Below are 72,089 nucleotides of genomic sequence, written 5' to 3' on the forward strand. Positions count from 1 at the left end.
TTCCATTTCCAGGAGTGTACATATTTTGGCTCTGTGTGTGTGAGTGTTAAGCATGATCTGACACTTCATTGAGTAAAGCGGGTAGTGGGCGGGAACTGCTTGTTCTATCTCATTATAATTAGCTTGTTCCGTCCCATTATATTGAATACTATAGATGTTTGAGATACGTTCATCATCTTTACAAATTTAAGAAATGTTATAACTCAAGTGAAGAAATGGACTACCTGTTTATTTAATTTATAATTACATAAATGCACTTCCTTTCCTTAATCAATCTACGTTGCCTTGGGTTAAATAACTTCTAGATTGTATCAAGAGTTCGTCTGCTGGTGTTGGCAAGGCAGAGAAGTGGTCACTCTGTAGGTTGGTTAGTACCAACATAAATTTGGGTTAAAGGCATCGATGATGCACCTGCTTGCCAGGGGTAGTTCGGGGGTAGTAACAGTTTCCCTCCCCTCCAGGGCGGAAGAGAACGGCCGGTGAGGGTCACCATGACAGGATCACTCTGGGGGATGCTGTCGTGCTTAGTGGATGTAATCGAGGGCGATCTCCGTCTTTGCCGCCAAATTCTTTGTGGGATCAGGTATAATTTATTATATTTTTATTAATCTGCTCTTTTTCAGGATGGAAGTATTTAGCATGTCGTTACGACCATTCTTTTTTCATTTTTTCTTTTTTTTGAGAAATTTTACCTGTAAAAATTATAATTTTCAGTTACGGTTTCTGTTCCAGAGGTGAGCAATTGGGGGAGGCTCAAATTATCCATTTGTAGTAATGCAACCAGTTAGTGCCTTCAGCACACGAAAGCAGCAATACTATCAAAAATCATATAGCTCTACTTCTAGTAATAGCGTTTTGTAATTTTAAATTTCTTACTGGTCTTGCTAAAGTAACATGGGGCCTCACCCCGCCCACTTAGCTTAACTAGTGGTCTTAACTGCTGATGAGAAATTTAGACAATGACTCTGTGTGAAATCTGGTAGGATACGCGTGTTTCTTGTGTGAGTTACTTAAGGTTCTAAGCATGTGCCGTAATTTTTTGGCTAATTGATAAATTTTGTGCTCGGATCTTTTGATTCGTGGTTAACCCCATTTCCAAACAGGAACCTAGACGAAGCTCCATGTCCTAACCAATTGGTAAAAAATTAGTTTGCGTCTGAATATTTGTATGGATTAAAAACAAGAATGGACCGTGGGGTGAGTACAAAAAGTTAGCCGTTGGTGTCGATCGCCCACGTGGTGTCGAATTGCACCGACAGCCAGCTACCAGCTCGTTCTTGAAAATAGTTAAGGTGAGGATGCTTGCGTTTCTGATAATAAGCGCGCCTCCAGTGCGAGAGAGTGTTCAGTAGACTTCTGATAATTTGGGCCTCTTCAGTGCTAAATAAGATACCATTTATTCTCCTTGTCTTTGTTATTTGCTATTATGAGATCGATTACGTAGCGAGTAAAAGAAATGATTATGATATTTGTAAAGTTTCGTGGTAAGTAATAAAATGTCGTTTGAATTTTATTTCATGGATTCAGTGACTGATCATAACAGACCCATCCAGTGTAGAGAATAATGTTAGTACTAAACTGAAGTCATCTGGTTGGAATGAAAATTAACAAGGTTAGAGAATGTAGATCATATTAGAGCGTGGTAATTAGTTATTTCCCCACTTTGTTGGCCAGTCGTAGTGGCCGAGCGGTTCTAGGAGCTACAGTGTGGAACCGCGCAACCGCTACGGTCGCAGGTTCGAATCCTGCCTCGGGCATGGATATGTGTGATGTACTTAGGTTAGTTAGGTTTCAAATGGTTCAAATGGCTCTGAGCACTATGGGACTTAACTTCAGAGGTCATCAGTCCCCTACAACTTAGAACTACTTAAACCTAACTAACCTAAGGACATCACACACATCCATGCCCGAGGCAGGATTCGAACCTGCGACCGTAGCGGTCGCGCGGTTCCAGGCTGAAGCGCCCAGAACCGCCCGGCCACACTGGCCGGCAGTTAGGTTTAAGTAGTTCTAAGTTCTAGGGGACTGATGACCTCAGAAGTTAAGTCCCATAGTGCTCAGATCCATTTGAATCACCTGGTTGCTTGAACTCTCCCCAGCGTTATCCGTTGCGCTGGGGAGGACATTGAGCACTGTAGTCTAATTCCTGAATCATTGCAGAAGATGATAATACTTTATGTCGACGACATATTGATTGCCGAACGGACGTGACAAGATCACAACAAAGTCCTGAATCAGGTACTACAAGCGTTTGGTAGGTACGGTGTTAGAATCAATATCGAAACGTCCGAACTCGGCAGGAGAGAGATCAAATTTCCAGCACATCTGGTGACAATGGAAGGTGTACGCTTCGATTATGAGAAATTAAGTATAGTTAGCGAATATACCATGCCAGAGAGATAAAAAAGGCGGCGAGCCTATTTGGGGTAAATTAACTTTTACAAGAGGTTCGTTAAGATTAAGGAGATTGGCACTCCATAGTTGTATGTCCTAATCGGAAAGAAGAGTTTGTGGAGATGGGATGAGTTTGCGCAAAGAGAGTTTGACAGTTTCAAGGAGGCATTATTGTATGCTCCTCTACTTGTACACCCCGATCTTAATAAGTCCTTTTGCATGTCTTCAGACAGTTACCGAAGCGGTCTGGGAGTGGCTTTTTTCCAAGAATGGGATGAAAATGGCGAAATAGTACCTAAAGCGATATCTTTCGCGAGTAGGGTGCGTAATAAAGCCCGACAAAATTATACAGTCACGAACTGAAAGCATTATCGATCGTATAAGGTTTCGATAGATTCCGGTAGTATCTGTTTTGAAGAGTTGCAAAAGTATCTAGGGACTACAGGGCATTGCAATTCCTTATGACAGCTAAGTTGACCCACAAGAGATTAATGAGGTGGGTCATGTTCCTTCAGGAATTTAATTTTCAGGTAATCTATGTGTCAGGCCCCCAAAATGTGGTGCAGACGCTCTAGCCAGAGGTCCCACTGGAGTCACACAGAATGGTGATGCTGAACCAGATAAGAATATTTATGAACTACTGTATATGCGAGGTGTGGCCTTCGAAAATTTTGTAGGGAATGCCATGACTAAGATAGGAGGTGAATATGACAAAGATCCCAATTGGCGAATAATTAAAGAAAGGCTGAATGATCAGGGTGAGAGGAGGTTCCTAAAATTCTATAAAATGAAAGATGGAATCCTGTTCTACAGAAAACAATCGGATACAGTAGACTGGATGGTATGTGTACCAAAAGAAACGGTTAACAAATTGATTTGGTACTACAACCTAAGCTATGGTCACTTCGGAGCCCGAAAGTGCAGAAGGATATTGGGGGAATCGGTGTACTTTATTAGCATGGAGTGGAGAGTAGAAAGGGTGCTACGTACGTGTGCAGTGTGCTGGAAAGCGTGGTCCTCTGGTGTCTCGTGTAAAGCTCCACTCTTTGCGATTGTACAGGCCAGGTTAAGGGAATTTGCGGACATCGGATCTGTTCGTGTCTTTTCCACGAACAATTAACGGATATCAATACGTTTTTGTAGCGGTAGAACTAGAGCCCAAATATGTGACCTTTGTTCCCCTAAGGAAAGCTACAGCGAGGACCGTAGCTGCCCTTTTGTTAAACAATTCCTGAAAGAACTAGGACACAAAGAGGAAGTGATTGCTGATAATGGACCACAATACATTTCTAAACTGTGGCATTCGACATTGAAGAGAAAACGTATTAGGACGGTATTTATATCCAAATTCAACCCGGCCTCGAACCCGACTGCAATGGTTATTGAGGAACTGGATAAACTCTGTCGGATTTACTGCAATCGACATCACAGAACCTGGAATGCTTTTCTGGGTGACTTCCAGGATATCATTAATGAGTTGCCACATGAAGGTACAGGCCTGTGTCCCATTGTGGTGCTGCAGAATCGAGCACCACCTGACGGAATTAGAGAGTCGGTGGATTTTCCTCCAAGAGAAAAGCGAGGACATAGTGAAATTGTCAACTTAGCAATTAAAGCGATTCAGAAAGAGGCTCTAAGTCGGCAGAGGAGACAAAAGGAAAAGATACGCCACTTAATATGGAAAACTGGAGACCAAGTGTTAATTAAAGGTCATCGTTTATCTAAGAAACAAAGGTTTCTTGGTAGCAAGTTTTTAATGTGTTTGTGAGGCCATTCTGTGTGAGGAGAATGGTTCAGGGGATGCCGTCAAAGTCGAAACTATTCGCGGTCGAAGGTCACGAAGTCTGCACCATGTTTCAGACATAAATGTATTACGAGAATGAGAGAAAAAATTCTTATTGGGCAATTTCTAGCCACATGGTTGGTATAAGGATCATCGAAGTATTAATTTTCAGTGTTCAGTGGGTGTAGAAAGATTAATTGAGGGGTGGTGGTTAAATTTTGAGTACTGTTGGACTACTTTGAGTATATCAGGAGTATGTGAATAAAGGAGAATCTATTGATGAGGATATGTGCTAGTTGCGCCCTAAGTGAGCGAGCATGTTTTTTTCTTAGTTTTTTTTAGAGAGTTAGAGAGGATGGTGATTGCGCCGATAGGAGCGCAGATTAAAGGATCACGGATCCCAGAGCATCTAGTGGAGAGGAAATGAGAGGTTTTTGTGAGATTGTTAGGGAGTTTCAGGAATAGAGTTTGCTTTGGAATTTGTTCCAGATAAAGTAAGTGTGTGTGTCAGATGCTGCAAAAGCATGGATTAGAGAAGAACCACTGGAGCGAAGTAGAACTGAACAAATGATAAAACACTGTAAAAGGAATGGTAAGATCCTAGCATCATGCCACAGTGATCAGGTAACCGGAACTGGTAATGTATAAAATTAATTTCTAATGCCCTATAAGTAAGATTTACATCAGATGTGCTAAGGCATTCTTGATTATTTGTATGTGGTGTGTGAATTTATGTGTGCACTCTTTGTTATCAGGCTCCCGTAAACTTTAAATAATAGGTGATGGAGGCGATGGCAAGTTGTTAATAACTTGGATGTAACATGATGACAATAACTGCTAGTGAAGTGATCAGAAAATAAAGATATACAATGGATTTCAATGTTAATCAGTATCCTGAGAAGAATATTCAGAGGAAGTAGTCTCAGTGCATGAGTAAAGTTGGAAAAATCATGCTAACAAAATCATTCTAATTAAGTACTTCATCGCAAGCTCTAATTCAACAGATCTGCCTATTTCTGTGCCTTCGGATGTGTCATCAAGAGAAATTCTTAGTGGACATTTCCATGTACAAGATTTGGGAAGTTCAAAAGATGTCTTTGTGAGTGTTTAAATTAGTGTAATTGTAAATCCTAGGAAGAAGGGAGCAATCAGTCTTTGAAGGATCTAGTGCTTGGAATTATAATTGTTTTAATATAGCCTAGTATGGAAAGATTAGTCCATGTCAAGAGAGAAGGTCTAATGGCCTGTAAAGTAGAGATTTTTTGATGGTTAATTAAAGGGATTTCCTTTTAGATATAGAACCAATCCGAAATTTCAACTTTACCTGAACCTAATGCATGATATGATCCGTGGAAGGATGTCAACAATATGTTTTTCCTTTTTCCAGCGTCTTGTACGTCATCTCTCTGCAACTGGTAGAATAATGTGTTAACGATATTAGATGTAAACAAGCTCTTGAATTTTGTTTTGTGTGTGTTTCATTTCTTATTAATCGATAGGAATTTAGAGAGAAAATAAATAAAGACGGGTTATGTATCTCCTATGTTTGATAGTCAGGATGTGATAATCGGAAGGTGTTAAAATGTTTTTGGTGGATTACAATGTTAGTTTTAGTGTAACTGTTCTAAATATGACTCCTTAACGTGAAAGCAAACATTGAGTCGCTGAATTTATGATTTTTAAATAGTATAATCCTTAATTTTAGTAAACATTTTGAAGGTAATTGCTTTTAAATGTCCAACTGTCAAGTTGCTAAGGATCAACTCGAACGAACTACTTATTACTGGGAAGTCAGGTTTCTTCATTCATAAGTTAACCAGAAAATCTAGTGAGATAGGAAAAAGGAACAGTGGCCGAGATGTTACACCAATTCTCTCTGTTCCGCATTGCAACATCTGTGTCTGTCTGAATGGGGAGAGCAGAGTGGGGGTGTCCCATCATGCCAGCCCCGGGGCCACTGTGCTCCCCTCCATTGCCGGCTCTGTCACCTTGTACCACTGTGCCGCGGCTGGTGTCAAGGCGGGTTCCCACTAGGGAAGCTGCATGTCAAAATAGTGCGGCAGTGCCGTGGTTACCATGGAAACGCCATCAGTGGCGCGGCGCGGCGGTCTCTGCGTCGCGGTTTGACCATGTCGAACCGCTTCCGCTGCCGCATGCCGCGCTCCAGGTCCGCACCGCCAATCAGAGAACGCGCTGAGCGTGACGTCAGGTACGGAACCCCGGGCCCCGCGAACTTTCGCCGAACCGCTGGTGCGGACACGGTGGCAGCTATGAAATACTTATCATCCGATTTCAAGGAGACTGTTGTTGTTGTTGTGGTCTTCAGTCCTGAGACTGGTTTGATGCAGCTCTCCATGCTACTCTATCCTGTGCAAGCTTTTTCATCTCCCAGTACCTACTGCAACCTACATCCTTCTGAATCTGCTTAGTGTATTCATCTCTTGGTCTCCCTCTACGATTTTTACCCTCCACGCTGCCCTCCAATACTAAATTGGTGATCCCTTGATGCCTCAGAACATGTCCTACCAACCGATCCCTTCTTCTGGTCAAGTTGTGCCACAAACTTCTCTTCTCCCCAATCCTATTCAATACTTCCTCATTAGTTATGTGATCTACCCATCTAATCTTCAGCATTCTTCTGTAGCACCACATTTCGAAAGCTTCTATTCTCTTCTTGTCCAAACTATTTATCGTCCATGTTTCACTTCCATACATGGCTACACTCCATACGAATACTTTCAGAAATGACTTCCTGACACTTAAATCAATACTGGATGTTAACAAATTTCTCTTCTTCAGAAACGCTTTCCTTGCCATTGCCAGCCTACATTTTATATCCTCTCTACTTCGACCATCATCAGTTATTTTGCTCCCCAAATAGCAAAACTCCTTTACTACTTTAAGTGCCTCATTTCCTAATCTAATTCCCTCAGCATCACCCGACTTAATTAGACTACATTCCATTATCCTTGTTTTGCTTTTGTTGATGTTCATCTTATATCCTCCTTTCAAGACACTGTCCATTCCATTCAACTGCTCTTCCAAGTCCTTTGCTGTCTCTGACAGAATTACAATGTCATCGGCGAACCTCAAAGTTTTTATTTCTTCTCCATGAATTTTAATACCTACTCCGAATTTTTCTTTTGTTTCCTTTACTGCTTGTTCAATATACAGATTGAACAACATCGGGGAGAGGCTACAACCCTGTCTTACTCCCTTCCCAACCACTGCTTCCCTTTCATGTCCCTCGACTCTTATAACTGCCATCTGGTTTCTGTAAAAATTGTAAATAGCCTTTCGCTCCCTGTATTTTACCCTTGCCACCTTTAGAATTTGAAAGAGAGTATTCCAGTCAACATTGTCAAAAGCTTTCTCTAAATCTACAAATGCTAGAAACGTAGGTTTGCCTTTCCTTAATCTTTCTTCTAAGATAAGTCGTAAGGTCAGTATTGCCTCACGTGTTCCAGTGTTTCTGCGGAATCCAAACTGATCTTCCCCGAGGTTGGCTTCTACTAGTTTTTCCATTCGTCTGTAAAGAATTCGTGTTAGTATTTTGCAGCTGTGACTTATTAAGCTGATAGTTCGGTAATTTTCACATCTGTCAACACCTGCTTTCTTTGGGATTGGAATTATTATATTCTTCTTGAAGTCTGAGGGTATTTCGCCTGTTTCATACATCTTGCTCACCAGATGGTAGAGTTTTGTCAGGACTGGCTCTCCCACGGCCGTCAGTAGTTCCAATGGAATATTGTCTACTCCGGGGGCCTTGTTTCGACTCAGGTCTTTCAGTGCTCTGTCAAACTCTTCACGCAGTATCATATCTCCCATTTCATCTTCATCTACATCCTCTTCCATTTCCATAATATTGTCCTCAAGTACATCGCCCTTGTATAGACGCTCTATATACTCCTTCCACCTTTCTGCTTTCCCTTCTTTGCTTAGAACTGGGTTTCCATCTGAGCTCTTGATATTCATACAAGTCGTTCTCTTATCTCCAAAGGTCTCTTTAATTTTCCTGTAGGCGGTATCTATCTTACCCCTAGTGAGATAGGCCTCTACATCCTTACATTTGTCCTCTAGCCATCCCTGCTTAGCCATTTTGCACTTCCTGTCTATCTCATTTTTGAGACGTTTGTATTCCTTTTTGCCTGTTTCACTTACTGCATTTTTATATTTTCTCCTTTCATCAATTAAATTCAATATTTCTTCTGTTACCCAAGGATTTCTACTAGCCCTCGTCTTTTTACCTACTTGATCCTCTGCTGCCTTCACTACTTCATCCCTCAAAGCTACCCATTCTTCTTCTACTGTATTTATTTCCCCCATTCCTGTCAATTGCTCCCTTATGCTCTCCCTGAATCTCTGTACAACCTCTGGTTCTTTTAGTTTATCCAGGTCCCATCTCCTTAAATTCCCACCTTTTTGCAGTTTCTTCAGTTTTAATCTACAGGTCATAACCAATAGATTGTGGTCAGAGTCCACATCTGCCCCTGGAAATGTCTTACAATTTAAAACCTGGTTCCTAAATCTCTGTCTTACCATTATATAATCTATCTGATACCTTTTAGTATCTCCAGGGTTCTTCCATGTATACAACCTTCTTTCATGATTCTTAAACCAAGTGTTAGCTATGATTATGTTGTGCTCTGTGCAAAATTCTACCAGGCGGCTTCCTCTTTCATTTCTGTCCCCCAATCCATATTCACCTACTATGTTTCCTTCTCTCCCTTTTCCTACACTCGAATTCCAGTCACCCATGACTATTAAATTTTCGTCTCCCTTGACAATCTGAATAATTTCTTTTATTTCATCATACATTTCTTCAATTTCTTCGTCATCTGCAGAGCTAGTTGGCATATAAACTTGTACTACTGTAGTAGGTGTGGGCTTCGTATCTATCTTGGCCACAATAATGCGTTCACTATGCTGTTTGTAGTAGCTTACCCGCAGTCCTATTTTCCTATTCATTATTAAACCTACTCCTGCATTACCCCTATTTGATTTTGTGTTTATAACCCTGTAGTCACCTGACCAGAAGTCTTGTTCCTCCTGCCACCGAACTTCACTAATTCCCACTATATCTAACTTCAACCTATCCATTTCCCTTTTTAAATTTTCTAACCTACCTGCCCGATTAAGGGATCTGACATTCCACGCTCCGATCCGTAGAACGCCAGTTTTCTTTCTCCTGATAACGACATCCTCTTGAGTAGTCCCCGCCCGGAGATCCGAATGGGGGACTATTTTACCTCCGGAATATTTTACCCAAGAGGACGCCATCATCAAGTAATCATACAGTAAAGCTGCATGCCCTCGGGAAAAATTACGGCTGTAGTTTCCCCTTGCTTTCAGCCGTTCGCAGTACCAGCACAGCAAGGCCGTTTTGGTTATTGTTACAAGGCCAGATCAGTCAATCATCCAGACTGTTGCCCTTGCAACTACTGAAAAGGCTGCTGCCCCTCTTCAGGAACCACACGTTTGTCTGGCCTCTCAACAGATACCCCTCCGTTGTGGTTGCACCTACGGTACGGCTATCTGTATCGCTGAGGCACGCAAGCCTCCCCACCAACGGCAAGGTCCATGGTTCATGGGGGGGGTCAAGGAGACTATTCGGTAGAAAAATTTGATTCTTGCACATGTTAGAGACTGATAACTTCTCTCGATAAAGGGCCGAATTTCTTTTCGTTGTTCGTCGTGGTTGCTTGCTATATCGCATTTACGTAAGCCTTTACACGAAATTTTAATGAGTGTGCAGAGGTACATCTACATCTACATCTACATGAGTACTCTGCAGTTCACATTTAAGTGCTTGGCAGAGGGTTCATTGAACCACAATCATACTATCTCTCTACCATTCCAGTCCCGAACAGCGCGCGGGAAAAACGAACATCTAAACCTTTCTGTTCGAGCTCTGATTTTTCTTATTTTATTTTGATGATCATTCCTACCTATGTAGCTTGGGCTCAACAAAATATTTTCGCATTCGGAAGAGAAAGTTGCTGACTGAAATTTCGTAAATAGATCTCGCCGCGACGAAAAACGCATTCGCTTTAATGACTTCCATCCCAATTCGTGTATCATATCTGCCACACTCTCTCCCCTATTACGTGATAATACAAAACGAGCTGCCCTTTTTTGCACCCTTTCGATGTCCTCCGTCAATCCCACCCGGTAAGGATCCCACGCCGCGCAGCAGTATTCTAACAGAGGACGAACGAGTGTAGTGTAAGCTGTCTCTTTAGTGGACTTGTTGCATCTTCTAAGTGTCCTGCCAATGAAACGCAACCTTTGGCTCGCCTTCCCCACAATATTATCTATGTGGTCTTTCCAGCTGAAGTTGTTCGTAATTTTAACACCAAGGTACTTAGTTGAATTGACAGCCTTGAGAATTGTACTATTTATCGAGTAATCGAATTCCAACGGATTTCTTTTGGAACTCATGTGGATCACCTCACACTTTTCGTTATTTAGCGTCAACTGCCACCTGCCACACCATACAGCAATGTTTTCTAAATCGCTTTGCAACTGATACTGGTCTTCGGATGACCTTACTAGACGGTAAATCACAGCATCATCAGCGAACAACCTAAGAGAACTGCTCAGATTGTCACCCAGGTCATTTATATAGATCAGGAACAGCAGAGGTCCCAGGACGCTTCCCTGGGGAACACCTGACGTCACTTCAGTTTTACTCGATGATTTGCCGTCTATTACTACGAACTGCGACCTTCCTGACAGGAAATCATGAATCCAGTCGCACAACTGAGATGATACCCCACAGGCCCGTAGCTTGATTAGAAGTCGCTTGTAAGGAATGGTGTCAAAAGCTTTCCGGAAATCTAGAAATACGGAATGAACTTGAGATCCCCTGTCGATAGCGGCCATTACTTCGTGCAAATAAAGTGCTAGCTGCGTTGCACAAGAACGATGTTTTCTGAAACCATGTTGATTGCGTATCAATAGATCGTTCCCTTCGAGGTGATTCATAATGTTTGAATACAGTGTATGCTCCAAAACCCTACTGCAAACCGACGTCAATGATATAGGTCTGTAGGTAAAAACGCATTGCGTGGACTTTGCGTACAGTTCATTTTAGGTAATACATTATTGCGTATGAAATTTAGTCAACATATCGAAATTGTTTTTAAAGCTGACAGCAGAACGATAGCTGTCATCGTTCTCGAGATATTGAGTGATACGTTGGCGGACGGGCTGTGCAGTAACCACGCGCGGATCGCTCGCGACACGACCGATACATCGTCCTGCTCGTCGTAAACCATGTGGTTGTATCAACCGCAAATTTCGTAAACGTTTCAAGAAATCGTAACCTTTTTTTTTGCTGTAAACGATAACATGTAACAAGTCATGTATTTCGTCGCATGATAAATATTCAAAATCTGTTTATTTACTGAGATATGAAAGTAACTACAGTTTTTCAGAAGGGATAGATGAATTTTGTTAAACGGCATTTTATAACATGTGAAATGAGAAGTTAAACCGAAACTAATTTGCTGGTATGTCATAAGATGTAATTTGCTAATTATCTACAACTATTGATTATTTCCTTAGGTAAGTAACAAACGTTTTTTTACTTTATCCAGTGTACTTTATTGGTTCAAGACGCGTTTCACCTTTTACTTTAAGGCATCTTCCGTGGAAACTAGAATGATTCAGTTATGTTTTGATATGTGATACTTGCAGATTATAAAACAGTTCACGTATTTTTTTACGTGAATAACTGATTACTTACAGTGAAACGAGTTTTTGGTGGACATCTGCGTTTCCCCTCACCTGGTCACATGCTGGAGGTTGAACTAAAACTTTGATTATGGAACGTAAGCACATTTTCATGTTCGGTCTTTTTTCTTCTGTCACTAGCTGTAGACATTTCACCGAAAACACTGATGTGAAGTCGTAACTACAGTGTGTTCACCTCATGTTCCTTTCTATTTGGTTTTTTTATGTACATGTTGCCAACCTAAAGAATTATATGCTGAAAACTATTGTTTGTTTATTTCTGTTCTCCTTATATCTGTATGTGTGTGTGGCTAGCGAGTGGTAGTTATAGAAAGTTGAAAGTGAATGCAAAAGTTGTCAGACAGTGGTGGAAAAATTTTGTGTTCAACTGATTTCAGTTTTGGTTTAAATGTTTTGTGGAGGGGTGCATGGAAGAGTAAATTCACTGCTTACATTAATAGATAAAATAGTAGAATAGCATTTCAACAGATGATTATTATCAGAATACTATCAGCCAACCCCTTTGTCCCCACTCTTTGACGCCTCATAATATGTCCTGTCAACTTACCCCTCTTGTAGTCAAAATTGTGCTGTAATTTCCTCTTCCTCTTCTATTTAATTCCAGACCTCTTCTTTAGTTATACGATCCTCATATCTAATCTTCGGCATTCTTATTGATCACCACGTTTTGAAAGCGTCCATTGTGTTCTTGACAGAACTGTTCATCGCCCACGTTTCACTTACATACAAGGCTGCACTCCACACAAATACCACACACCACACAAATACCGCACTCCACACAAATACCTTTGTAAAATAGTATCCAATCATTAGAATTTATAATCGATGTTAACAAAATTTCTTATTCAGAACGCATTTCTTGCTATTCACAGTCTTCATTTTATATTCTCAGTTACTGCTTCCCTTTCAAGTCATTGAATACTTCGAAATGCAGTTTGGTTTCTGTACAAGTTGTAGATAATCTTGTGGCCCTGTGTTATATCGATGACATCTCCAGAGCTTCAAAGAATGTTTTAATTAAGATTGTCAAAACCTTTCTCTAAACATGCATATGCTATAAACACAGTTTCGCAGTTCTTCAGTGTGTCTACTTAGCTAAGTAGTAAGATCAGTATTGCCTTGCGTGTTCAGACGTCTCACAGGAATCTAACATTGAGCTTATGTTAGTTTGTACAACCCCTCCCTCTCTCCTCTCTACATATTCCTTCCCCTATCTAGCCTTCTCTTATTTGCTTAGTTCTGGCTTGCCAAATGAGTTCTTGACAGTTGCTTCTCCTTTGAGCAAAGTTTTCTTTGTTCTTTCTCATTTTCATTCCCCTATGTTTACTAAGTGCAAAATCGCGTTGCAATTTTGGACTTTCTGTCAACGTCATGTTTAGACGTTTCTATTTCCCATGGCCTACTTTATTTACTGCATTTTTATGTTTTTCCCTCTTGTCAAATTTAATATATCACGTTTTATCTAACGATTTCTGCTGTACCTTCTTCCCGTTCACATACTCTGCTCCATTGACCACTTCTTCTCTCAAAGATATCCATTCGTATTCAAGCGGATTCCTTCCCCCTTTTCAGTCAGTCGTTGCATCACGGTAATTTTAAGATTATCGAAAAACTGTGGGTCTTGACTTATTCAAGTTCCGTTTCCTTAATTTACTACCGTTTACTGTCTCTTTAGTTGTAAACTGCAGCTCATAACCAATAAATTATTGTCGGTTTGCGTCTGCACCGAGAAATGTCTTACAATTTAAAATCTGGTTTCGAAAACTTTGTTCCAAATACGTATTATTCTTTCATGATTCTTAAGCAAGGTGCTGGCGATGATTACATTATGCTCTGTACGAAATTCTTTCAGGTGGCTTCCACTTTCATCCATTCCCCCAAGCCTTTGTGTTCTTCCTGTTTTCCTGTACCTGCTACCGTATCACATTTTAAATTTTTGTCTCGCTTAACTATCTGAATAATCTCGTTTGTCATACATTGTTTCAATGTGTTAGGAGATAGTGAACAATCATGAATGGTAGTCATGAAATCTGTTTATGGTGAAGTGAAAAAACATGAATAATTAAATATGTGAAAGAGTACATTGTACAGAAAATGAAAAGCTGGTATGTCTTCACCCTACTTCGTCTTTCCTTCATGTAGGTGTAAGATATAATTAATCAAACGCACCGGGCGTTTCAGTGGGTCCCGCCACATACCTCAGTGGCTGTCCATCATTGGCTACCGCTAGCGTCTGCCACTTCCAGATTAGAACACCTATTCCACAAGCCGCCGCGTCATAGCAGAAAACGCTTGCTTCTGCTGTTGCCGCATCACGCTCTGCCGCGCTCTAGTGGGAACCAGCCGTCACTGAGCCAGGCAGAACCCCAGGACACAGCGTCCACACGATAGCAGCGCGTCTGGGAAGAGGGCGAAGGGGGGGGGGGGGGGGGGGGAGAGGAGGTGGGAGCCGGGGGCATGTCACTACACTAAGTGTCTGACGGCAGCCCGGATGTTCATTAGACTAGCAAGAAGTTTAAGCGTTGGTCACGGTTTGCAGAAATCGGGACAATGCTTAGAACGGTAGGTGGATAATGATTTCTGGAACTGTGGTAAAATGAGACCAGTAGATGACGAAGCGATGGAGACTCAGACATGGTAACGGGGGTCAGTAACTGATTAAATTCTTCGTTACTATGGTGAAAGGTTTTGCAACATGAAGATGGTGTTTCTCTAGAACTTAAAGAATTAATAGGCGGTGGGAATGAACTGTGTCAAGGTACGGAGATAAGGACAGTACTTCTGGTTAAATGAGAAAGTGTAGCTAATAAGAGAAAAACTCCGGGTAGGACAGTAGGATAACATAAGCTTTGAAAACATTTGCATGAATAGTGCTGTGAATCAAGGGGGACATTAAAGGTGAAAAAAAACGTATCTGCTGCAAATAATAGCTAACGGATCCGTGTAGTAGCGATCAGAGGACCGATCTGGATTAATAAAGGACATGTTGACATGTTACGAGATACAGCAAGTGGGTGTTTATCAGATCAGAAATGACATTGGATATAGAAATGAGGGCTAATGACGAATGTGTAGGAACTCAGCGTATGTACGAGAACTCACTCGTTAACAGCGGAAGAGGCAAAATGTACGACAAAGCTATGGTCCTTCTCACTGCGACGAAATTGTATAATGCGTGTGGTCGCTACTGGTTAATCCTCCAAGTGTCTGTGGAAGGAGGTCCCCCAATTGTCCTTAGATCATACCCTGTGTGTTAGTGAAGACGTTATATCAAGTATGTGTCAAAGTAAATGCTTCAAGTTGATGAGTTGGTGCATTGATAGTTTCTTTAACGTATTTTTGCAATATATTGCTTGTTCATCTGTTAAATGGTTTTAGTTTGGGTTGTAAAGAGAGTAATTATGATCTTTACATCATAGGTTAAATATTATTGGGATTAGCATTCTGAGTGTTGTGTTTTGTCTCTCTTTTGAAATAAATGATGATCATGGAATGTGTTGTAGCTGGAAGAGTAATTACTTTAAGATTTATTTTCTTCAGGTGTCATGAGAAGTCAATTTGCGCTTTACAAGCCACATCTGATGGTTACGAAAAATTCTTCGTGATCAGTTATGGTACAGCTCAAGTGGAAAGAAAGAATGGAGTAGAATGATTGGTCATAAAGATATGGGCATTTCATAACAATGATATATTCTTGTGACGTGATGCCGTTACGTTGCGAGTAAAGCAGTTCAAAGTGGTTCCTTGCGAACTTTCATGGACGATTAACCAGGACATTTGTGGCCTTTTTTTTAACATTATGTTATGTGTTTTTTTTTATAATTGTCTACTTTAAAGGATGATAAAGATGATGTTATCTGTAGTACATTACTTAACAGAGGTAGGGAATATGAAAGAAAAATGATTTAGAATACAATTCTTGATAATATTTGATAGTTGTTATGTTGTATTTGACGAATTGCGGTAACCAACGTGGAAATACTATCCACAGAAGTTATGTTCATTTTAGGTGATGTTGAATGAGGGTGGAGGGAGGGGGGGGGGAAGAGGAGTGCACAGAGCACTGAATTGTTGTACCACAGGACTTATTTGTATTGCTTAAGTATACACAGTACAACAAGTTAATTGTTTTATGTACATTTTATAATTTCTACGTGACTGATGCAACTCGCTCAGTAGTCTAGATGCTTTCCTCTATTTCTGATGTGACACTGTTGTTAGCAAGTGAATATCGTCACCAATTGTTTTCTTTGTTCCAAAAGAAAGTTTGTCAAATAACTCAAGTTGTTAAACATAATGTGAAACATAATCTGACAAAGTCATAGACAGTATGGTTGATGTACGTCTGGTGATGTTTACAATGGCTTAGTAGATACATGATGCACAGACCTGACTGGGAGCTAGGGTCTCCTCATGGTCAAGGCTGAGTGATAATACAAATAAAAGAGTGATGAAAAACAAGTCCCAACACGTCCTTCCATGGCAAGGGCCCATTTAGTCCATTTTTTCACCATGGCAAGGAGACGATGAGAGGGAACAGCTTGTTCAATCTCATTACAATTAGCTTGTTCCGTTGCATTAGATGTTTGAGATACTTTCATCATTTTACCAAATTTAAGAAATGTTATAACTCGACTGAAGCAATGGACTACTTGTTTATTTAATTAATAATCACATAAATGCACTTCCTTTCCTTAATACATTTACGTTGCCTTGGGTTAAATAATTTTTGGTTCGTATTAAGAGTTCGTCTGCTGGTGGTGGCAAGGCAGAGAAGTGGTCACTCTGTAGGTTGGTTAGTACGAACATAAATTTGGGGTAAAGGCAGCGATGATGCACCTGTTTGCCAGGGGTGGTTCGGGGTTGGCAACAGGTTCTCCTCCCTTCCAGGGTGGAGCAGAACAGGGTCACTCTGGGGGAAGCTGTCGAACTGAGTGGACGGAATCGAGGGCGATCTCCGTCTTTGCCGCCAAATTCTTTGTGAGATGGGGGATAATTTATTATACTGTTATTAATCTTCTCTTTTTCAGGATGGAAGTAGTAAGCATGTCGTTAGTAGCGTTTTGCAATTTTAAATTTCTTACTGCTCTTGCGAAACTGACATGGGGCCTCACTCCGCCGAGTTAGCTCAACACGTGGTCGTAACTGCTGATGACAAATTTAGACGACGACTCCATGTCAAATCTGGTAGGATATTCGTGTATTTTGTGTGAGTTACTTAAGACTCTAGGCGTGCGATGTAATTTTTTGGCAAATTCATAAATTTTGTGCGCGGATCTTTTGATACAACCAGCAAACTGGACGAGGCTCCGCGTCCTAATTGGTAAAATATAAGTGGTCTGTGTGAACAATTGTATAAATACAAAAAGAGAATGAATAGTGAGGTGAGTACAAAAAGTTAGCCGTAGGTGTCGATCACCCACGTGGTGTCGAATTGCACCGACAGCGAGCTACCAGCTCGTTCTTGAAAATAGTGATGTTTGCGTGTGCCGTAATTTGTTAATTTACCAAATTTTATAGGATGTTTTATCTTTAAAGAAATTTGTTTTTTTTTTTTTTTGTGTATATAGGAGATGTTTATGTCTGCTTTGCTGCCATCGTTTTCCCACCAAGAACCTTTGCTATAATTTTGATGAAGGGAACATTGTTGAGTAGTAATAGAGGAATTGGGCACTGAGGACCCGAAGCGTGGTTCATTAACTCATAACGATTCGGTCCACGTAATAACATGGGGTGTGAATTTGAATCACTGACCAATCAGACTGACTACAGATGCAGCATTGTAGCTGCCCCCCTTTCCCAGTGCACAACATTAAAAAAGCGGGACCAGATTTCTGATAGTATAAGCACCTTCAGTGCAAGAGAGTGTTGAATAGATATGCGATAATATGGGCACCTTGGGCACCTTCATTGCTAAATAAGATACAATTTATTCGCCTTGACTTTGTTAATTGCAACTGTGAAATCGCTTAAGGAGCGAGTAAAAGAAATTGTTATAACATATGTAAAGTTTCTGGGTAAGTAATAACAATGTCATTTGAATTTAATTTCATGGATTCAGTGGCTGATCATAATACCCCCATCCTGTTTAGAGAACAGTATTAGTAGTTGTAAATTTGTGGCAAGTTCTATGGACCAAACTGCTGAGGTCATCGGTCCCTAAGCTTACACACTACTTAATCTAGCGTAAACTAACTTACACTAAGGACAACACACACACACATGCCCAAGGGAGGACTCGAAGTACCAACAACGGAGGGAACCGCTCGAACCGTGGCAAGGCACGTGAGACTGCACGGCTACCCCGCGAGGCAACAATGTTATTACTAAATTTAAGTCATCTGGCTTGAATGAAAATTGATAAGGATAGAGAATATAGATCATGTTGGAGCGTGGTAATTAGTTACTTGCCCGCTTGGTTGCTTGAGCACTCCCCAGCGTTATCCGTTGCGAAATCTTAATATGATAATTGCCTAATCAATCAGATACGAACTTCGGGCCGGTCCCATTTCAATGAATCCCATTTCATTGAACCTAGCGGGTAAGCAACATGTATATGAGAAGCCTTGGTACACACGTAACCGGCACTCTCTATCATAGATTGGGAGTCAGAGAAAAAAAATAACGGAGTAGGTAACCGTTCAGTGGGTTTGGATTTTTGGTCGTGGTGAGATATTTGTTCTGTTTTTGGCATCCTGTGTGTTTGTTTATTAGTGTCTTTGAGCAGAGCATGTGAGATGAAGAATACTGTTGGTTGTTCCACTATTAATTCAGGCTTATTCAATACTGAAGATGAGTTTTGTACATTTTCTGTGTACTTTAGATACCAAGTCGCACTCTCAAGAAGTCATTTTCCGGTGAGATTACCCTTACATGTAATAAGTGACCCTGTGCGACCCGTGGTCATACTGAAGATTTATTTAGAAGGTTTTTTTAGAGGTGTATTTTGTTTGATTTATTGATTCCGCAGGTGAGGATCAAATTGTGATTTTCTGTGGCTGTGTTACGATTAACGTGATTTTATGATGAGTTTCTTGATTTTTTTTCATAAAGATGATTTATGAGGTGATTTCTCTTACTGTGGTTGGAGAATATAGTTTTTCAGGACTTACATGTGTTCCTCAGGTTATTGTGAGCTAGAAATTGGTATTTCCTTTGCAGGAAATGAGAGAGCTGTGACTATAAGAGTGATGTTTGTGATGATGCAAGTTTGCTGACCTAATATAGCAGGACCATGCCCAATACTGACTGTTTTGTTCTTTATTTCCTGATGCAGGAAGCATTGTAGCTGATGCAGGATATGAGGAAGGAACAGATAGCCTCAAGATAACGAAGAAACCATTTTTATTATAATGATCTTGATGAAATTTTGATTTTTTGCACAATAGTAAATAAGAAGAGACTAATGAAACTTGATTTTCAGACTGAGACAAGCTTATAACGTTTTTATTGAATTATTGAGAAGCAATACATGAAGTTTATCATCCCTAGTTTTGTGTCTTGATTATTTTGGAGATAGGAGCATTATAATAAAAGTGGGAAATTAGAGTACACTTCCTCCTACTTAGTAATTTCGGACAATTGACCGAAATGATAACTTTTGAGGGAAAAATGATAAACCACGATGTGAAATCTTTGACATGTGGGTGAATGTAGAGTGTTTTGAGTATTCTCAGTAGTTGATGTGTCGTTGTAGGTGGTAACAGAAACTGTGGATGATTTTGGGTACTATGTTTTCGTTTTTATTGTTTTTTTCTTTTTTAATCCAGTGAAAGATTCGAATGTAATGTTGGACCATGAAGTACATTTGTGTGTCAGATAATGTATGTGAAGGTCTTGCTTTCAGTAATGAATGTGTCATTTGTCAAAACTGATGAGATGATGAATTTACTTGGTTCCCATTTGTCTAGCTGAGCTGCCTGGTTAACTTGTAGTGTTCCACATATTTCATGCTTAATGTTTACATTCCTTCCGAGTGTAGCTTGTTATAATGAGTGTTGTATGTTTAATGCAGATGGCACACTGTAAATTACAGACAGCACTTGGTAGGGTGAGTGGAGATGGTGATAGACCAGTGGGCCCTGAGACTCACTGATGACCGGTAGACATGTTTTATTAAGGTTTAAATACACATCATGTCGGTAGTAATGCGAGGCAGACGTGCCCCACTGCGACGACCCTGGCTGGCTACAGTTTACTAATGGCTACTGCTCTAGCAAAGAGATGCATTTGCAGGCACCCTGTGATGACATGAAGCCGAGCAGCTGCCAGATAGCAGACCCTTGATATCAGTGGCGTTCCTGTGTGGAATGGCTTCACTTGGCCATTCTGACCACACATGCCTCCACTGCAGAGGCGAGTGGAGGCCGCCGTGCATAGCACATGAGCCACTGCCCCCTGGTAAGAGACATGATGCCCAGCTAGCCCGATCTGGTTTTGATCCTGTAGCTGCAATTGGCAGTGGCTGATCTCCTTGTTGATTGGCGTGGAATGGCGTCATGTTGGTGCAGCTGACCTCAGAATAAATCTGTTTCAAAATTCACACCTGTTTATATGGCTCTGAGATGCATTTGTTGCGCTATTTCTCAGCCAATGGTCACATAACTCACACCTTAGATTTGGACTGGTGTGTTGACATTGCCTTGCCTACCTGAGCTGAGTACAGGTAGCCGGTCAGGTAATGTTAATCTAACCCACGTGTCGCCACACTGTACTTACCAACCCAGTTAGTACTGAAATATTTCCTGACAGCTTTCTTACAACTTCTTACTAATCTCACTAAAAACTGTGTAGCAACATCACCTCTCCTCCCTCTTCCCTCCAAGAGAGAGACGTAGTTCCTCAGGTCTTGCTGAGGACTGCTTCTCCACTATGACGACTTCTACCCTTGATATGTAAAATAAGTATATCCCCCCAAGTTTATACTAGACTGGCAGTTCTGAACACTATACATTTACTATGTTAGTTTTTTAGAGTCCTTCATATCTTCTTTAAGCCCTAAAATTTCAATTTTCTCTCTCACTCAGCGAATGCAGTCCACTGGAACCTGGACAACCCATGGATCGGGTTTCTGAATAACTCATCATCCCATACAAACTTAAGCTATGTAGAGCAATAGCAGAGTAGCAATAGTGCTAGGAATAGTGAAGATCCGGGTGACCATCACTCGATGTCAACTATCCTGTTACTGTTCCAAGTGCTGCATTAGTTTCTCTACCTTGACTGCTCCTCTTGTGCAGCTATCATCTGAAATAGTTAATGAACTAGGCTTCGTTCCCTGGAATGTTTAGGAAGGTAGGGCTGTGTTAAGACAGCATTTCTAAGTTATTGTCCAGCCAGTACAGCTGTGGCCGTGTTATATTTAAAAAAAGTAACTCCCACCATTGTAGCTGGCAAATGAAATGTCCATCTTGCTCGCATGAACTTCCTTTGTCCATAGTAAATTGCCGCTACTGTTACGTCGTCGTACACCAAGTATACTCAATGTAGAGCCACTTGGTGGAGGTATGGCTTTGGTTCCATCATCTCCTTTTGGCATAGGCGGCACTCTGCCTCACTCCTGAACAATTGCATGTGCTTCCTAAAGTCTGCATCTCACGTGCATGACTTACAGTTACCACCCGACTTTGGCGTTGTTGTAGCTCACCTGGTGTTATTACCACATGCCGATGGGTTTTCTGCCACCAATAACACACCATTCTCTTTTACTTGCACACATGTCTCCATTGTTTCAAGCCTTACTGGATAGTTGTGCACCATATAACATTTAAACTATGTGTGCTTGTCCGCCACTGGTACCATCAATGAAAAGTACAATCGTGTGTTATGTGTTTTCACCTCCAGAGCAGATCTGTGGTAGTAGAAAGCCAGGTTCTGGCTGCTGGGCTGTGCTACCAAGTGTAACTTTGTCCGATATTTCTCTTTAGACCTTCCTCAACCGCTTCAAATATTTCTCTCGGGACAGCAAGACTGGACTCAGTTGCTCATGTAGTGCCTGATGAATTGCTTCCTGAAAACTCCTGAAATTCACTCTTGCGTCCCAAATACTATCTCCTGGTGAATGCAAAATTTTCATCAGGGTTATTCATGCATTAATGCCTGCATTCGTGATTGAACTGCCTCTGAAACACGGTTTACAGTGATAGGTGACGTACTGGCATAATCCACTACCTCTCTAGTTAGCTGTCGAAGTATGCATGTGTTGTTCAACGTAGCGCTCTACAAACTTGCAGTCCTCTTGGAATGCCACGCTAAAGTCGCCCTGTTTCATTCTGCCAATTCCCCTGTAGTTTCTGCTATCCTATTCAGGTCGCTAACTTCATTTCTATCCGCTGTCCCGAATATTGTCATGAGTATACCCCCAGCTAATCTTCATTCTTTTTATACCATTCGTAACTTGTGTTGTACTACTCCTACCACTTTCTGCACCTTTTCCTGCAACCGTGCATTCGCCACGAGCAATTTGTAGTGTTCTTCAGACACCTCCCTGAGTTCTACATTACTACTTGCTAAGTGTTGTCAACCCGGAAACATTTGTTCCAACCTCCTTAACTCGTTCCCCAGCTCCCACACATCGAATACTATACTCAGCGTCCAATTACGACAATATCATACCACATCTTCCTGCCTGGAAGACAAAACGCATCTCTCCAGCTAGTGATAACGCAGCGCGTCCACTCTGCCCCATACGAAAAAGTACAGCACCACCAAGACAAGCATTCTCTCTCCCTCTTATCTCGGAACGGCAACCTGAGAACTGGGACCATTATCACCTCCCCCCCCCCCCCTCTTCCAGCAGCCTGCTTGCTGCCTCCAAACAGCACCTGTTACCAAATTAATAAAGATGATGCTTACCATAACGCATGCAAACGATTCTATCCACAATTACGTTAATAATCTACAGAACATGCGAGAAGAAAATTACCAGAGTTACCAGACTCATTATAAAACACATAACATATTGAGTACCGCCGGCCGAAGTGGCCGTGCGGTTCTAGGCGCTGCAGTCTGGAACCGCGAGGCCACTACGGTCGCAGGTTCGAATCCTGCCTCGGGCATGGAAGTGTGTGATGTCCTTAGGTTAGTTAGGTTTAACTAGTTCTAAGTTCTAGGGGACTAATGACCTCAGAAGTTGAGTCCCATAGTGATCAGAGCTATTTGAACCATTATATTGAGTACCTCCTCGGCCTTAACGCATATGGCGCACGAGGTATATGACGACCGACATGTACTATCGTTGATCTCGCTGGCTACTGTAGCTTCACATTTACAGATGACATGGCGTTAATCACTTGGATTGGACCCTGGTACCGTGTCACAAGCGTCCTTGTCCTCCCTTCGCCATATACGGACTTGATATCGCCCACAGGCCCACACTCCACTGATGTAAAGCTCATATGCACTCTGCTGTTTCCTCTTGGTTTGCCATTGCCTCAGTGTTCACTTGCTGGACCTTCTTCCACATCTCTCTCACCGTTCTCACCAATTCTCCAACTGACTCTCAGTTCCTCTTCCCTTTCTGCTTAATGATATCGAATGGTGATAGCATCTTGTTACCATACACTACCTGGAATGGCGACCACCCGGTGCTGGTGTGTAACTTTGAAGTACACTCTCTCCCCATTAAAGAAATGTACATGTCCCAATCTGTATGGTGGGAATTAACATGACAGCTAAGGATTCTCCCAACTGTCATCCGTTCTTCCCTTTGATTGAGGAAGAAGAGAGGTAATGACTGTTTGTTGGCATTAGTCAGCTTGTCAGGCAGCAGCAACTAGACAAGACACAAGTGGCCACAGGAGAGTGACCGATTTTGTGACATTTTACGAGTTCCTAACCAGTAGTGAATTGTGTGGTTTCATCTGTGTGCTTTGGTAGTTTAGTTTCTTGAGTTTCTGTGTGTTAATTTAATATTTAATAGACACAGTTCTCGCATTTTCGATTGATTCGGAATGTAAACAGATTCTGTGACATATTACGAGTTTATAATCAGGAGCGAATTATTGAGTTTCACTTAAGTACTTTAGTAGTTCAGTTTGTGAATCTCTTCGTATTAATCTAATTTATTGGAAACAGTTCTTGCATTTTCCTCCGTGTCTGCAGCAGAGCTCCGTAGCATGTATCGATTGTCCTTGTTTGTCTGTGTAGTGTAGTTTTCCACAGTCTTTAGTGTGGATAGGGACTGTGACTGCTGTGTGCCGATGCGATCTGAGTTGGTGACACTTCATTTCAGCTCCAGAATGTGATGGCTTCAGTTTCACAGGTCGAAGCTGCAGTGGATGGGCGTCACTGTTGTGGGCTGGCCGTTCGGATCCAATGGACGTCCAGCACGTCTGAGTCTGCCAATCGGTCCACGCCAGTGACCAGCCCAGTCACAGCTAGCACTGAGGTTGACCACTCACCCATGTTCGAGGTGGGAGATCGCCTCGGAGAATGGCAGGTGTCGACTGACTTCCCAGAGGGCCGTATGTAAAAGCCTCCCCAGTTAGTCTGACAAGCAGATTCCCGGTGCTGCCTGTGGATGACACTGTACGTCGGCCGATGCAGTCACTTGCCCTGTTACAGAGGTAACCTCTCAGCCTGCAAGATCCAGGAAATCACAGAGGGTGGGATTATTGGTAGTTGTGAGCTCCAATGTTAGGTGCGTTATGGGGCCCCTTAGGGAGGGAGGGAAGAATGTCAATGGGCACTCGATGTGCATATGAGATGGAGTCTTCCCAGATGTGGAAAGGATCCTTCTGGATGCCTTGAAGAGCAATTTGCAGCATAGTCGACAGGACCGATTGCAGACCTTTGGTACAGAGCTTAGTGGATGGTCTGAATCAGAGGCTCAGACGGCTCTCAGGCCGTGTATGCGGCAGATTCCTCGACTTGCACCAAAGTGTGGTCGGGTTTCGGTTTCCACTGAATAGGTCAGTTCACTACACGCAGGAGGCGCCTACATGGGTAGCAGGGTCTGTGTGGCGTGAACTGGCCGGTTTTTTGGGTTAGAGTGTCTCGGGGAAATACAAAAAAGAGTCCAGTCTCAACGGGTGCAGGTGAAACATAGAAAGAATATAGATACAGGAACCATGGGTGTAACGGTTGATAATTGTCGTAGCCGTGTTGGGAAAGTACCACACATCCAGACGCTGATAGAAAGCAATGATGCTCAAATCGTTATAGGCACTGAAAGCCAGAGATAAGTTCAGCCGTAATTTATTCCAAGAACCTAACGGTGTTTAGAAAGGAGAGGCTAAACACAATTTTCGGTGGCGTTTTTGTTGCTGTTATAACTAGTTTATCTTGTAGCGAAAGTGAAGTACATAGCTCCTGTGAGTTAGTATGCGTAGAGGTCATTTTTGGCAACCGGAATAAAATAATAATCGAATTCTTTTACCGATCTCCCAACTTAGGAAATACAATTCCTGAAAGGTTCAAAGAAAACTTGAGTTTAATTTCAAACACGTACCAGACTCTTACAATTATAGTTGGTGGTGATTTTAATTTACTCTTGATATGCTGGCGAAAATATATGTTTAAATCCGGAGGTACGCATAAAACATCATTGTGCTAAGCGCTTTCTCTGAATATTATTTCGAGCAGTTAGTTCATAAACCCACGCGAATAGTAAACCTCTTAGCAGCAGATAATTCTGAGCTACCAACGAGCATCAAAACCGATACAGGGATTAGCTAAAGCAGGATTGGCATGGCGAGAGCTAATATTGAAACCTCCAAATCCTCCAAAAATAAACGCAAAATATACTTATTCAAAAAACCAGATTAAAATTCACTTATCGCCCTTCTGAGAGACAATCTCCACTCCTTCCAAATTAACAATGTAAGTGTAGACCACATGTAGCTTGAATTCAAAGAAATAGTATCGACAGCAATTTAAAGATTTATTCCAAAGAAATTAACAAACGACGGAGCTGATCCTACTTGGTACACAAAACTGGTCAGAACACTGTTTAAGAAACAATGAAAAAAGGATGCCAAATTTAAACGATCGCAAAGTCCCCAAGACTGACGATCTTTCTCAGAAGCTCGAAATATAGCGAGGACTTGAATGCGAAATTCTTATAATAGTTTCCCCAACAAAACTTTGTATCGAAACGTGGCAGAAAATCCAAAGCGGTTACGGTCTTATGTAAAGTATGTTAGCGGCAAGACACAGTCAATGCATTCTATGCACGATAGCATTGGAAATTCAATGAACGACAGTGTTGCCAAAGCAGAGTTTCTAAACTCAGCCTTCCGAATTTCTTTCACCAAAGAAGACGAAGTAAATATTTCAGAATTCGAATCAAGAACAGCTGTAAACATGAGCAACTTAGAAGTAGACATCCTCAGAGTAGTGAAGCAGCTTAAATCACTTAATAAAAATAAGTCTTATTGGTCAGACTGTATACCAGTTAGGTTCCTTTTAGAGTATGCTGATGCATTATCTTCAAACTTAAGAATCTTATAGAACCGCTCACTCGACAAAAGATCCGTACCCAGACACAAGAAAGTTGCACAGATCACACCAATATTCAAGAAAGGTAGTAGGAGTAATCCACTAAATTACAGGGCCATATCATTGAGGTCAATATGCATCAGGATTTTTGAACATGTATTGTGTTCGAACTTTCTGAATTTTCTCGAAGAGGGCACACGGTCAACGCGAATCGTCCTCGTGAAACACAACTACCTCGTTACAGATACGAAGTGTTGTGTGCTACTACTGACAAGGGGCTTCAAATTGAGTCCCTGTTATCAGATTTCGAAAAGGCTCTTGACGCTGTACCACACAAGCGGCTTGTAGTGAAATTGCATGCTTATGAAATATGGGCTCAGTTATGTGACTGGATTCGTGATTTCTTGTCAGGTAGGTAACAGTTCATAATAACTGACGGAAAGTTATCGCGTAAAACAGAAGGGATTTCCGGTTTTCCCCAGAGGTAGTGTAACAGGCCCTCTACTGTTCCTTGCCTATAAAACGATTTACAAGACAATCTGAGTAGGCGTCTTAGGTTGTTTGCGAATGATGCTGTCGTTTATCTTCTAGTAAACTCATCAGAGGATCAAAACAAATTCCAAAACAAATTAGAAATGATATCTGAATGGTGTGTAAATTGGCAACTGACCTTAAATAATGGAAAAGTGTGAGGTCATCCATAAGAGTGCTAAAAGGACTTCGTTAAACTTCGCTTACCCGATAATTCATTCAAATCTAAAGGCCGTAAATTCAACTAAATACCAAGGAATTATTATTGCAAACAATTTAAATTGGAAAGAACACCTAGAAAATGTTCTGAGAAAGTCAAATCAAGGGCTGTTTTTTATTTGCAGAACACTTAGAAAATGTAACAGACTGCCTACACTACGCTTGTCCGTCCTCTCTTGGAGTACTGCTGTGCGGTCTGGGATGCTTATTAGATAGTATTAACGGAATATATGGAGAAAGTTCAAAGAAAAGCAGCAAGTTTTGTATTACCGCTAAATAGGCGAGGGATTGTCACTGACATGATACGGGATTTGGGCCGGACGTCATTTAAACAAAGGCGTTTTTCGTTGCGGTGGAAACTTGCCATGATGTTTCAATCACCAACTTCCTCCTCCAAATGGGAAAAAAATTTTTGGTGCCGTTCTACGTAGGGAGAAACGATCATCATAATAAAATAAGTGAAATCAGAGGTCGCACGGAGAGATATAGGTCTTCGTTTTGTCCGCGCGCTATTCAATATTGGAATAATAGAGAATTATTGTGAAGGTGGTTCGATTAAGTTTCTGTCAGGCACTTAAGTGTGATTTGCAGAGTATACATATAGATGTAGATGTAGAGGTAGTTCTTAATTTCTTCACACTCAATAACCGATTCAATTCCTTCATCGGTTCTGACATAAAGCGTCCCTTGGTGCGCCATTATTGTCTGTGTCATCCCAAACTTCAGTATCCATCTATTCACCAACATATGCACGACTGTGACCGCCTGCTTGTCTGATCCGGTATCAGCACCTTCTCGAATCTTCTCGAAAAAGTAATTTGTTATTCTCATCAAAAAACTATTACCTACTGGCGTCCAGCTGAATGGCCCTAACAATTCGTCCTATTACCGATATCACTATATACTATATTACTAATTACTATGTTACTATTATCGATTCATTCGAATCTGCACACTGTGCATACCGTACACAATTTCTGGCGCACTATTCGACATCACTTTTTCTTCCTCTTCACCAGTAATTCTCTGTCATCCTTCAAGTCCTCGCTCGGCAACCTCCACGACCCGACGAAACGTGATCACGCATTTCTCTCAGCATCCCTTCTCTTAGCTTCACTGGTACAACCACTTGTGGCCCTAATACCGTTTGTCTACACAACAACCTATCACTCGTGCTGAATTGCCACTGATCATTGTACTGCTTACTCTCTCCATTAGCGTTCTGTACTGCGTGTCATTTAGCAAAATCTTGACGTAGCGTTTCTAACACACCTACCTTCCTGCTCAGTTCGTCCACATTGTGATGCTTCTTCTCTGGTTTGTGGAATACTTCGTACCGTACTCAAATTCATTGATTTTTAATACAAATCTTATCATTCTTCTGGATGGGTCCTTCAAACCCAGCTACCACTTCAAAGCAGCACAGACAGTCACTACCTTAAACTTCCTCCCGTACAGGTGACACTGGAAGTATATTACCCTGTATACCAGGCTAAGCATTTTCTTCTTCGAGGTAGAATAGTCTCTTTCCGTTCCATTTAATTGTCTCAACGTAAAACCTCCTGGATAAAACGCACCTGAGAACATGATTTGATGCATCACATGGTAATACAAATTCCATGTGAAAAAGTGGCTACACCGACGCTGTGCTCAACGTGAATACTTCTTTTAGCTCTACAAACGTTTTCTGGCACTCCTCAGACGACAAAGATGTGATGCCTTTCCTTAGTAATAGCATAAGCGTCGTGCTCTATCTGCAAACTACTGGTGAATTTTCTATAATATTTTTTAGTTCCCAGCAAAGTCCGTAACTCCTTACTTGTTAGCGTAACTGGGAAATCCCTCACTGTCTGTACCAATCTCGAATCAGTTCTTACACCATCCTTTCTAATTATATGACATAAGTAATTTACTTCTTCCAATGCAAAGTGATATTTTTCAGGACTCAGTATTAAATGAGCTGCCCGTAACCTCATGAATACAACCTTCTGTCATTGCGTATATTCTAGCATATCCCTGAATAAACATTTCTGTCATCCAGTTTTACTAAACAACGACCTATGCTTTCAACACGTCATTCTAAAGCTGCAATGTTGCTGGCGCATTCTTCAAACCTAGTGACATACTTCTATACTGATACTGTCCCCACGGTCCTGAAAACATAGTCTTCGCTCTGCCCTCAGGGGTCATCTCTAATGAGTAATACAGTCTTAGACAAAGATGTTGATCGCCGGCAAGCCGCCGCAGAGGCTAAGTCCTAATATTTTCTTAACGTAAGTAAGTCGATCGCCCCTCAGAATTCTAAATCTGGCGGTATGCACGACCTGGAAACACTGTAGATTGCGGAAGTTTCTGGAGGAATTGTTGTTCTTTCCTCGACAGCCTTCACGCACGTAATGCCTCGTTTTCTAGTGGTTAACGTCGCGCAATGCTGCCAAAACGTCCTGAGACAGAATATACTCCAGTCCAACATTTTTAACGTATTTCGGTTGTCTGCGAAAGTAGTCAGTCTGATGGAGGTCAAAAATGATTCTCTTCGCTTTCAAATCCACCGTTAAAGCCAGAAATCTATACAAAAATTCCGCCTCACAGGTCGCGGCTGTGTGAAGACCAATTTTACGGCCGGCCGCGGTGGTCTAGCGGTTCTAGGCGCGCAGTCCGGAACCGCGCGACTGCTACGGTCACAGGTTCGAATCCTGCCTCGGGCATGGATGTTTGTGCTGTCTTTAGGTTAATTAGGTTTAGGTAGTTCTAAGTTCTAGGGGACTGATGACCACAGGTGTTAAGTCCCATAGTGCTCAGAGCCATTTGAACCAATTTTACGCTCGGTAGTTTCCTCGCCTTACAGAGGCCCCCGGCAGCCGCCTACCAGCCGCACGCCACTCGCCGACTTCGTCAGGTGTCGTACGACCAGGTGAATGCGATGCTATGATTGTGTTTATCAACTGTCATTTCCTAAAGCGGAGGTCTTTTATATTTCAGTTCTTTTATCTTTTGGATGCTCGAAACTTATGAGCGTTGTTCAAGAGTTGTAAAATAAAGTAGCAAGTGGAAAAAGGTTTAACATTGCAAGACATTGGTTGCTCTGGGTATAAAAGAGGTGTTAAGGCAGCAAGGAAACTCGGAACACTTGTACTGTGTGTGTATTGAGTGCTTTTGGGCGAAACACGTCAGCAAAGGAAGCGTCGTTCGTTCTGACATGACTACGCTTCTACATTCAGGAAGTCTCGAAAACTGACATATGTGGTAAATCGCGAGCATTTAAACGCAGTACGCTATTTACATTAAAAAGACAAGGTTCTGAAATCGGGTTTAGGACTACAACGGGCTCTAACTGAAGGCAACAAAAATCATACGGGTGACTGATACCGCATTTTAGCATCGACGTGATAATTTCGCTCATTGACAACTCCTATGCAGTATTGTTACTGGTGTCTAGTTATGGCGTCCTTATCTTAACTTCTGAAGAGCAAACTGATGGCTGAGTCGTACGGAAAGACATCTCCTCGAGCAAAGGCCAATGTGAACACTACATTTTGCGGCTGGTGGCTCAATAACGATGTTGTGCATTACTAAACCTTCCCGAGGGTCGTGTCTGTCGCAGCTGGTATTTGTTTCCAACAACTAAGAACTGTAATTCAGCTTACCATGGAAACCTTACGACGAAAGTCCATTTAAATGAAACAAAGTATTGCAACATGAGCGACCCTGTAACAGCACCAATGAATAAGATACTATTCATTCTGGACTTCGAAACGATCTGAGTTTATTTGCTGTTCTCTGTCAAACTGAAACAATATGCAAATTTGGCATTTCATTTTTTTTATTTTTATTTTTTATTTTTATTTCTTGATTTTGGATGCGTTTCCCTGTAGCTCTGTCACGAAACTGTTAAAAAATCTGATCTTAGGCGCTACTGCAACCGCGACCCAAAAGATCGTTCACTTCAGAAGCAAAAACGTTATCTCAATGCCGCTGAAGGGCTTTAACAGTTTCTTCGCTATCGTCCCAGTGATGGCTAGAACTGATAAACCATTACGTAAAAATGTTTTATTTGCAATTTCCACGTTGTATTGTCTTCCTGGACTCAAAAGCATAAAGTTATATGCCGATGGCACACCAATTCAAGGAAGTAACTCTGATTATTCAATCAAACTGAAAAGGAAATCTCATGTGAATTTGTCAGCATATTTATGTCATCCAGAAAGTAACTCGGCACTCACAGTGTTGCCAGACATATTCTACGTTGTAGTCAAATTTCAGTTACACTACGAGCAGGAAGTATTCGTTTCACCAGACTATGTGAGGCCTGGCGCAGAACTGAGCACTCTTTGTCTGAAAGACACGGCGAATGCGGGCTTGAATTAAAAACGTATGTCAGTGGATATTATTCACGTTTCTGAACTACTGCGTAGTTACTAATAATACTCAAATGCTTCGGCTGCAGATTAAACATTATAAATCAGTACCTACACAAATTATTTCTGTTTTCCTGCCATGAACACACTGAAAAATCTAATACGTACTAATGAATTGAACGCGATTCACATGTCTGGAGCGTCTCGAGTAGTTATGCTGCATACATTGTGAGAAAGTAACACGTTGGCGGCAAGTCAGGAATGAATTGGTGCCTATGTTGTCGAGTAGAATATTAACGTGTTTCTCACTGGACACAATGACTTTGCGTGTGTATGATTAAAATTGAATTAAATATCACTGTGCACTGTTTTAATGCATCGCAAAGTTACAAAATTAATATTTACCCAACCCTGCCCTGTACATTGCGTTAACTAAATTCATGGGGAAAGTATTACGTCTGTGATACATTTAGCAAAGACAGTGCAATCTGGATGTAATGACTGGCGACAAGTGCAGGAATAAACGGTGCCCAATGTGTTTATGTTGGCTTACCGATGGACACTCCAGCTCGCGCTAAGATGTAAACTGGACGACATCTTCTTGGCTCTGAACCCAGTGTGACGAAATAACTCTATGAATTCTTCATGTAGCCAAAGTGAAACTCTGTTCCTAGATATGATGGAGCATGTGGAACAATTATCATGCCATCAGCCATCAGAATATTAACTAATGATTGACGACTCTCTTCTTACCCCAGTAGGAAGAGAACCTACTCGCAAAGTAAGACGAGGTGACGTCAAAATTTACGCTCACAAACAAAACGAACTAAAGAGCTTGTCTCCACTGTATAGTAGTATACATGTAAATAGCTTTTCTGAGAAGCATGTAATTCGTTTCCTTCTCTCGTATCACAGCACATGTTTCAGTATGAAGCGAGAAAATAAATATTACAGGGCTGTGAAGTATAATATGGTAAGAGACTGTAAATGTAGTCCCGATCAGAAACATTATACAACCCAAGGGTCTCTTTTCTTTCATACATAACTACCGCTAGCAAATTCTTATTTATGGGTTTGCCGACATCGAATTTTTATTTCATGTAATACTTGTGTTAGTTTACTGATTGCGGTATGGGGACATGTAAGGATGGACACTGACCCTCCCTCTGCCTCGCCTCCACCATTCTGCAGTGAACATATCTGTGCATGTGTGTGCATTCAGCACTGACTCACAGTTGCCACAACGCTTTACAGAATTCACACATGAGACAACACAACTGCCAGATCATTCAGACAGCACTGAGTAAGTCGACAGGCCATGGACAGATAATCAAATTAACGTCGCTTTCCGTGTCATATTCATCTAAAAATGGAGTTTTATTAAAAGCAGTCGAGTGTTCCAGAAAGCACGCTTAGATAATTCCCATACGAATAATTTGATAGCTGAAAGGGCCCGTTAGTGTGAAACTAATTTATTAAGATCAAATTCAAGAATCGAGGCATACTGATAATGTAAATTCTGATTTATCAGGCACTTTTCACGTTTCTTGAGAAAGCAACAGCAGCAGTTGTATTGTAACTACCGTTAATAGATGACAGTAACAACTGTATAATCAAAATGGTACGAGTCCTCAGAGACTTTGCATGACGTTAGTGTTTGTGCACTTAATCTACCGCTGACTACTTAATTGAAGGTAGCGTGATGTTGTGTCCCCTACTTAAAATCAGCAACTCTTATGAGACTCTGCCTGTATTATACTCCTCCACAAGCTATGCCCTGAAAAAATGGGAATGAGCGTACGGCATTGTGGGTCGGGACTCTCCCATTCGGGGAAGTTCGCCCACCGAGGGCTAATAATTACTTCGTGCGATGGCACATTGGGCGACTTGCGCGGCGAATATGGAGATGAAATGATGAGGAGGACAACACAAGATCCAGTCCCTGAGAGGATAAAATCTCCTCCCCATACGGGAATCGAGCCTGGGCCCTTGGCATCGCATGCTGCCGCGCTGACCACTCTGCTAACGCGAGCGTACCATTCGCTGCTGTGTGACTATGGACTCCTCATGTTCCCATCACAAACAAGCAGAGAGCTGAACAAAAATCCTTAATGTTTGAAGGAAAACACCCGTCAATCTGCTAAATCCTATGTAAGAAGCACGTATGTCATCACTACTAAGTGGCCACAGAAGTAATTCTTATGGTAAATATGTTAATGCTGCAGATAACTGTTCAGGCAAATTACCGTCTGCTACTCAACTGAAATGACAATCATTACACAGGTAGTTAAGTAATCAGTTTGGTACAGTACTGCCTCCGCTATTCCGAAATTTACTGCCCATTAGTTATTTGAATGAATAGAAGTTTCACTTGGGGTCAGAAGTATTTGACATGTTTTAGCCGTATCACAAGACAATGACTAAAGAAAATATGCTGTTAAAATCACACTACAAGTATTGTCTGAGAAACAGTTATACATAAAATCCCGTCGACGGTCTTTTAGTACTGGAACAGAATTACCGTAGTTCACTAGATATTTATTTGGAATTTCGATGGCTGAATAATTTGTGTATGATAAGCAATAGAGCGTTGGGAAATTAACGTTTTCGCCTAGGGTACAAGGTGGTCATTTTACGAGTAAATTGCAATTTATTTCGTAATTTACAGCATGGACATCCTCCTTTTATGAATTACTGTGCTGGTAAACGCATTGCGTTATTTGATTTTCAAACAGCTGAGCAAAACTGAACGTATTCAGACATTTCTCTCTTTACTTATTCTGATCATCACTAAACTGACACACAATATTTTTAGCGCAACGCAATCTGACTTTCAATAACCCCTACAAAAGAATGGCCCTGACTAACAATAACCTATACCTTTCATAAATCACTTACCTCACAAAAATCTTCGTTACTCCATCTACTGCAATACAGCGAGCGCCAATACTGCCAGATAAATAAAAGATTCTAACTACTGAAGGCACTAACTACTGATAAGCATACTTAGCAAATGAAAGATTTTGATGAAGAACAAACAATGTATTTACCTTAATAATGTTCAAAAGTCATCATATATTCATCAGTTCATGACATCCAGTGGTACAAATTTACTCTTTCTGATGGACACACGCCCAGATCGTCCGCTCTCAAAATTCTGCCATCTCTTTCCCCACATCCACCACTGCTGTTGGCTCACCTCCACCTGCGCAACGCTACGCGCTGTTCACATCCAACTGCCCAACACTACAATAGCGAATATTTCAACAATGCCAACCAGCCACAGATTGAACACAGCACAGCCAGTGATTTTCATACAGAGCGATACGTGACGTTACCAGCACAAAAACCTAAACAGCCTACTTACAAATTATAGTCATGAAATGCCAAATTTTCGTGTTGTTTCAGTTTGAAGTAGTACAGCAAACAAACTCAGATCGTTTCGAAGTCCGGAATGAATAGCATTTTTTTCATTGGTGCTGTTACAGGGACGCTCATGTTGCAATACTTTCTGTTTCATTTAAATAGACTTTCGGCGTAAGGTTACCTTGTTAAGATGAATTACAGTTCTTACGTGTTGGAAACAAATACCAGCGACGATAGACACGACCTTGGGGTAGGTTTCGTAATGCACAACATTGTTCTTGAGCCACCAGCTGCAAATTGTAATGTTCGCATTGGCCTTTGCTTGAGGAGATGTCTTTTCGTATGGCTCAGCCATCAACTTCCTCGTAAATAGTTATCATAAGGACGTCATAACTAGACACCAGTAACAATACTGCATAGGAATTTCCACTGAGCGGAATGATGACGTTCAAGCTAAAATTCAGTAATAGTCACCCGTTTGTTTTTTGTCGCTTTGGGTTAATTCCTGTAGTACCCCTACCCCCGATTTCGGAGCCTTGTCTGTTCGATGCAAATGGTGTACTACACTTAAATGTTCGCGGTTCATCACCTATGTCAGTTTTCGAGAGTTCTGAACGTAGAAAATGAGTCATGACAAACAGAACGATGTTTCTTGATACAGTAAAATTATTTGCTGACGTGGTTTGCTCAAACGCTCTCGCTGCAAACACAGTGCAAGTGTTTAGAGTTGCCTAGCTGCCGTCACACCTCTGTTAAACCCAGAACAAACAACGTGTAGCAATGTTAGACTTTTTTCGACTGGCGAGTTTATTTTACAACTCTTGAACAACGGTCTTAAGTTTCGAGCATTCAAAATCCTTTCGGTAACTGAAAGATAAAAGAACTTCTGATTAGAAAATGGCTGTTAATAAACACAACCATAGCCGTCACCTTCACCTGGTCGTACGACGCCTGACGAAGTTGGCGAGTGACTTGCGGCTGGTAGGGGCATCTGTAGAGCGAGGAAGCTACCGAATGTTCACTTGGTTTTGACACAGCCGCGACTTGTGAGGCGGAATTGTTGTGTAGATTTCTGGTAGTACAGGTGGGTTTCACAGTGAAGGGAATTATTTTTGAGCTCCATCACACTGACTACTTTCGCAGACAACGGAAATGCAATTAAAACAAACGGGGGAATGCTGTGTGTTCGCTCTCGTCTCTGTTTGGTTACATTGCACGACGTAAACCACTTCTTTCCTCTCATTTTGTTCCTTATTGTTCTTTGCACTTGATCAAGTTGGATGTCACATGACACTCAGTTAAGTTTATCGTTCATCCATTCACTCAGTTTTTCATTACTGTGGGCAACCAGTCATCTGACGAAACGTGCTGCGCTATCGTGCGTGAATTCACTAGACCAGAAGCAGTTACTGACTAGCAGGCTCTCGAGAAAATGACAACACTTCCTCCAGACACATCCGCATTCTACAGTGTTGCCAGATCGTGTACATCGCCGGTCTTAGAATTCTGAGGTGCGATCGAGTTTATTAGCCACCGTAAGTGAACGACTGGGACTTAGCCTTTGCGGGTACCGGCCATCGATCAATTTTTTGTCTAAGACTGTGCCTACTGCTCAAGTCCTTTGTCGAGAAATATAGGCACTGCTCCAGATTATCTATCATTTCTGTAATGTTTGGGTTGGGTAAGCGTCTGTGGTAGTCATACATTTCAAATGGCGGTAGTTACAGTAGAATCGATATTTCCTCGATCCGTCCGTAGACTTCCGTAGACGTTTAGGATAAAATTACAATTCCTGTCCAAAGGGCTACTAGTGTCTTCTAATACGTCGCTGACCTACTGCTGATTGCTAAACTCCTCCAAAATCGTCTCCAGAGACCATGGGATTCTGTATACCGGCCAGCAAACCGGCGCTTCGTTCCCCTTCTGAATACTGTGGTTCATCAGCGGTTTTACAGGCAACGGTCCTTACGAAAAGAACAAGTTTTATAATTCTAGCAACAGTTTTTCCATCTCTGCCTTCTCTTTTCCCTCCAAATGCAAAATAGCATTTTGCATACATTTTGTGTATGTTATCTTATTTTTAGTGATCGTTACATTGCCATGATGATTAAAAATGGCCAATCACTTTATCCGTTGTGGAAAAAGGAGATATAGCCCATAGGGTTTTATGATTTCAACTTAATGTATTCATCAAAGCTATGCTACACCTATTACTGTTATATTTAATGTACCTCACATGAGACAGGGGAGATGGCTAACGCTGACATTAAGATGCAGGAGGCACGGGGAACGATAGCCTGATCAATAGTGTGAAAAGATGACTGACATACTATCTGAAGATACACTGGTTTCGAGATATTGCCAAGCTTAATTGCACTCACTTAACACAAGCACTGAGAGCACTTACCACCAGAGGTGACGTGCTAGCTGCTTGAATGAGCAAAGCATTGCAAAATGTTAGGTGGGTTCCCTGGGCCCATACGTGCATGAGACACATGTCGGTTGTAGAATATCGCAGAGACTGCCACCACAGTCGTGACATGGTCAGCCAATTAGCCAATGCTGTCGTCCTATTACTCAAGTGTATCACCAATAGAATGTGTCCTCCCCATGTTGTTCCAAAAAGAAATTGTTTCGAACAAACCCATGTGTTTATCTGACAGCACAAACAGAAAATGAGCTTCACTCTTGCAATTTTACCTTTGATCCATTCTAAAAAAGGAAGATTTGTAATGCTACACTATTAGTGCAATGTGAAAACTTTGTGACAAATTAAGTGAAATGACACGAAATCCTGGACAGCAGGGACTTCCCATATGTTCAGGCATGACACATTGTAATGAATAAACTTTTTTATAATTTCTGTGTTACACTTAGTATATTCAGCTGGCTGCTAAGCACAGTTAACCTTTTGGCACGGTCAGTAATCTGTCTAACAGAAAATTTTAGTACCTGTTGTTAATATTTTTTAGCTTCTTAGCGTAAATGATACTCATACTGTTCGTCAGTTTGAAGGCTACTAGGTGGTATTTAATAACATTTGTGATCTGTTTAACTCTTGTCTTACATATATTAATTACAATTTTCATGAATAACTAACTGAGCAAAGACTAATTTTAACGTTAGTTTTGCTATTAATAAGATTATCACTGGACATTACTTGTCTGCTGTTGTCATAATTATCTTTGCTGTGGTCAATGCATGTTTTCTGTAACGCCAAATTGCTGATCCTGTATGAATATTTTGTGTTGCGACATTCTGTAATAACCACTTTAAACATTAATTCTGTCTTGTTTTAAAATTAATTTTAATTAAAAACCCATTTTTTAAATAATTCATACCTTTCAATTGCGCCCTGTCAGACACTTAGTCTCATTCATAAAAGAAGTAAGTCATCTTTTCTACACTGAAGAGCCAAAGACTCCCGCGAGCGTGCACAAATGCCGCAGAACGACGTGGCATGGACTCGACTGATGTCTGAAGCAGTGCTGGAGGGTACTGGCACTCAGAATTCTGCAGGGCTGTCCATAAATCCGTACGAGTACGGGGAGTGGAGATCTCTTCTGAGAAGCACATTGCAAGACATCCCAGATATATGCTCTATAATGTTCATGCCTGGGGAGTCTGGTGGCCATCGGAAGTGTTTAAACTGAGAGGAGTGTTTCTGGATCCACTCTGTAGCAAATCTGAACGTGTGGGGTGTCGCATTGTCCTGCTGGAATTGCCCATATCCTTCGGAATGCACAATGGACATGAATGGTTGCAGGTGATCAGACAGGATGCTTAAGTAGATGTCACCTGTCAGAGTCGTATCTGGACATATCACGGGTCTCATATCACTCCAACTGCACACGCCCCACGCCATTAAGAACCCCCGCCAGCCTGAACAGTCCCCTGCTCACATGCAGGGTCCATGGATTCATGAGGTTTTCTCTATACCTCTACACGTCCATCCGCCCGATACAATTTGAAACGAAACTCGTCCGACCAGACATCATGTTTCCAGCCATCAACAGTATGTCGGTGTTGACGGGCCATGATGAGGCGTAGAGCTTTGTGTCGTGCAGTCATCAAGGATACACGAGTCAGACTTCGGCTACGAAAGCCCATATCGATGATCTTTACTTAACTGGTTCGCACGTTGACACTTGTTAATGGCCCAGCATTGAAATCTGGAGCAGTTTGCTGAAGGGTTGCACTTCTGTCACGTTGAACGATTCTCTTCAGTCGTCATTGGTGCCATTCTTGCAGGATCTTTTTCAGGCGGCAGAGATGTCGGAGATTTGATGTTTTACCGGATTCCTGATACTCACGGTACACTCGTGAAATGGTCGCACAGGAAAATCCCAAATTCATTGCTACCTCATAGATGCCGCGTCCCATCGCTCGTGCGCCGACTATAACACCACGCTCAAACTCACTTAAACCTTGATAATTTGCCATTGTAGCAGCAGTATCCGATCTAATAACTGCGCCAAACACTTGTCTTGTAATAGGCGTTTCCGACCGCAACGCCGTATTCTGCCTATTGACATATTTCTGTATTTGAATATGCATGGCTATACCGGTTTCTTTGGCGCTTCAGTGTAATATCATTTATAATGCATCAAGTTATCATTTTTGTATCTGAGTCTGCGTTTCTGTTGATAAGTACTCAGTAATGAGTTAATTAATTGATTTTATTTCATGGCACGACATTTCAAATGTTGTCCACCTATTATTCTGTAAAATAATTCAATGACTTTTACAGAGTATGAGAGATATCCAAGCTCCATTGTTGCGCACTGCAGGTCAGTGCACTTTGTCATGAGTATATCATTAGTTTCTTGATGGTGAGCTGGTCATTTTAAATTATATTTGGATGTTTAGGTCATATGTATTCTTCTATGTAGGGTATGTTCTGCTCAACTTGTAGTGAGGCCTGCTGTTTTCCTGATAAGGACATTAAAATTTTTCTTCATTTTCAGTATGGAGCGTGATAAAAAGTTCCTGTTAAATAACCACTTTCAATTTCACTAACATTCCTTTTTTAACTAGTGGATTAGTATCTGGAAATACTTCGCAAAGATTTTTCTATAATCAGCATCGATTTTACAAAATCATGGTCTTGGAGGCGTCTTTCTCTGTGATGCCTGAGGAAGCTTTGGTCACGCATTTCTGGGAAAGTGGACAATCAGTACTTACGTGATCGGGAGGCATGCTGCCGTGTTGCTTTCAAGTTCTTACTCGTTCAAGAGCCAGCAGCTTGAAGTTATACGTTATCGCCCTGACCTGGCTGTTTTCTTGATGTGATTGTTCCACTTATTGCAATATTCGAAAAGATTGATATATGAAAAGCCATACAAAATCATTCAGAAGTCATTCAAATGCTACAGTTGTTTTCTCTCGTTAGTCTTGCTATTAACCAAAGAAGCGACTCATGTATTGGTATGCGGAATGTTGCCAACGTTTTCTGTATTGTGATGAAAGCGTAGTCAACGTTTGTCACTCAGTCCTACTTAATGTACCAACTTTTCAATTAGTCTTCCTCTTACTTTAGTTTAATTAGCTATTGCTTCTGAGCATCGTATAAAAGTGATTTCACGTGATGGTGTTACACCCGACTATCCGGATCACGTGGCTTTGTGACGTCAGATGCTTAAGTACTTCAATATTACTATGATTTTTGCTCAATTATAAAACTTAAATTATTTTTTAATATTTTATTTCACCTTTTATGAGTCACGGCCAGGCAGCAGATGCATCTCGAAACTTTTGTAATATGTATGCAGAGAGCGCATCGTGCCAAAATACGTCAGAAAAGTATTTTCTACATTAGCTGTCGTGTGGTAGTGGCATTTTATTCTTCTTCAAACCTTGCTTGACAGCTTTAACTCAGAACGAGTTTTCTACTTACGTGTAACCAATAAACTGCATGTGCATTGTCCAACTGTTATAGATAACACCAGAGAATTCGCATGCTTCGTTGATGATTAATTTCTCTCTCATGATTACTATTGTTTAAACAACACTAAAAGAAACCCTACGAAAATTGTGCACTGTATTATAAGAAATGAAATAAAACTACCCACGATAACCTTCTGACGAAAGTCTGTTTTAATAAAGCTGAGTATCTGTACACAAGGGTGCCTCTATCGAAACGAATTAGTAAAATTCTACTCACTTAGATTTCGATTGGGTCTGTGGTTAATTGGTATGTTGTGTCATACTCAAGAGGTATGCAAATGTATCATTTCATAAATAAAGTTATGTATTCGTAGAAACCCAAAATTTGCTTGTCGGAAAGAGGCATTACCTGTTGTGCAGCACTGTAAGTTTTTCACCATTGCACTAAGAGCCGAAAGTATTTTCTTGCGGTTTCCTTATCGATGTTTGATCTGACTGCTTGTAGCTCCTTCACAGAAGGGATGAAAACGTCACAGCCAGCGACACTGGAACCTAAATTAAGAACATACGCTTTTTTACAGGTCAGCATGTTACCACAGAGCTGGTGAAGAGGTATGTGTCGTGGATTCCTATTACGAGGCTAATAGTGGCTAGAACTCGTAAATCGCTATTTAAAGGGCAGGATTAGTTGCTATTTCCACGTGCAACGAGTTTCCTGGGCCGAAAACCGTAAATTCACAATCTTTTGTTACACATCAAGCGATAATAACTCAGATTATTCAATGGAAATGACAGGAGAAATCAAGTGAATTTTGAGGCTTAATTAAGTGCACACCAGAAAGTAACTCTTCGAGCAAAGAGCTGCCAAACATACCTTGCCTTGTTGCCAAATCTCAGTTACAGTATCGGCAAGAAGAAGACGACCCGATGTGTACCTTTAGAGGGCTGGAAAGTGAACATTGCTGCCATCTCAAAGCCGCGGCTGGCACGGCCTGGAAAACGTAATGCGTCTCATTCGCATTTCTGTAACTAGGTTTAGGGACAGAAGCGTAGTTACTGATAATACTCAGAACTGACCATTAAAATTGATACACCACGAAGATGACGTGCTACAGACGCGAAATTTAACCGAAAGGAAGAAGATGCTGTGATATGCAAATGATTAGCTTTTCAGAGTATTCACACAAGGTTGGTGCCGGTGGCGACACCTACAACGTGCTGACATGAGGAAAGTTTCCAACCGATTTCTCATACACAAACAGCAGTTGACGGGCGTGCCTGGTGAAACGTTGTTGTGATGCCTCGTGTAAGGAGGAGAAAGGCATACCATCACATTGCCGACTCTGATAAAGGTCGGATTGTAGCCTATCGCGATTGCAGTTTATCGTATCGCGACATTGCTGCTCGCGTTGGTCGAGATCCAATGACTGTTAGCAGAATATGGAATCGGTGGCTTCAGGAAGGTAATAAGGAAAGCCGTGCTGGATCCCAACGGCATTTTTTCTGCCTCGTGATGACTGGGTGTTGTGTGATGTCCTTAGGTTAGTTAGGTTTAAGTAGTTCTTAGTTCTAGGGGACTGATGACCATAGATGTTAAGTCCCATAGTGCTCAGAGCCGTTTGAACCATTTGAACCCAACGGCCCCGTATCACTAGCAGTCGAGATGACAGGCATCTTATCCGCATGGCTGTAACTGATCGTGCAGCCACGTCTCGATCCTTGAGTCAACACATGGGGACGTTTGCAAAACAGCAACCATCTGCACGAACAGTTCGACGACGTCTGGAGCAGCATGGACTATCAGCTCGGAGACCATGGCTGCGGTTTCCCTTGGCGCTGCATCACAGACAGGAGCGCGTCCGATGGTGTACTCAACGACGAAACTGGGTGCACGAATGGCAAAACGGAATTTTTCGGTTGAATCTATGTTCTGTTTACGGCATCATGATGGTCGCATCCGTGTTTGGTGACATCGAGGTGAACGCACATTGGAAGCGTGTATTCGTCATCGCCACACTGGCGTATCACCCGGCGTGATGGTATGGGTTGCCATTGGTTACACGTCTCGGTCACCTCTTGTTCGCATTGACGGCACTTTGAACAGTGGACGTTACATTTCAGATGTGTTACGACCCGTGGCTCTACCCTTTATTCGATCCCTGTGAAAACCTACATTTGATCAGGATAATGCACGACCGCATATTGCAGGTTCTGTACGGGCCTTTCTGAATACAGGAAACGTTGACTGCTGCCCTGGCCAGCACATTCTCCAGATCTCTCACCAATTGAAAACGTCTGGTCAATGGTGGCCGAGCAACTGCCTCTTCACAATACGCCAGTCACTAATCTTGACGAACTGTGGTATCGTGTTGAAGCTGCATGGACAGCTGTACCTGTACACGCCATCCAAGCTCTGTTTGAATGAATGCCCAGGCGTATCAAGGCCGTTATTACGGCCCGAGCTGGTAGTTTTGGGTACTGATTTCTCAGGATCTATACACCCAAATTCCGTGAAAATGTAATGACATGTCAGTTCTAGTATAATATATTTGTCCAATGAATACCCGTTTATTAACTGCATTTCTTATTGGTGAAGGAATTTTAATGGCCTGTAGGGTAACAGCGATAGGTGGGTTGGATTCCTGTAAAGGAAAAAATTAATATTTCGTCTCGTCATTTCAATTAAAACATCTTGCTACTGCCGAGAAAATCAGATATGTCACAGCTGATTGTGCTTCGATAAAATCCCATTAGGTTCTAAGTTCGAATCCCTGTCCAACACAAAGCTTTACCTCACGGCATTTCAAATTAGTTACTTGTGCAGAAGCAATATTTAACATCTCTTCTAGTTTGTTAACAGAGACAATAGATGCTGGGTAGGAATCCGCGTCCGTTAACAATGTTTACAGCATGTAATTTAAAAAATGGTTCTGAGCACTATGGGACTTAACTTCTGAGGTCATCAGTCCCCTAGAACTTATAACTACTTAAACCTAACTAACCTAAGAACATCACACACATCCATGCCCGAGGCAGGATTCGAACCTGCGGCCGTAGAGGTCGCGCGGTTCCAGTCTGTAGCGCCTAGATCCGCTCGGCTCCATCAGCCGGCGCTGTAATTTAAAGCTGATATTTCGTAACTGATACTGTCTAAAATCGAGGTATATCACTCTCTGTACGCCTAGTCAGGAATGAATGTTAGTTTCCGTCAGTGAAGAAATCTTTGCTTAGTCTGCATGACCTGGGTTTGAATCCATATGCAGAACGAGACGGTTCGTCGTGTCATTTGAAGCTCATACATATTCTCAACTAGCAGCTCGTGAATAACTTAAAATTTTATTGTCATTTTGTGTTAAATAATAAGAACTGCATGTTACTTTGAAGAGGAAAATTTGAATACGACGAACTTACTACGCTGGCCGAAGTGGCCGAGATGTTCTAGGCACTTCAGTCTGGAACCGCGCTACCGCTACAGTCGCAGGATCGTATCCTGCCTCGGGCATGGATGTGTGTGATGTCCTTAGGTTAGTTAGGTCTAAGTAGTTCTAAGTTCTAAGGGACTGATGACCTCAGAAATTAAGTCCCATAGTGCTCAGGGCCATTTGAACCATTTGAACTTATTACGTGCATTACCTATCTGACGTAATAATGAGAGTGGTAACATTTCAGGTACCGGTATGTCATTTATTGTAATAAATGTGAGCTTACAAGCCTTAAGGACAGTCTTACCTGTGATAAGGTGTACCCTGATATTTGTAGTATCGTGGTATTACTTTACATCTTGAATTATTGCGATACAGAGCAATGTTTTCTAGTGGTGATTTGTTGGAACCGTTTTCAATAGTCAAACGACTGTACCGAGGAGTGATTAGAGGAGCCGCTAGACAGCTGCGTTATGAGGGTTGTATGCGAATTAGGCGAAATGCAATTCATGTCGTTCGGATACTTTTGAGCACGACAGTACATACATTGGTGTATGCAGATACTTTGTCTGCAAAGTATGTTGCAAATAAAGTTAGTAGTAAAGAAGTAATAAATTAAAAGGTCATTACTGACGTTCAACTTATACCGCACGACATTTTAAAGGGAAGCTAATTTTTCAGGCATATAAAACTCTGTGACGTCATGTCATCTAAACTATGTGCCGTATAGTGATATATTTTTTCAAGTGTTATGTGTGGATATTGTTTGCTGACTTTTTTTGAATAAAGTTCATAGTAAAGAAGTAATATTTTAAAACGTCACATCTGATACTGAAGTCTAGCTGCATGAACGGCGAAAATGGAGTATACGATAAAGTTTTTTCCTTTCATCGTCTTGTGTGGAAGTGTTAGCGAGAAGAACTACCGTAGAGGTCGAAAATCGTGTGTAAACCTTCTTCAACTCACTGAGGGGTTTCATTTTGAAATACTGGATAAATGAAATCTGGGTATTTACGCGCCATCCCTTACGCTGCCTCAAGAGAAACATGCACGTTCCAACAATGATACTTGACGTATTGTGTTATATTTATAACATAATAACAAATTTCTTATTGACTAGATCTTGACAATAATTGTAAATGTTTAAATTCTGTCAATAAATATGTGAAATAGTGAAAATAAGTATTTTGTTAACTCTTGAAATCTTTAGTTAGTCAATTTGTTACTGATACGGCGTCCAAGAGAGTAATTCCGACCCCCCCCCCCCCCTCGCCTCTCACCCCCCCGCCAGGAACATGGCTCCAGTCTCCAGCGTCCGTCAAAACTTGCCCTGTTGACAAACGAATTCATTACCTGCTGTAGTTACCGTCATACACCTACGTCACCATCGGTGACACCACATTGTACCAAGACTTATCTTTCATTAGGTGGCATTATCCTGCGAATGCATCTGAGCCAGTTTAAATTTCTACGCCCTGTGAAGTACCGGAAGGAGAGCTTCACTTGGGTACAGAAGCGTTTGAATAAAGTAAAGATGAGGTTGTTCTGGATGGCAGTGTGCTTCCTTCCTTTTGTTCGTCAGCTGAAACTGAGGAGTGACTTTCTGCGTTATGATCTGTCTATCCACTATAAGAAGCCGTAACAGCCGACAGCGGCCATGTTATGAACATGTATTCAATTCTGGCAACGACTGTTTTCACCGAATCGAAGAATTGACTTTTCACCTTTAATACAATGAATATGAAAACCTTAGCGCCTACAACATGTCAGACATGAGTCCCAAGCGCAAAGTACCCAGGATCAGGCTACGATAAAAAGCAATTTTATCGCGCTCTATTCCCGCATCTACTGCCAGTACAATCCTAACCACATCCTGATCACACGACAAGCCCCACCGTTCCGTTCTCCGTACCAATCCCCCGCCTCCGACACGTAACACGACCTCACTCCCAACCCTACCTCCAACAGTGCAGTAGTGTCTCGTCTTATTTCTCACCGCTTTAGTTCGTATTGTAGAAACGCTATGAAATCCCGAACTGTCCTCTCAGTTTAAATACAATGAGCAAAAAAATCAATCTTTTGTAATATAGGACGTGACCTTCCAGCCCTGTCAGTTAAATGAACAATGAGAAACAAATCAAATAACTTCACATCGCAATGCAATGTGAGCGTTACTGTAACGTATGTTTTCGATAAGAAGCAGAGCCAATGCGTTCAATATTATTCTCAGTATTTTGTAAACCTTTAGATAAGTCTTTTACATACACTGTCACAGGTGGTCTCACGTGTAATATTTGCCTCACTAATAGATAACTGTATATTATTCTTAATCTTACATATTAAACTTTTCTTGTTAATGTACCGCTTCTCTGAAAATTAGTGTATTATTAATTATTAATGATAAATTAATAATTAATTTGAGATAATTGTTGTATGCGAGATTGGTTGCAAATGTCAGTGATCGAGTCTAACTAATTTTGTTTAAAATCAGTCCTTGCCATACTGCTGATATTTAAGACCGACTGGAGAAACCTACTTGAAAATAACGATCTCAGTGGCTGCGAAACAGCAAATAGAATTGAAGGCAACGTAACAGCGCGTCGATAACGCAGCCGCTGGGATTACCTACCTCCTACGGCCTTCTGCTCCCTTGGCACCGGCGAGGCTGACGGACGGAGACGAGCGTCTCATCCAATGAGATGTCCTTATTCACCACTCTATATTGTGGCGGGACAGGGCGTGGTCTTGGCGGAGCTTACAGCTGTAGACCATCTCTGATATTATGTTCTCCTAACACAGGGCCGCGCGATTGAGCTGCCCACGAGGCTACCCGAAAAAAACCGAAGACATCCGAAAACACACGATCGGCAGCTGACTCTCGCGTTTGAGACACGTTGGTATTCTTAGCGTTATTGTAATTCGTCAAGTACAATGCAATGACTACTTACGACACAATATAACACGTACATAGTATTTTCGAAAGTGTAGCCTCCCAGTCTTGTGTTGCACAAAAGTGCCATCGAATGAAAAATTAATGACGGTTAGCTCATAAAAACTCTGCAGGGAAGAGAAGCACTCGAAACTACGCTAGTGTGTGAGTTTTTGTGTGCCATCTCGTCATATAAGTCATTGCAAGAAAAACAGCCATATTGTTTTCCTGTCAGTGCCAGCAAGTGAAATTTCAGTTTTGATTTTTATATCCCCTGTGCGACCAGCTGGAACTTGGTGTGCCACTTTCTTCTGAGCCCTCATGTGTTGTTACAAGTAGCACAAATCGTTCCAGATTCTATCGTTCAGTTCAGAATAAAGTAATTTCCTACCTACAATAATAGCACAGACGTAATGTAATAAGGAAAAAACATAATTATCAATAAACATGTGTTAACAAAATACACGTAGGCTTACTGAGGAGAGTTAACTTCAGAGCTGGTCCACTATTTATGAAAAAGTAACAAATATTTTCATTACTCTATTACTGTCTTTAATTGTTTTTCCACTAGCATCTCCATGTTTGTTGTGAGATTACTGGTCATTAAATGCATTGCTCCGGCAGATGTAGGTCAAACTACTCCTAAGCTTCAATTCTGTTAATTTCATAATTGGCGAAAAACTTTCACAAAAATATTTGGTTCCACACATACTCCAGAGTTGAACAGCTATTCGAAACACCTGTGGAAACCGTTCTCAAGGGCGATTCTTGTAAATTATTTCAATATTTTTTGCAGGGCGAGACTATTGAAAGATATTTTACACGCAAAAGTAGTTTTCTTTTATAATCCAAAGCTGGTGTCCGAAACATCGGTAATGAATTTACATCTACCCCGCGAAGTTATACGCAATACATTCAGATGCTTCGTAACGTAGGTTAGGAAAGCAAGATTGAATATCCACTGGAAGTGATCAAACGCTTTCACTGGCGTTCGCATCATACCATGAATAATGCTACGTTCTTGTACATGTTGAAAACACGTTCTAGAGCAATGCGCTGTTTTCACTACTTCACGAGCTTTGTGATAGGTAACTCTCAATATACCATCATTGTGAATAACATGAGTCTCTTCCTCTTAATATGTGACAAGGAGGAGGTAAAACCGAGGGCAAAATCACATACGCCTATAATAATAGTAACATTTTCAAGTAATGAAATATATCAACATGGACGTTCTTCCTTCTCTCTTTCCAGTTTTAGCTCGAGAAGATTGGCCTTCCTTTACTCAATATCAAAAGTTATCAGATTTTTTCAAGAAGGAGCTGAAGATTTTCCTTCACATTGTACTTCTTCCACGTCGATTAAACAACATTACAAAACGGACACTAAGGGCCGGATTGCGTTACAAAAAAAAAAAAAAAAAAAAAAAAAAAAAAAAAAAAAAAAAACTATGCTGGCTTAAAGCACATGGATTCGTCCGATTTTCGTTTTGAGAGCCTTAATTCATCCTGAGCTATTACTCTCTTCTAAATTTTGTCCTACCGCGAACGCCAACAATACCGACACGCAGTAAACAGGCTGATCTTGCCGTGCGCGCATCAATAACAAGCGAGGGAAGATAACAGATAGGTGGAGGGGGAACTGCTGGCTGACAGTGCCAATGGACTAGCAGGGTACGCACTCACAGGAGCCCACGCCCACTAAAGCGCATTTGCCTAACCTTGCTAACAGCTTGTAGAGTCCCGGCCGCTTGGCGATTTGATGTGTCACCCGAGTTGCATATCTGCCAGTAGAAGCCATTAGTGATGTCAGTGCTTGTGAGCGCTTTGTGCTATCCCCTATGAGTTATTTCGTCTTGGTAGTTAGCTTGTGTTCCATTAAACAATGAAATTCTCTCAAACGGAGAAACTGCGAGATGATTACATCCATCAGATAGTTTTATTCAGTCTCTAACTTGAATAGATATCAAATGTTATTAAGTACTTCCTATTTTGTCAGTTCCTTTGGGCGTAACATGAACCGTATCTTTATGGCACTCTGCCAAATAACGACCAGCTTTTTGTAATAATGGTGATCAGTTTCTGTGTCTTTAAAAGTTAAAAGTAAATGATCGTCTGTCCTAGAACCGATATGTGCTAAAAATATCCCAAATATTCCTATTCCCTATGCACAAAAAACACGAAAAATGTGAGGCCAAATTCTGCTTAAACAACAGAAAAAAATTTATACACTTGGAAATATGACTTCAGTTCTGATCCGATGACTGTATATTCCACCTGCGGGAATTCAGAGGCAATGATAATGGTTTCAACGTCATCTGCGAACAGATAGCGTAGTGGAATAGCTATCAGAGCGTCATCTGCGTCTACCCTTTAAAGGGAATGCTCACAGCGAGAAGACTCAATGTGGTACAAACGTGTGAAGCAAGCCGGCATCCATGCCACAGTGAAGCACTCGTGGTTCGTATAGCGAATTGAGCGAGACTGAAAGGGTTCAAAGTGTGGCCTTCCGAGATGCGTGATGGGTCCTTGCGGAGCATTGCCACACAAGTCGGACGTGTTGTGTTAGCTGTGCAGCAATACTGCTATCTGTTGACTTGTGAAATTCTCATACCCGTAGACGAGGTTCTCGACGTCCATGCAGCACAGACGCTCCCCAGGACCGTCGTTTTGTAAGGGCAGCAGTGCCATACCATAAAGCTACCTCAGCACAGATAAGGAAGCTTGTGAGCCCATTTCTGTCAACACAAACTGCTTCGAACTGGTTACTGGCAGTGGGATTACTGGCACAGAGTCCTCTAGCCCATCTTCCACTCACGCCACAGCATCGACGTTCACGGCAGTACTCGTCCCATCAAAGGATCACGTGGCAGATGGAATCGCGCCAGGTCTTCAGTGATGAAAGTACGTTCTGCCTGCACGCAGGTAATGCTCGTTTCTGCGTAGGACATAGCTCTACTGAGAGCTGTATCTTAGAGGGTTTTCGTCCATGACACACTGCCTCCACCATTCCCCCGCCCATGCCTCCTGATCTGGGGTATCATAAACCGCAACTGTCGTTCACCTTTGGTGTTTCTGGGGGAGACGCTAACCAGCGCTCGGTACATGCAGAATGTTATTAGACCAGTTCTGCTGCCGTTCTTGTGACAGGAAGATGATGTGTGGTTCCAACAGTGTGATGCTCACCCACACGCGGGCCGTGGAAGTCAACGTACTCCCCTAGACGTGCAGAAACTTCCCTGGCCAGCACGGTCTTTGGCTTTGCCTCCTGTCGAGCATGTTCGGGATACGATGAGACGAGAAGTAACTCGTGCGATTCGTCAACCAACAACTCTCACAGAACTGCGTGAATAGGTCGAGCAGGCGTGGCATAACGTATCCCAGGACAGTATTCGCCTTCTGTACGATAGACTGGAAACGTGTCAGCGGCTGCATTGACGCGAATGGAGGCTGCATCAGGTGCTAATATGGGTATCTCAGCATGCGTCGACAACTGGTTCTTCAGAACCGCTTGTATGTTGATCCGTAGCTGTAATACTTCCGTGTACTTCATATGCACTGTTGCAACAATAATTCTTGAGTGAATTGCTGACATCTAAAATGGTCTACTACTTTTTTTCCGGCAGTTTTATCCGTTTTAAATTCCGTCTACATCCCACATTATTCATAACACACCTAACCCTAAAAGCTGGTGAGAGCATCTTACTCCAACACGACATTTTTCCAGATAAGTCAGACATCTATCAAGTTTCTCCAGGGATTGCAGAGTCATCCTCATGTGTCTTCATGTTCTCACAGCCACTTCTAGAAACAGGACTGCTATTGTCAATTTTAAACCATCAGTTTGCATGACTTCATGTCGGTACAATCTGTCATGGCTGGTTCAGTATTTCATCGTACTACGAGAAAAGTATCTTCGAAACATTTTTAAGTTGGTGCAAAATGGCATGTCCTTCAGTAGTTTTTCTCTTGAAAGAGGTACGAAACCTCAAAGAATTTGCTTTGGGTTATACGAATCTTAAGTCTTTCACTACTGTGACAAAGAAATTAAGTGCCTTAACCTGAGGTAGGGAATACAAACATTTCTTCTGCATTCTTCATGTTTGAGAAAGCGACTGTGGACATGACGAGGAACTGTTCTTCATTAGATCAGAAATATCCTAAAAATAAAAATCTGGCAGTGTCGCTTAAGCTTTCTTTTCTTTTATTACAGTAAATTTTACTGATATTTTGGTGTGAATTAACAAGGAGTACACGTGTGCAGTTTAGCACTCTTCTACGAATTAGGTGAAGCGTTTCAGCTTTATTTCCGATGATTTTGCCACGACCACATTACAAATACTTGTTTCACAGGAATATGAAATTATGTCAGCAGAAAGCGAAATGGGAGCACCGTCAACGCCGCCCCTAAAGCTCTAGGTAGCAAAAAATTGGAGAAATATAACAGACATCCGAAAACAGAGATCTACTAGTGATCTTCATTAGGTAGGTATTCAGCATGTAGCTGTTGGCTAATAAAGTGTAGTTACGTTAGTTTAAATAGAAACACGTTAAAGAGGTAACAAGTCGGAGTGGTGGGATTCTATTGACGGGGACTATCGGACCTGCTGTCCTAACAATAATTTCCTCCCGCTGTCTCTACCCCGATGGGTTTCACGACTTCTTATCTTAATAAAACCTTCCGGAAATTTGAGACTGCGTGTGGATTACAAGACCACAATAAAAGCACAAACTGTTATAGAAACATTTCCATTGCCACGCCCGGAAAACTTGCTTGATCGGTTGGGACCCGGTACATTTTTTGCCAAGATACACTACTGCCCATTAAAATTGCTACACCAAGAAGAAATCCAGATGATAAAGGGGTATTTATTGGACAAATATATTATACTAGAACTGACATGTCATTACATTTTCACGGAATTTGGGTGCATAGATCCTGAGGAATCAGTACCCAGAACTACCACCTCTGGTCGCAATAACGGCCTTGATACGACTGGGCATTGAGTGAGATAGAGCTTGGATGGCGTGTACACGTACAGCTACCCATGCAGCTTGAACACGATACCACAGTTCATCAAGAGGAGTGACTGGCGTATTGTGACGAGCCAGTTGCTCGGCCACCATTGACCAGACGTTTTCAATTGGTGAGAGATCTGGAGAATGTGCTGCCAGGGCAGCAGTTGAACATTTTCTGTTTCCAGAAAGGCCCGTACAGGACCTGCAACATGCGGTCGTGCATTATCCGGATCAAATGTAGGGTTTCGCAGGGATCGAATAAAGGGTTGAGCCACGGGTCGTAACACATCTGAAATATAACGTCCACTGTTCAAAGTGCCGTCAATGCGAACAAGAGGTGACCGAGACATGTAACCAATGACACCGCATACCATCACGCCGGGTGATACGCCAGTGTGGCGATGACGAATACACGCTTCCAATGTGCGTTCACCTCGTGGTCGCCAAACACGGATACGACCAGCATGATGCTGTAAACAGAACATAGATTCATCCGAAAAAATTCCGTTTTGCCATTCGTGCACCCAGTTTCGTCGTTGAGTACACCATCGCAGGCGCTCCTGTTTGTGATGCAGCGCCAAGGGTAACCGCAGTCATGGTCTCCGAGCTGATAGTCCATGCTGCTTCGAACGTCGTCGAACTGTTCGTGCAGATGGTTGTTGTCTTGCAAACGTCCCCATCTGTTGACACAGGGTTCGAGACGTGGCTGCACGATCCGTTACAGCCATGCGGATAAGATGCCTGTCAGCTCGACTGCTAGTGATACGAGGCCAATGGGATCCAGCACGGGGTTCGCTATTAGCCTCGTGAACCCACCGATTCCATATTCTGCTAACAGTCATTGGATCTCGACCAATGCGAGCAGCAATGTCGCGATACGACGAACAGCAGTCGCGATAGGCTACAATTCGAACTTTATCAAAGTCGGAAACGTGATGGTACGCCTTTCTCCTCCTTACACGAGGCATCACAACAACGTTTCACCAGGCAACGCCGGTCTACTGCTGTTAGTGTATGAGAAATCGGTTGGAAACTTTGCTCATGTCAGCACGTTGTAGGTGTCGCCACCGGCGCCAACCTTGTGTGAATGCTCTGAAAAGCTAATCATTTGCATATCACAGCATCTTCTTCCTTTCTGTTAAATTTCGCGTCTGTAGCACGTCATCTTCGTGGTGTAGCAGTTTTAGTGGCCAGTAATGTTGATTTGCAGGATACTAATCTTGAACTACCATTAGATGAAGAAACCCTAAAGTTCTTGGTAGTGAATACTCTCCTCAGGTTGTACAAATACAAGCGCCTTCCTTTCGGATGTGCTTCTGCCCCAGCCATCTTTCAAAGTTATCTACAAATCTACAAACCCTTTGGGCATCGGTAGCCTCTCGCCTTAACTATTCAGATGACGTTGTCGTGTCTGGAATGGCACCGACGGACCATTTACAAAACTTGCGGCATCTCTTTCAAGTGCTTCGGGACTATGGACTGAAAATAAACAGAGACAAGTGCACCTTCTTCGCGAGTGAACTGGCTTGCCTTGGATATGTACCCAATTCTCAGGGCATACACCCTTCGCCGGAACATTTGCGAGCCATCATCGATTTTCCAGCTCCAACGACGGTGAAGGAATTGCAAGCGATGTTAGGCAAGATCAATTACTACCATCACTTTATACCCCATGCATCTTCAGTTACAGGTCATCTTCATCGTCTTCGACGGTAAAACGTTCCGTTTGTTTGGTCACCAAAATGTGACAAGCCTTTCCATAAGCTGAAATCAGTGTTGTTATCTAGTACTTGTGTAACAACCTTTGATCCTCAGAAACGATTATCTCTCATGGGGGATGCTTCTCATTTTGGGATCGGGGCGGTTCTTGCCCAAAGAACCGGTTCTCAAGATCGTCCAATTGCTTTTGCATATAAATTGCTCTCAGCTGCTCAGAAAAATTATTCGCAGATCGAGAAGGAAGCTTTAGCTGTCATTTTTGGTGTGACAAAATTCCATGATTTCTTTTATCTCCGGAAGTTTATTCTGATCATCGACCACAGACCACTGACTTCGTTGTTTCACGCATCGAAGACCGTACCTCCACGTACAGCGCAAAAATTGATTAGCTGGTCTTCGTTTCTTTCGCAGTACCATTAGGACATACTCTATCGGTCTACTGCTCAGCATGGCTACGCTGGCGCGTTATCTCGTCTTCCCATTTCTGAAGACACAACTTTTGATGAATCTGAACAGGCTTATATGTTTATTGATTAAGAAAACAATAGTGTGGTCACAGGTTTTCCGCTCGACTATCGTCGCGTAGTGGCCGCTACAGCTGCCGATTGTTCTCTTACACATGTTTTGCATTACATCGCTACGCAGTGCCCTTCTTCTAGTTCACGGATTTCCGATCCTGTTGCTCGCCGTTTCGTTGCACACCTACAGCCGTTATTTGCTCCGCATGGAGAATGATCAGTTCCGTGTTGTCCTTCCACGTTCATTGCAATCCGCTGTGTTGTGCTTGCTGCATCGAGGTCATTGGGGTCTTGTACGGATGAAACAGTTAGCTCGCCGTCATTGTGCCTGGTTTGGTATCGATTCTGATATTAACAAGTTTTGATCTTCTTGCACGACGTGTACTGCCAATCAGTCTGCACCGCCACAGACATTTTTCTCTTGGCCCCGTTGCACCGCACCTTGGCAACGCTTGCATACGAATTTTTCTGGTCCATTTTAGAACGCACGATGGTTGATTGTCATCGATTGGTATGGCAGGCAATTTTCCCTTCTTTGTGCAGAAGCCATCAAGTACTTCATTCGCTGTTATTCCTGCCTTGACTTCAATTTTTGGCATTGTAGGTTTGCCTCAAGTTATCGTTACCGACGATGGACCCCAGTTTGTCTCTTCCGAGTTCACGAATTTTTGTGAATCGCAAGGTGTTCAGCATATGACTTTGCTCCGTTCTCGCCTCAGTCGAACATTTTGTTTGCACACTTAAGACGAAAATATTTAAGTTGCGCGAGTCGCATTCTCGGAAAGCAGCACTACTGTTTTTTATCTCTTATCGGTGACAGCCACGCTCCGGCTCGTCACCGGCTGAACTCTGACACGTTCGTCCGCATCGGACATTGATGCATTTGCTACATACACCGAACCGTGTGTCTGCGCCACGGCCGATTCCCAAGGTTTTACCCAACGACGTTGTACCTTTTCGCAGTTACCGCTGCACTTGCCGATGGTTACAAGGTCGGGTTCTTCGGCGCCTTGGCAACGCCTTTTACGTCGTTTCTGGCCATCTGGAGAGGTGCGCCGGCATCAGAACCAGATGCGCCTTGTACGCCGAGGAGTCTCTGCCGCTGCTCGTGTGATTTCAGACCCCGTGCCGCGAGTCGACGCGCCTGCGCCGTTTCCCAGTGACGCGCTGGAGCTGCCCGTAGTTGAGTCATCGCTACAGCGGTTGGATGATTCCTTGGGCCCATCGCGGATGACAGTGGGTGTGCCTCCAGATATTGACGCCATGGTGGCCTCCACCCCACTGTACGACCTAGCCCCATGGATTGTGATAAATATTTGCCCGTCGGGTGCACCGGCCTGATGGGGGTCGACTCGGCAGACCCTCCTATCGTAGTAGATGCGCACACATCCCATGTTGACGTGCATCCTGGAGGCAGTTTTCTAGCGTATCCCTGCTCCTCTCGGTCCGAATGGCGGGGTGCGGGTGGGCGAGCCTCGTCTGAAGTTCGAATCCCCACCCCCTCATCCTCGTCAGCACGGGATCCTATCCGTAGCAGGAAAAAGTCCTATTCCACGTCTGTTCGTAAATTTGCGGGAGCGGAATGTGGTGTCAAAGTTACAAACCACGCTAGAGGTTGCGATAATCGAAAGCATTCCAGCACTTGCAACCTCTCTGGAGTCTCTGGCGCATGCAGCGCCTCTGTAGAGCACGGACAGAGACTTGCAGATCGCACTGGCCTAGTCAGCTACAGGTAGTGAGCGAAGTCAGATTAGAATAGCCATCCGCTCCAGTTAATGTTTGTTAATGAGACATATGTATTCGAGAAAGATAGTTGTTATTAGTTATGTTCCTGGAGTGCAGTAGTAGGACAAAGGTATGTAATAGTTATTTACTAAATTATTCCAGTACTAATTATTGTAGGATGTTCCAGATTCCTACAACTGCCCCATTATTGCTAGCTTCTATCATCCCACTGCAAATCCCAGGGGTTCAGATCGAAAAGCATCATGCATTTGCGTGATGTCATGACATGCTGCCATCGACCTTCACATCACATCTTAAACAATACCTGTATTTAGGAATGAAAGTAAGAGAAATAGAGTTTTAACATTTAACCAGGCTGATTGAAGAAATATATGGATTTGTGTACTGAAATGAGAACTAAAGCCTAAAATGATTCTGAAAATGTTTTCCACAAGTTAGTGATTAATTAACTATTTGGTAAGACAATGGAAAATACCAGTAACAGAGTTAATATAAAATTAGTATTAGATGGAAAAATGTGATAAACTTATAGCAAAACCAAACTTTAAGGAAGAACTACTTTTACTGAAAATCTTGTTGCTATTCATATAAATAAAACTAAAATCACCATAAATAAACAAATCTACTAATATGTTGCAATCAGTATACTTCATTTTTCTAGAGAAATGATGTATGAATTTCACTATATATAATGAAACCAAATTATGGGGAAAATATTGAGTTGTGTGATCAAGATACAGACAGTTATATCTACAATAAAAAACTGAAAATGTCTATGAAGACATTAAGTCAATGATTGATTACTTTGATGCAAGTGACTATTCAGCAGATAATACTTATTGTATTCTACAAGTAAACAATAAGGTTTTAGGAAAGATGGAAGAGTTTTGTGGATTAAGGGCTAAAATGTATGCTAATAATGTTGGCAACTGAATAAAAAAGAAATCTGAAGATGTTTATAAGTATGTTCTTAAAAACTGAGTAAGTTTAGAAGAGTACAGAAGGTTGTTTATTCAACAATAGAGAACAACAGAGGACAATTAATATGACTCAAAGTGAGAAACATGAAATCTAAACAGCTCAATAAACAAGAAAGCCATGAGTACTCATGATGATAAAAGACGTGTTTTGGTAAATAAAATAGGTACACTACCACATGGACATTTAACACTGTAAGAGATATAATAAAATTTTTCTATATAAATAAAAATATTTCTCAAAAAGCTGAAAAATTTTAAGACCACTAAATTGCTTAGAAAGATTTGTGAGTTACAAGTAAATAATTACATAATTTTGTCAGCTGTGAACATTTACCTACCACATATGGAGAAAAAATATATTTGGAACTCGATAAGAAATTTAAATTATTTTATCCAATAGATATTTGAAAGTAATTAGTAACAGGATGTTCAAATTTTTGAAAATTGAAATATAAACAGATGAAGAAACTTAAAAATAACAAACTGCATGATTGGGAATTAATTCTGACTTTATTTTTAGAAATTCTTTCCCTGTTCAATTTTATAATCTTTAAATGGTCAACACCATACTCAGTGTATGCATTAAAAATTATTGAAGGATATTATAAAGATAAGTATCGAACAGATGGGTATCGTAATACACGTAAAGAATGTGTTAAGAAATACCAAAAAATAAAAGATACAAGTGTATGTAGTAGAATGCATTGTCTCAATAAGTTTTACAAGGAACTGTTCATAAAAAACGTATGGATGCTCAAGTAGAAAGATCCAGAAAAAGTTTAGAGAAATAATTGTTTTCCTTATTTCATTAAATTGGATTTTTGTTTTCTTACATTCACTTTCTTAATAGGAAATACCATTTTTTATGAGAAATGAACGTTATAACAGAAAATATTCTTCCTCTTCATTTTCTGTATATTTCATAATGAAATATAAGATTTTTTATTGAAAGTAAGTGAGTTAAGCATGGAATTTAAATGATACTAGCAGGTATCAGCAGGTTCTAGGTAACGTTTGCAAAGAAAACGAGTGAGTGAGTGTGACAATGTTGAGCAACGTTCTTCCCAACAATTGTCTATGGTTGTTTGACATGGGGACACCGAATACCTCAAACATCAAGCTGATTGAAACGCTAGAAAACTGCTGCCTCCGCCTAACCCTAGGGGCAGTGAGATAGGCGGGAGTTCATGACGTTCATGACAAACTATATCAGCCAACGATTCTGGACTCGATCAATTGTTCCACGCATAGACTCGTCAATAGAAGAGATGCTTTACATCCCAAATTCTGTAATCTGGATTACATAAGCTCTGTCCATTCTGAACACTGGCACTGTGTTCGAGTAACTTATTGTGTCATAGAATTTCCGCAATTACATGAGATCTAAAGATGTGCTAATATAGTATCAAGGGTCAAGGGCAAACAGTCCCTACGATAAGTAAATAAAGACAATATTACCCACCTATCTCTCACACGGAAGTCCACACTCAAAGTAGGTTGCACATCAAGACACTACAAAAATAAAAAAGGCAACATGCTGTAATCCTTACAGCCCGATGTTGCTGTGCTGCTGGTTTCCTCCCGTTATTTCTGCTCCTTGCTGGCAGTCGTCTTCTTCTCGCCAGCTGCTCCTACTGTATCTCCATGAAGGATTTGCACCACCTGCAGCTGGTCAGCACATAGAACTGGGGCAGGTGCCCGTACTTCTAGCAACTGAAACATGGTGGAGAGTTGTCGGATTTTGGTGGCATTGGTTGGAGCAGCAGAGCTGTGTCCAGAAATTCTTTGAGTCGGAATATATCGGCGTCCTTCTTGTGCCACCGTGGCCCCACGAATAACCACACTGGCGCCCTTTTCTGACTTGACCTTTGCCTCAGAGAGATATCGCCTCAGAAGTCTAGTCTTCTTTCTTAATTGACGATGGTTGTGATATCCACCATCCACGGAACCCTTCGGATGACAGATTTTAACATTCCCTTCCACTTTGGTTCGGCCTATGGATCCTTGGTGACCACGGAGGCGGCTTATGTTTGTGTGTTCGCCTTGTAGTCGTCTTCGTCATGGAAGGGTGTGGCAGCGCTCTACCACAAGTGCTGCATTTTAGAATACAGCCGTGCTTCGAGGTCTGGGTGATCTGTTACCTCATCGCGGCCCACTGCCCCTTTCAGTTGTCATAAATGACAAGGGCGAAACTGAATGGGTCGTCTTGGCGTGTCTGCTGGATTACTGGTCGACATCTCGTCACCGTTTCCCAAGATTTCATTCCCGCTTTCTCCGCTACGTCCACGGCTGTTTCTTGGTTTTCATCACCGCGACCTGCGGCATAGCAATGCTGCAGCTTATTGTTCTCTCGGCTGCCTGCTTTTCAAACGTCAGCCTCTTATTCCGAGGGATCTCCTGGGCCATCTCAGAATTTTCGGTAGATTCTCATTTGTAAGGCTCTCCTCACGATCTTCCTCTTGTCTCCTTGGCACTGAGGTCCTCAGTCAGAGGGCTCACTGAGCAGAATGTATGGCTGTAGAGCATGTTTACCTTGTCTATTTTGTTTCCTTTTTCCAAGCTCCTAATTATTTTGAAATAACTCCTTCAATCTCAGACCATTTTACTGTTACAAAAAGTTGTTTCACGTAAATTACTGCATTAATTTGTGTTCTTATTTACAGAGAGTGCAGGGAATTTTTCAGTCTAGTTATTATAAGACCAAATCCATTTTTCGGTTTGAAATATCTGACCTCTCCTGTGGATGAAAACTCAATGGAAAAGCTATCCAAGTTGTATTGAACATTTTTACTGGGTCACGAAATCAGCAGAGAATAACAAAATAAAGAAAAATACAAAATCCACAACGATAGTGGGAGTACGTGTGACGAAAACTGGTGAACTTCTTATACTAACAGAAGACGACGCCTTTCTCACAACAAATTTTACAGAAAAATTTTCTCCACAAGAACCCTTGATCTTGGCATCTCGTTCTGTTCCATTGTCAGCCTTTGTGAATGCTGCAATTTGAAATACACTGTGGAATATTGCATTATGTCAGATGCTAATTGATCTTTATATGGATTTTAAATTCCAGATTCAGGAAAGCAGTCATTATCAAACTGATAAAACATTGTACTAACTGATTCGCTTTATGTGGTGCTGTTCACGCCCACTTATGTCAGTGAGTGCTTGCAACCTCCGCTTTCTGACGTCAGTAAGAGGAAATTCACAGAAATGTGGAACCAATTACTATTTACTGTGACTGTTTACAAGAAGTAGTAAATATAAAACATAATAGAAGCATCAGGTGATTATTTTCTATTTGTTTTGGTCCAGGATATTAATACAAAAGAGAGAAATTGCTTTTGTGAGCCTACACAACACCTTTTGTCTACTGTATAACACTTTTACCTACTTGATATTATTTGCGATGCTGAACATGCATCACATGAAATGCTGTAGAATGTCGTTCATGAGACACATGAAAAAATGTTTCAGCTCACTTACGAAAAGTGAAGATTTGTATTTGAGCATATAGCAGCTTCCATTGTGAAGTTCATAATATTTATATCTTCTGAAAAAATGAAGGAGGCAAACTAATATTCACTATTAGAAGCATGTAAACAATGATGCTTCGTATGCTCCATCTCTTCGGCAGAATACCTATATGCATCAGGTTGAGTGGTTTTCACAACAAGTATGTATCTGCAACAGTTCACAGTGACCGCCCACGACTATGAAATATCTCAGGAGTCACTCGTTGCAGGAGGCAAAAATTTTTTCCCAACAAGTTTGGTCAGTCTGAGGGGAACGTACATTAGCTCGACAGTATTTTTTATTCTTATTTAGTAAGGAAGTCACAGGCGTTTCTTTAATAAATACGAAGGATAATCTAAAAGTTCTCTGTTTAAAAACAGGCATCACAAGGTTTGAAACGTAAATATTTATTATTATTCAACATATTAACCTTGTAAATCAATAAGCATAGCCTGACTACAGAAGTGAGGCCCCCAGAGGTGGAGGAGAAAACGAAATGAAATTTCACTGTGCGACAGTACCTAACAATTACTGCTAGTGTAGTAACTCTACCTAAGCAGCTTCTGAATCGAGGAAAAACAGTTACGAATTTTCTCGATATTGCTCATACTTTAGGTACTAGAGCTCTGCACGGCTCTGTTCAAAAAGAATAACGCGATGTAGTCGTAGCGTCGAGCCGCGCATTTCTGCTTTCATGCCCAACAGCTAGTTCGCTGCAAATAATAACCCGTAGCTGTGATTCTGCAGTCCAATAATGTATGCATTAGCTAGAGTTGCTATTTAATAAAATGTACAGAAATACAAAATAAAAGTTAAAATGATAGTTAAAAAACATGGGTTTCATTCGGAAGCGTGTAACTGATGTAGACGACAAACAATTACTTTGAATAAAACTTATTCAAGAGAGGACTTCTCAAATAAATGGGAAATGGTCTTACTATATTCAATGAAAATGAAAATAGTAAACTCCCTTATCAAACAAAGCAAAGTAACATGGAGAGTGTTACAAGACTGGTAGCATAATCCCCAAACAATATTGTCATCAAACATACACAAAAACTTTGTCATTTTACGATCACAATACGTGAACCATTCACCAGCTCAAATCATTTCAGAGTTCAGATTAAGAAATGTACACTTACGATACAAGTCTATCCTCAGTTCTGTAACACAAGCGAGAAAGTTAGAGTCCTACACTGGAGTACATTCAGACCGCTCGAAACATAAAGGCCCACTGGAAGTTAAAGAATGGTAGCGGCCGTTCACCGCCCAAAATCTGTCATACACTCCACGAGAAACCATATGCTATCATAGCCAGAACAAACTTCCAAGTGTCCAGAATAGCTCACTTTAGCCCTTCACTCGTCAAGTCCAAGGATTCGAATTGTTCTGGTACTGCCTACTTCTCCATTGACTGAAGCTCTATAGACATGATTTGACTCAACATCATCAATTCCCACACTAAACTAATATATTTCAACAATATATAAGTAAAGGGATGTTATTTACGTTCAGTCACACTGACACCAGCCACAATAAGTGTAAATAGAGGTGTGTCGTTCCTAAATAAATAAGCCAGGATTTTAGTGCAAGTTTGCTAATGATAAATCACAGCAGATTGTCATTAAATGTTATTTAAACAGTTATTCAGCCTTGCTCATCAGAAGCGCTTTTGGCACATCGATTTGAAGGTATTGTCAGCTAACACATATGGTACGCCACTTATGAAATTACCATGATTCTGAATTTACAGTTGTATTTAATGTTTATTGAAGTTATGGACAAAACAGTGACTGTTTATTAAATAAATATAGAAGTATTACAATACATGAGGCATTCATGCTGAATTCATTTGCTGTGTAATCGTGGAAGGTAAGATATTGTGACAATCTGCATAATTAAAAGATGAGAAAGACATAATAAAACAAGAAATAACATAGATAGGCATATATAGCTTCTAGAGATGATAGCTATAGTGAAGGGTCATCATCTGAGGTGTTCTATGTTGAAATCGCATGAAACGTTTAAGAGCTGTTAATTCCGAGGTTCACTGTATAAAAGTTTCTAGCTGAGATATATTAAATTATATAGTTAGAAAGGTACCAAAATATTGTTGTGTCATTGGATGCATTTTCCTGAAATCATTGGTGTATTCGGATTTGCAGTAATACATAACTGTAAATATTTATATATTCTCAAAAAACTATAAGAAGCCATCAGTCCGCTTGTCTGACCCTCCAGAATTTCATGGAGCATTGGCTGCCCTCTTAAGCGACTATCGTTCATCATATTTGTCCAAACATGAATTTACCCATTTCCGGTGAAGCGGCTCGCCGATGTACCTGGACTCGCCATAGAATTTGCTCAGCCTGACCTGCTGTGGCGCCCCATAAGCCCTGGGCCCACTAGTGTTCAGTCATACAACGATTTGCCGGCCGAAGTGGCCGTACGGTTAAAGGCGCTGCAGTCTGGAACCGCAAGACCGCTACGGTCGCAGGTTCGAATCCTGCCTCGGGAATGGATGTTTGTGATGTCCTTAGGTTAGTTAGGTTTAACTTGTTCTAAGTTCTACGGGACTAATGACCTCAGCAGTTGAGTCCCATAGTGCTCAGAGCCATGTGAACCATACAACGATTTTCCGTCCCCACATACCAGCTCGAGACTGCCAAATCGCTGGCCTACATAACGTATAACGTTAGAACAACTTTTAAAGTTTTTTTGTCATTTAAGAGATTACAAAATATAGTCAAATTTTCTAAAAATTTCTCTGTTTGAATCCACTTATCAGAAAAATTTTGCAACCCTCTAATCTAGATGCATGTATAATCACATGAGTTCTGATATCAGTTGGTAAGAGCTGAAGGTTGGTTTCGAGTGTGGCAAGACTACACGAGACCATGGACCCAGGTAGTCAACAAAGCACTGTGCAAGCTTGTGGAGGCTCCATAACGGTGAGAGCTTCTTTACAGGGAATGGACTGTGTCCTCTGCTCCAGCTGAACCGTTAGGTTCGGCTAGTAGGAGACCATTTTCAGCCATTCTTGGACTTCATATTTCCAAACAACGATGCAACTTTTGTGGATGTATAGAGGCAACCTAACTCATTTCTTCGGCAGGGGGCTTCCAACGAAGTAGTGCACGTTAGTACATCGCAGTGCGAGAGTTTAAGGTGAGTGCGAAACTATCTCGGCGGCAAGCGTCACGGTTTGCGGTCAACGTTATTAAATTTGTTGACAATGAGAAAGAAATCGGAAGTTCATGTAAGGTCTTATGGGCTCAAACTGCTGAGGTGTTCGGTCCCTAAGCTTACACAATACTTAACCTAACTTAAACAAACTTACGCTAAGGACAACACACACACTCATTCCCGAGGGTGAACTAGAACCACCGACGGTGGGAAATGAGAAACAGAAAGGATTTATCGAGGCAACTGAGCAGGCAACGGATCGTGCAGCAAGAATGATGAAGTCTAGTAACAGTACGTTTTGCTCAAACGGGTTATTCAGCAGAGAACCGAACTTCAAGGCTAGCAACGAAACTCTTAGAAAAATGTTTCAAAAGACGCCAAAATAAACGTGTTGCTCTGTGTGAAGGAGTAGACATAGTTGCAAAAACGTCATACCACATTCGGTTTTTATGGGAGAATGAAGCAGCACAATCAGTACCGAAATATTTTCTGTACTGACAAAAGAAAAGTAATTGGCGACAACCGTGTTGTCCTTTGTAGCAGTCTCGCTTACAGTCATTTTCTGGCGACCGGACATTCAGTACCTCACAAGGGGTTGGGTGGTATAGGCCTATTTAAACCACCCGTGTGGTTCACAAGCATCGAGATAAAAACCGCAAGGTTCTCTGGCTATCCAGGTGTGAAGTTCGATTATAGTGATTTCTGGTTCTGTATTTTGTGTACGATGACGAAAACGGCGCGCTTAAGTATTAGAAATAAAATAAATACATTTAATTGAATAAAAATAGTGAATAAAGTCAGTACGATGCACATTGAAGAAAAAAAGTTAAGCACTGGAAGAGATTCGAACATAGATGCCTTTGGTTGTCACGAAATATTTTAATCTCTTCGAGATGCCACTCCTCTGTTAAGTACCTCCCATTTTTGTGCTGTAGTGTATAGCGTCAATTTTTTTATTTTTTACTCGCAATGTCTTTACTCATTCTAATATTTCTAGCTACTGTACGTTCCCAAAATATTTCATTACGTAAATACAAAACCAGTGATCACTTTGTAGTCGTTCTCCACAATGATCTGGCGGGAGTGACACAACAGTGTCATATGGGTAAGCTTCTCTTCTTAAAAAAACTAAAATACGAATGTGTGGAAAACCTCACTTCAGAGAACTGACAATCGGAAGAGCGGTTGTAGATAATTAATTCGTTAGAGACAATCGACGCTCGGAAACGGTATTTGATCCGATTCTAAAAATTGATTCAGGTCCAACATGTAAACATGGCAGGAGAAATTGCGTTATGATTCCAAAACTAGGATTTCATTTTCCGCAAATTGTATCAGAAGTAAAAATGGCGATAGACGATCTACGCGCGCGGCACTTTCGATATGTAGTGTCGCGGAATAGTAAAGAGTTGGAAACGTGGAATATTGTCAAAGTTTCGTTGCCTATACCGAGAGCCAGAGGCAGTAGGTTAGCCAAGAGCTAAGAGGATTGCACATATATCGGAATGTGTCGTCACGCAGGGGCAATTACCTGGCTACACACAGCAGGCGAGAGAGAATTGCATAGCACACGGGTTTGTGTCAGACGGAGACTTTCGTAGAGTGGAAGACGGAGGTATAGCGTCAGCTGTACTGCATTTCACAACTTCGCGTAAGTCTGCCGCAACAACACGTAACTCTGTCGCAACAACACCTAAGAGGCGAGTACGATAGATGAATCAGCAGTATAAGTGGAACGAATGCGATCATTACAAACGAGCATGACGTCAGGACGTCGCTCGTGCTTCCTTTAAATACTCCAACTTTGATAGCAACAAGGCACTCGCACTCGCAGTTAGACTTGCAGTTAGATGCGTACTGGGACGCTGCGAACTTTGATAGCAACAAGGCACTCGCACTCGCAGTTAGACTTGCAGTTAGATGCGTACTGGGACGCTGCGTAGCGCTCAGGTTGGTTATCGACATGTTAATCTTTATTAAGGAGATGTTGCAGTAAGGGCGGTCCATCCAGCAGCAGACGTGAGGGGACAGTGCCAGCTCTGGTCCTCTCTGCTGCCGCTGTCAATCATCAACCCAGGATTAGCAGACATCGCGGCAGACTCGCTCGCCGCCAATGCTGACCACATCAGTGAGCCGTCGTCGAGATCGTGCGGGGCCTAGGCCCTGTGCATCCGCCGTCACAACCGGGTGAGCCGACGACGCTGGGGAACTGCAGCCCGTTCCGCTCGTCCACCGCGGACGAGGCACCAGGAGGAGAAGGGAAGAAGACGGGGTGGGATAGAGTACACTCCGCACTACGAGAACGCCTCTCGTGCCGACAGCGCCGGGAATCCAACCCAGAGCCTCAACTCGGAGCTACCTGCTGTCTCCGTCGAGCTGGCCGGCTTGCCGGACGCCGCCAGCCACACGTGGCCGAAAGAAGGGCATTCCTCCGCTATGTCACAGCACGCGGCGCTGCGCTAGCAAGACTGTGCGGTGCGGATCTGGTGTCATCGCTACAAGTCAGCGAGGACTCGGGGAAGGTCGTTGATATCACCAAGCCACATTGTACTCGGCAGGAATAAAGGTGTTATGAATTAATAATGTTTCTTTGGCGTTTATGACGTTTCTACAGCCATTTCCTAGCATCCTGACAACTGGAGAGGTCACCGCTCGGCCATCCAATCCACCGTGGGCGAGCGGGACCACCGGGGTGCCTACCGATACAAGACCACAGGACTGTCGTCAGTACTACTTCCCCGTTCATGCTTCTCGGGCATCAACACAACAGTGCTGCCACCGTGGCCTGATTACCATTTTGCTTTGTCGGGTGAAAACATGTTATGCCCGTTTGGTATTCGTAAATAGTCTCCGGAGGACGGGCACCTGCAAGCGACTGGTAGACAAGCCAGCATGGTGGATTCTACTGACAGCGTACGTTGTCGGTCCACGACAGATATACAAAGGGGGCTATTGGTTATACGAAACTATTAACTGTGGTTCCTAAGCTGGTAATTTGGACAAGCCTCAAATTTCCGTCATGTTAAGGCGGATGCCTACACTTTACCCTGAGATATCCAGTGATACTATCCGTCAATAACATAACGCAAGGTCACCTGTTGCCCATGCTGTCATGACCCGACTTCATACCGTGGACGTCTGACATTTACTCAGGCCGGCACGTACTACAGATTTCTCTGAGAACTGTTTCCAGCTGGATGGCCAACGCGCCTGATAGCGATCGACTAACAATCCATTTGAATGTAGATAACAACTGTTTAGGCTACTCTCAACGCCATTCCAGCAGGCTTTTACTGACTTTCCTACAAGCAGATGGCTGATACAGGGATCCGTCGTCATAAGCTAGAGCTGAAGAAGTTCTCTGCAACTTGTGAAGGTGGAGGTACTCTTCCCCTACGCCGTGGCCTGATGTACGTCAGAAATCGGTTCCTAAACCGTATATCTTGAGCTGTTAAGTGCATCCTTATCTACCGTATTCCCTGGATTCGCCTCCCAGTGTTTACATCTTGATCTCCGACCTGGAGATATTGCTCCATTCACGACTGTCATTAACTGATGAGGCAGAATCTGATTCAGATATATATTATCCGTAGCTGGAGAATTATTTTTCTAGCGATATATTGGAAACTTTGAATATCGGTGGACTAAGAACACTGCTCCCCCCATGAACCATGGACCTTGCCGTTGGTGGGGAGGCTTGCGTGCCTCAGCGATACAGATAGCCGTACCGTAGGTGCAACCACAACGGAGGGGTATCTGTTGAGAGGCCAGACAAACGTGTGGTTCCTGAAGAGGGGCAGCAGCCTTTTCAGTAGTTGCAAGGGCAACAGTCTGGATGATTGACTGATCTGGCCTTGTAACAATAACCAAAACGGCCTTGCTGTGCTGGTACTGCGAACGGCTGAAAGCAAGGGGAAACTACAGCCGTAATTTTTCCCGAGGGCATGCAGCTTTACTGTATGATTACATGATGATGGCGTCCTCTTGGGTAAAATATTTGGGGAGGTAAAATAGTCCCCCATTCGGATCTCCGGGCGGGGACTACTCAAGAGGATGTCGTTATCAGGAGAAAGAAAACTGGCGTTCTACGGATCGGAGCGTGGAATGTCAGATCCCTTAATCGGGCAGGTAGGCTAGAAAATTTAATAAGGGAAATGGATAGGTTGAAGTTAGATATAGTGGGAATTAGTGAAGTTCGGTGGCAGGAGGAACAAGACTTCTGGTCAGGTGACTACAGGGTTATAAACACAAAATCAAATAGGGGTAATGCAGGAGTAGGTTTAATAATGAATAGGAAAATAGGAATGCGGGTAAGCTACTACAAACAGCATAGTGAACGCATTATTGTGGCCAAGATAGATACGAAGCCCACACCTACTACAGTAGTACAAGTTTATATGCCAACTAGCTCTGCAGATGACGAAGAAATTGAAGAAATGTATGATGAAATAAAAGAAATTATTCAGATTGTGAAGGGAGACGAAAATTTAATAGTGATGGGTGACTGGAATTCGAGTGTAGGAAAAGGGAGAGAAGGAAACATAGTAGGTGAATATGGAATGGGGGACAGAAATGAAAGAGGAAGCCGCCTGGTAGAATTTTGCACAGAGCACAACATAATCATAGCTAACACTTGGTTTAAGAATCATGAAAGAAGGTTGTATACATGGAAGAACCCTGGAGATACTAAAAGGTATCAGATAGATTATATAATGGTAAGACAGAGATTTAGGAACCAGGTTTTAAATTGTAAGACATTTCCAGGTGCAGATGTGGACTCTGAACACAATCTATTGGTTATGACCTGTAGATTAAAACTGAAGAAACGGCAAAAAGGTGGGAATTTAAGGAGATGGGACCTGGATAAACTAAAAGAACCAGAGGTTGTACAGAGATTCAGGGAGAGCATAAGGGAGCAATTGACAGGAATGGGGGAAATAAATACAGTAGAAGAAGAATGGGTAGCTTTGAGGGATGAAGTAGTGAAGGCAGCAGAGGATCAAGTAGGTAAAAAGACGAGGGCTAGTAGAAATCCTTGGGTAACAGAAGAAATATTGAATTTAATTGATGAAAGGAGAAAATATAAAAATGCAGTAAGTGAAACAGGCAAAAAGGAATACAAACGTCTCAAAAATGAGATCGACAGGAAGTGCAAAATGGCTAAGCAGGGATGGCTAGAGGACAAATGTAAGGATGTAGAGGCCTATCTCACTAGGGGTAAGATAGATACCGCCTACAGGAAAATTAAAGAGACCTTTGGAGATAAGAGAACGACTTGTATGAATATCAAGAGCTCAGATGGAAACCCAGTTCTAAGCAAAGAAGGGAAAGCAGAAAGGTGGAAGGAGTATATAGAAGGTCTATACAAGGGCGATGTACTTGAGGACAATATTATGGAAATGGAAGAGGATGTAGATGAAGATGAAATGGGAGATATGATACTGCGTGAAGAGTTTGACAGAGCACTGAAAGACCTGAGTCGAAACAAGGCCCCCGGAGTAGACAATATTCCATTGGAATTACTGACGGCCGTGGGAGAGCCAGTCCTCACAAAACTCTACCATCTGGTGAGCAAGATGTATGAAACAGGCGAAATACCCTCAGACTTCAAGAAGAATATAATAATTCCAATCCCAAAGAAAGCAGGTGTTGACAGATGTGAAAATTACCGAACTATCAGCTCAATAAGTCATGGCTGCAAAATACTAACACGAATTCTTTACAGACGAATGGAAAAACTAGTAAAAGCCAACCTCGGGGAAGATCAGTTTGGATTCCGTAGAAACACTGGAACACGTGAGGCAATACTGACCTTACGACTTATCTTAGAAGAAAGATTAAGGAAAGGCAAACCTACGTTTCTAACATTTGTAGACTTAGAGAAAGCTTTTGACAATGTTGACTGGAATACTCTCTTTCAAATTCTAAAGGTGGCAGGGGTAAAATACAGGGAGCGAAAGGCTATTTACAATTTGTACAGAAACCAGATGGCAGTTATAAGAGTCGAGGGACATGAAAGGGAAGCAGTGGTTGGGAAGGGAGTAAGACAGGGTTGTAGCCTCTCCCCGATGTTGTTCAATCTGTATACTGAGCAAGCAGTAAAGGAAACAAAAGAAAAATTCGGAGTAGGTATTAAAATTCATGGAGAAGAAATAAAAACTTTGAGGTTCGCCGATGACATTGTAATTCTGTCAGAGACAGCAAAGGACTTGGAAGAGCAGTTGAATGGAATGGACAGTGTCTTGAAAGGAGGATATAAGATGAACATCAACAAAAGCAAAACAAGGATAATGGAATGTAGTCTAATTAAGTCGGGTGATGCTGAGGGAATTAGATTAGGAAATGAGGCACTTAAAGTAGTAAAGGAGTTTTGCTATTTGGGGAGCAAAATAACTGATGATGGTCGAAGTAGAGAGGATATAAAATGTAGGCTGGCAATGGCAAGGAAAGCGTTTCTGAAGAAGAGAAATTTGTTAACATCCAGTATAGATTTAAGTGTCAGGAAGTCATTTCTGAAAGTATTTGTATGGAGTGTAGCCATGTATGGAAGTGAAACATGGACGATAAATAGTTTGGACAAGAAGAGAATAGAAGCTTTCGAAATGTGGTGCTACAGAAGAATGCTGAAGATTAGATGGGTAGATCACATAACTAATGAGGAAGTATTGAATAGGATTCGGGAGAAGAGAAGTTTGTGGCACAACTTGACTAGAAGAAGGGATCGGTTGGTAGGACATGTTCTGAGGCATCAAGGGATCACCAATTTAGTATTGGAGGGCAGCGTGGAGGGTAAAAATCGTAGAGGGAGACCAAGAGATGAATACACTAAGCAGATTCAGAAGGATGTAGGTTGCAGTAGGTACTGGGAGATGAAAAAGCTTGCACAGGATAGAGTAGCATGGAGAGCTGCATCAAACCAGTCTCAGGACTGAAGAGCACAACAACAACAACAACAACAAGAACACTGCTAGAAAAAAAAAGCGAAACACCCGGAAGACTTGGTCAAATATCAATGTACCTTCGTACACGTAGCTACAATCGTCTCGTCTGTAAATGGTTTTAGTTTCAATTCTCTATGAGAGATACAATGCCAACCATCGTATATTAATGTTTTTCGTTGGGTGGTGCTTTTACTAGACCTGATAGGCTATGCAAGGGACGTGAAAGGTGTCAGCTGTTGATTGGTCTCTGAATAGGATACAGAGATGTGGCCTCTTCATGTGAGACAGCGTTGAGAACACCGTACAGAATTTGAAAGCAGCCTCGTTGTAGGTCTCCATTTGGCCAGTTTGTCGAGTCGTGCAGTATCCATATTTCCGGGGCATTCAGATGTGACAATGGCCAGATGTTGGACAACTTGAGACCATGATGGCAGGCATACTCATCGTCAAGATTGCTGTCGACTAGGTCTGACACTCACAGAGGAGGATCTCCATATTGTGAACCAAGGAGATCGTATCACTTCAAATTCGCGGAGAACAAGTAATGGCCTCCCTGCTACATTCTATGTCATCCTGCACCCTTGGTCAGAGATTAGCAGTAGCTATGCATAGCCTGTCAGTGACATTATAACTCAAAGGCTGCATTTGGAGTGGTGCCATGACTGGGAAGCATGCGTCGTCGGCGAGTGTGGCAGTGGTCTGGGGAGAGAGCCCATTCTGATGTTTTGGACAAAACCAGCTGGTGTTTCTCCTTGGATCATGGTGTGGGGAGCGATCAGGTATGATTTCAGGTCACAGCGAGGTAATCGTGTGAACTCTGATGGCAGGAAAGTACATCATGTACATCCTGAATCTTATGTTCAAATCGTTCAAATGGCTCTAAGCACTATGGGACTTAACTTATTAGGTCATCAGTCCCCTAAACTCAGAACTACTTAAACCTAACTAACCTAAGGACATCACATACATCCATGCCCGAGACAGGGTTTGAACCTGCGACGGTAGCAGCAGCACTGTTCCGGACTAAAGCGCCTAGAACCGTTCGGCCACAGCGGCTGGCTACATCTTATGTATTACCTGTCATGCTGTAGTATCGTGATACCATTTTTCAGCAGGAAAAGGGTTGTCCGCACAGGGCACACACCTCTATGAACTGTCTGAGTGATTTTGGGGTATCCTCCCAGCCAGCTTGATTGCCAGACCATAGAACATTTGTGGGACCAGATCGGGCGTCAACTGTTTCTCAGCACAAGTATCCGGAACATCAAGGACTTGTCACAACTGTTGCGGTCATCTTACCTCAGAACAGGATGAAACTGTTTTATGGCACTTTTCTCAGTGGTACGTTCTCTAGTTGTCTAGGGTCCAACCGATATG

This window comes from Schistocerca serialis, chromosome 3 (genome assembly GCF_023864345.2).
Source record: "Schistocerca serialis cubense isolate TAMUIC-IGC-003099 chromosome 3, iqSchSeri2.2, whole genome shotgun sequence".
In the NCBI taxonomy this organism is placed as follows: domain Eukaryota; kingdom Metazoa; phylum Arthropoda; class Insecta; order Orthoptera; family Acrididae; genus Schistocerca; species Schistocerca serialis.